A 72,089-nucleotide genomic window follows, 5' to 3' on the forward strand; every position below is an offset into this window, starting at 1 on the left:
CTTGCCTCCTGCCACCAGTGCTACATCCTCATCCTGCTCAACTGGTTTGGCTGCCCCAAGCTGACCTTTCCTGATCTCTGTCTGAATGCAATCATCCCAAAACCTCTCCCATGTGGCAAGGGTCTCACGTGCACAAATCCCATCAGCAAAGTTCAACCATGAACGGGGGAGGCCATTCACTGCAATCCGCACCAACTTAGTGGGTGGAATGGCCTCTCCAATCGCTGCCAACTCATCTCTTACATTGGTAATATTTGTGAGATATCCAGCTGCACTATCATTCCCCATCTTAATGTTCTTCAGCTTCTCCTTCAGGACCATCTTCCGGTTCTCATTGGTACTCTGGTAGAGATTGGACAATGCTGTCCACATCTCATGGGCATTGCTCTTTCCTCTCACATGAGGAATGCAATGGTCTTTGATTCCGTCTAGAATCAGCCTCTTACCCTTATTGTTCTTCTTTTTATACTCAGCCAACTGAGTAACATCAGTGGGCACAACAACAGGGTTCTGTGCGGTATGCACCATGATATCCCAGACTTCTGCCTCCTCAAAGATACTCTGCATTCTCTCCTTCCAAACACTGTAATTTGTATGCCCATCCAACCTATCCTCCACCCTCAATCCCAATGACATCTTGATGTCCTAAAACTGAAAAATAGCACTGTTGTGGTAAAGATAAAACTGTTGTTTATGAAAAAATCAGCTTGCTGGAATTTTCTGAGTGAAAAATCAGCAACTGTAATTTTTCCTTTTGCTGTCCCAAACTGCCCTTCAGCACTCAAGCTCTGATACCATGTAGAAATTTATGTTTTCCCACCCCGGTTTTCAGTTTCTCCTTATTTCTCCCATATAATTAAATGCCCTTTCCCGTAACCATACATTTAACAAGCTGCCAAAAAAAAAAAAAAAAAAAAAATTGCTGAAAACACGAATTCTGGAAATTTTACAGAATGCTGGAAATTACAAAAATAAAAATCAGCAGTAATAAACAGCCATTAAAACACATTTAAACACTGAGATTTTTGGTCAATGTGACCCTGGAAAAACCCCCTACAACTCTTGGGGAAAACCAGTTTGAGAGCTCTTCTTTATTTCTGAAAATTGCATTTTTACAGTGAGAATTATTCAGCAAAAAATCAACAAGCAAATTTACAACTTATCTCATTTCCCGTGCCTCACAGCAATCTGGAAATTACAGCAAACAGGACAGCAATAAATGTTGTACGGCCTCCGTTTTGTGTGCAGAAAAATCAGCAAACTGCTCCTCGATTTTTGTGCAAAAATCTGCCTTTCACTGTGCTGAATCAGCGGTACAAATCTGCTCAACTGCTGCCTTGGAATGTGTGCCAAGCTGCTATCTCCTTCTCCTCCCTGCTCAGAAATCTCTCTTGCTCTCTTGCTCTCCTTCTCCCAATCTGCTCATGAAAAAATGAATGACCTTTTCCTCCTTTTCCTCCTTTAATATAACTCCAAGTGACTTTTGGGTGATCCAAGTGACTTTTGGGTGATCTCTAAATCCAATGGCTGAAATAGATTTAGATCAATGGCTGAGATTAAATGCTCATTTAAATCTCACTTTCTATTTTTTAATTCACCCCACTTTAATAAAGACCCACTTAGTCATTTATTTCCAAAGTCACTTTTCCTTTCTAATTTTTCATTCACTTTATAAAAGTCACTTTAAAATTACACTTAGTAACTTTATCACTTAAAGTCACTTTTAAATTAGATTTAACTTTATAAAATTATAAAGTCACTTTAGGAGAAAAATTAAATTCTTTTGGACATTTTTCCCTAGGCCAAAGATCAAAGCCTAAGGGAACCACCTGTCCTCCGGTACCAAATTTCAACACCCAGTTGGTTGGAAAGTAAATTTAGTCGGGTAGCCAGGAGGAGCACCCCAACTCAACCACTAGAACAAATATTCTCTCATTTGTTGTTTTATTTATTTAAATTGTTGCAAATGAAATTTCTTACATGTTTAGTATGTTGTTGATCAAATTTTACTTCTATGTTTTTATCAAGTAAATGTAGAGTTATAAACATGTTATTTTCTGCTTATTGTAATTCAATTAAATGATATATTGAGATTAGTTAGAAGACTTAGTTTAAGTGCTCACATAACCTTCATTGATTTACTTGCATGCATATTAAACCTCTATAATATTGTTTCGACATACTTCCTTTGATTTAACCAGAGTTTCATCTTTCCCTGATCTCTTTTAATTTCCATGCCTAAATTAAAATTTGCAACACCAATATCCTTCATGTCAAATTTAGAGGACAATTAGGTCTTCACATCTTGGATAATTTCTCTGTTATTTCCAATCAAAAACATATTATCCACATTCAGGATCAAATAAATAACACGGTCACCAACTAATTTAAAATACAGACAATGATCTATTTTGCGCCTTATGAAGCCATGTCCTTGTATATGTGTATCAAATTTCTTATACCACATCCTTGGGATTGTTTTAACCCATACAGAGACTTGTTTAGCCTGCATACTAGTTCTTTCTTACTCTTCACTGCAAATCCTTTTGGTTGATTCATGTATATATCTTCTTCCAGATCCCTATGTAGAGATATTGTCTTCACATCCATCTGTTCTACCTCAAAATCAAAAGCAGTAGCAACAGATAAAACTAATCAAATAGAATTTAACTTGTCAATAGGAAAAAAAATATCACCAAAATCAATTCCCGGTACTGGGAATAACCTTTTGCTACTAACCAAGCTTTGTATTTATCCACTTTACTTTCTACATTCATCTTCTTCTTAAACAATGATTTTCTTCTAATGGGTTTTCTTTCAGCCGACAACTCCACCAAATCGCAAGCCTCGTTCTTGTCCAAAACAGCAATTTCTTCAACCATAACCTTTTTCCAGAGTTTGTCATCCTCTAAATCCATTGCCTCCCTAACAGTTCTAAGATAATCATCAGTAATAGATAAAACAAAATTTGAATGGAAATCAGATGATATATACCTATCTAGCTATTTTCTTTCACGAATTGATATCCACAAAACTGGAGTGTGTAGTTCTTCTTCTTATTCTTGTTCTTCTATGTAGTTTGATTCTTCATCCTTTAGTTCTTCTTCTTATTCTTGTTCTTCTATGTAGTTTGATTCTTCATCCTTCAATTATTCTTATTATTCTTGTTCTTTTATGTAGCTTGATTCTTCCTTTTCCCTTGGTAGGACTTCCTATTTCATGAAATCCTTCACTTATTTAAATACCACATATCGATTGTACACAACCTTATTTGTTTCTAGGTTCCAAAGCTTGTATCTTTTAAACCATCTTTATACCCAATAAAGATGCATCTTTCGAATTTACTATCCAACTTGGTTCTTTTCTCCTTTTGAACATGTACATATGCATCGCAACGAAATACCCTGAGATGTGAGAGAAAGGGTTTCTTATCAGTCTGGTATCATGTAGAGTCTTATCCTCGAACTTTGATGAAGGTGGTCTAATAACCAAGTAACATGCATTATCCACTACCTTTGGCCAAAATTCATGTCCCAACCCAACACCGTGTAGAAATTATGTGTAGATCTGAAACTACTCATGAAATTTACTAAATCACAAGACTCAAATCTACTCTATTGCTCTGTGGAATTCAATTCACAATCTAGAACACAAATCATAAACATGCATCAAGAGATAACACACATACACAAAGATTTATCTAGGGGAAAACAACTGCTCAAAACCCCTTCCTATATTTATTGCATTAGTCAAAGAATAGAGATGAATACATATGCTTGCTCAAGACTGAGCACAACCTGCAAGTGTATAATCTATCTGTATGCCTGACTAACTGAGTCTAGTCAACACTTAGCGAATTTTCAAGTCCTCCAAGGCCAAATTTCTTTGCGTTGTTCATTGAGGAATTAGGCGCACCTATTAATTAGGAAATTCTCTCAATTGGATTGTGCAATTCATTTAGGTTGATCCTCTTACTGCATGCACCACATGTACACATTGTAATAGTCTATAACTTATTGTACACTGCCTTGAAACCTCCACCTCAACTGGATAACTCGAATTCTCTGCATACAACAATAATTTTGGGTTGATTGATTAGTTAATTGGATAATCACTAAGTGTGAATGAAGTCACACTGCACAACTTGACTTTCCACTAGTTTAACTGACAATAACTCAATTTAACTGAATTAGATTGCTACAAATTAGCAATAACCCATGCTTAACTGAACTCAAGTCTTCCAACTCAAATTAACTAAGCTAAGAGGGTGACACAAGCCATGTCATTCAAGATAACTCATCCAAGTTGTCTGTTGAAATGGAAATTCAATTTTTTTCAGTTTGACCAAGGAAAATCAAACTAATATTTTTCTTGCTACATTTTCAACACTCCCTCTCAGCAAGAAATGGATTACCACCCACCCCTATCATGCCTCTATGGAATGTATTATATGAAACACCTCTCATTGTTGTTGTTGCTACCGCAACATCTACAACTGTCTACTGGGAAAATTGTGTTGTTGTTGACTCTGCTACTGAGCCTCATGCTCTGTTGTCAACACACCTCTGCACTCCTCAATATCTGACTAAAATTGATCCTCCTACTACTGAATATTGTGGGCCCTTGTAGCAAGGGTAATGATCTGTGAGGAGAACAACTCAATGGACCCTGCCCAAATTTTTGCACTCCTGGGACTAGGGCTTCACATCGCCCCACCTCACACCTGGAAGTATGGTTGCGTGCAAAGCGAACTTTGATCTACTCATATTGTTGTTGCTACTTCTTTGTTGCTTCTTCCACACTATTGCTACAACTATTGCAAAAATGAGTCTGATCTCCCCATATCCTAACATACTAGCTTCCATAGGAATGCTCCTTCTGAAACAAGACTCCCTATGAGTCTTGATCTCCCTGTGGAAAATATATCTGCTCCTCTATCTTCCAATATCAATGATCACAATTTCCTTTTGTGTCACTAAACATTTTCTCACTTATTTTCCCACTAGCAACCTTCTAGCTCCATTAAAAAGTCTGCACATAGGGTCTTATGGATCTGCCTTGAACTAGGACTCCATAACTTTGCTTCCAAACAGCGCATTAGTTCTTCAATGATCATTGTACATGAGGACTTCAAGGAATGGGTCTAATGTGAATCCTACTCTGATACCATGAAGAAATTATGTGTAGATTTGAAACTGCTCATGAAATTTACTAAATCACAAGATTCAAATCTACTCTACTACTATGTGAAAATCAATTCACAATCTAGAACACATATCATAAACATGCATCAAGAGATAACACACATACACATAGATTTATCAAGAGAAGCAACCACTCAAAACCCCTTCCTATATGTATTGCATTAGTCAAAGAATAGAGATGAATATATATCTTTTCTCAAGCTTGAGCACAACCTGCAAGTGTATAATCTATCCCTCTTCCTGACTGACTGACTGTAACCAACACTTAGCCAGTTTTCAAACCCTCCAAGCCCCTATTTCCTTGTGTTGTTCCTTGAGGAATTAGACCCCTATTAATTAGGAAATTCCCTCAATTGGATTGCGCAATTCCTTTAGCCTAATCCTCTGATTGCATGCACCACCAGTACACATTGTCAACTGATAGAAAATTACATTGGAACCTCCACATCAACTGGGTAACTCAAATTCTCGGCATGCAACAATTATTTTGGGTTGATTGATTAGTTAATCGGTTGATCATTGAATGTGACTGAAGTCACACCGCACAACTTGACCTCCCACTAGTTCTTCTAATAGTTGGAACTAGTTTAACTAACAATAACTCAATTTCACTGAATTAGATTGCTACAAATTAGTAATCACTCATTCTTAACTGAACTCAATTCTTCCAACTCGAATTAACTAAGATAATAGGGTGACACAAGCCATGTCACTCAAGTGAACTCATCCAAGTTGTCTGCGAAAATGGAAATTTGAATTTTCTCTAGTTTGACCAAAACAAATAAAATTGAGATTTTTCTTGTTGCATTTTCAACACACCATTGAGTATGATCTTTGCATTTTCCATCAATGTCATGTTCATACTTTCTGCAGCTCCATTTTGTTGATGTGTGTATGGAGTAGGCTTATGTCATGTTATACCACACTTCTCATAGAACTCTTAGGATTCCTTCTTGCAAAGCTCTCCACCACTATTTGTTCTCAACACCTTAATCTTCTTCTCTATCTGATTTTCCACCATAGCCTTAAATTCTTTAAACTTATCAAAGACTTCATATTTCTTCCCGAGGAGATATATCAATGTATTCCTTGAGAAGTCATTTATAAATGAGACATAGTACACAGATTTACCCATTGATAGAATCGACACAGTTCCAAACACAACATTGTGCACAAAGCTCTAATATTCCTTCTGCCCTCTTAGCGCCAAAGGAAAACCTCACCTGATTGTGTTTCCCATATACACAATGTTCACAACAATGAAAATCCAGAAAGAAAACAGACATAACTTTCTACCATACCATTACCATGTAGTATTTGAAGGCCCTTTCTCTCCAATGTCCCAATCTTTCATGCCACAATAGCCTCTTCTCCAAAGATTACAAGGTTTTATGCTCTACCCTCGGGAAGAACAAAATTGTTGTACTCGTCAATAACAGTGTTTCCCAACAACTTGTACAGAATCATCTTGCAGACATTTTTCTTAAACATTGTTTTTACACCTGCATCATCCATTTTGCTTACATAAATTAAATTTTTGGCCAATTGTGAAATGTGTAGAACATCAAGAAGTGTTCTAATCCTTCCACCTATCAACTTTAACTTGACTCTCCCTTGTCCTATGATTCTGTTTTTTGTCAACACCTAAGAAAACATCACAACCATCATATCTCTCGTACTCGCAAAACCACTCCCCATAGGGAGTCACATGAAAAGATGAGTCAATCAACCATGTCAAAGTCATATGAAAGGATGAGTCAATCAGCGATGACTCATAATCCACATGTGTACTTGAAGAAGTCGAGCACATATCCCCACCTTCATATGAGGTGGGTTTTCGCCTATGCAAAAAGGAGCATCATCAGACCCCTTTTGGTTCTCAAGAGTTTTAAATCTACAATTTTTTTTGTAGTGCCTTTCTTTTCTGCATTTCCAACATACCTTTACAAATTTTCTAGAGATTTGGACCCCCCTCTAGATTCAAATCTCCCATTTGAGGACTTATTTCTATTTATGTTTTAGGATTATCATCTTACAAACAAGGCATCTTCATTCTGGCTCTCCATTGTTTTTTTTTGTCTCATTTCCTCGACAAGGATGAAACTATTTCATCAAATTTTAAAGTAGTTGCATTACTACCTATGGCGACAACCAGAGTATCCCACGAGTGCAAAATCAATGCACTTATCTTCATCTGAACTTAATATCAACATATAATAACTAACTTACCAAACTATTGAAGGCGTTTAGATGTTGTCACCGAGTCTTTGTGCCTCATCCTCAAGTTATACAACTTCTTCCATGAGAACAATTTATTTACGAAGAACTTGAACTGATATAAAGTCTCTAACTTGTCCCACAAAACTTTTGTTGTAGCTCTCATAAAAAATTCAGTAATATTGAATCAAAGACAATCATATTGTGCTCTTTGCCTTCTGAATCCAACTTGATCCAATCTTCTATTCATATTGTCGTTGGTTCAGTACCTGGATCCACAACGAATCACTAATATTTATCCACCAACAGATCCTCTATCTTAAGCTTCCACGCTCAAAACTCTATATATTGAATTTATCAATATCTATCTTTCCACTATTTGCTATTTCCTTTCACCACTGTAACAAAGTCTACCACAAGGCAGAGCAAAACCCCTTAACCACAAAGGTGTCCCCTTGAAGCCAAAATACTTTGATACCAAATGAAGGTTTTAACCCTATATAGAAAATCCCTGCAAACAAATTAAAAAAAAAAAAAACAGAACAGATACAATGGCAATCATAGAAAATATACACAAATTTTTTTTCTGGAACCCAAAACCAGGAAAATTATGCTCCTTTACAATGTTACAATACGTTATATACATGCAGTAGCATTCATAAACCCCCAATCCATTATCCTATGATTAGAATATAATCGTAGTTCCTTTGAACATATCTACAAAACCACCACACACCCACAAACCGTCCAAACCCTACGACCCCTCAAACAAGGGATCTATCACCACCTAGTGTCCCCTTGTCGTACCCGGCACATACGTATCACACTTGGGGATAGTTGTGAAAAAAATATAGCACACACCCAACAATATGTTTCTTCAACATTATTATCCCTATAGTGGCCACGAAAAAAATCATCAAAGGGTCTCTTCTTCCATCCTTAAAAGCATTACAAATGTTAACATTTTCAAAGGATGTTTCATCTTCAACCACTACATCAAAGGAAAGACCATATCCCCCATTTTCAATTCCTTGCTCCTTTAAATAGACATTCAAAAATAAAGTTTCTCCCCTTCAAAAGAAAAACTTCACATACTAACCTTTTCATTGTAGAAAGCACCCAAGGCAACCCTAAATGTTGCACTCCTTCATGGAGGTCAATGAGGACATCAATGACTACAAAGAAATGCTTCAATTTGTGTAGTCCATGTCTTTTGACCATAATCCACAACTCTCATTAAATGGAATTGTATACTATAAAAATTTTAAATGAGCACAACACCTAGATTATGAGAGCATCACTTCAATGTTGACTTTGTATACAGTCAAACATCTAAAGAAAGCCTACCCAAAGGCAAAGGCTCTCAAGATAAACAATGGAGGAATTGAGAACCCACCTCATAGAAGACCCTCATGATAAATTCTTAGCAAGTTGCAGCAAAGAAAAATGCAAAGGCATCAAACATTTATAGCATTGGTAAAAGACCATATACACTCTTAATATCAGTAAAAATGTAAACATGAAAAATGAGTAAACTCCTACACCACTAGTTGCACTCCTTCATGGAGGTAAATGAGGATATCAATGACTACAAAGAAATGCTTCAATTTGTGTAGTCAATGTTTTTTTGGCCATCAGCTACAACTCTCATTAAATGGAACTGTATACTATAAAAATTTTAAATGAGCACAACACCTAGATTATGAGAACATCACTTCTATATTGACTTTGTATAAAGTCAAACATCTAAAGAAAGCGTACCCAATGGCAAAGGTTCTCAAGATAAACAATAGAGGAATTGAAAATCTACCTCATAGAAGACCCTCATGATAAATTCTTAACAAGTTGCAGCAAAGAAAGATGCAAAGGCATCAACATTTATAGCATTGGTAAAATACCATATACACCCTTGATATTGGTAAGAATGTAAACATGAAAAAGGAGTCAACTCCTACACCACTAGTTTCAGTGCCACCTATCTTATCACCCTCAAGGATGTGAAGTTAACACGGATATGACAAAGCGGTAAATTCCACGTCGTCCCTCTTAACTATTCCTCCAAGGGATGAAGAGGAGACATGATTTGCTAATTTGAACCAAGGAATGGAATCCATCTCTTTGACCAAGCTAGATGATGGAACGCTTCAGATCATAGATGGACAGAAATCCAAAAAGCAAGGCAATGCGTTAATTCGCAAAATCTACGCTGAGATTCAAAAAGAAGATACAAATTCTTAACAGTTGTAAAGTAACCACGTAACCACGTTGATGTATGGTCTCTAACATGCAAAATTTGTAATTAGATATTTAAATTTGGACGTAGGGTAACAAGCTGAATATCTAACCTTAAATTATACATTAATGTGCAGAATCTTCACTTACAATATTCAAAAAGACGATACACTTTCTTAAAAGTAATCATGCTAATATTTGGTCCCTAGACTACAAAAATTGTTATTAGATATTTAAAAAGTAAAAAGCTGAGAGTCTGACCTTGAATTTGAGCTTTAAAGGGGAAAAACTGAAATTTCAAACCTTCAAATTTTATCAAATAATATTATTATTTTGCTGAAAAAAAGGAATAAAATGTAGAAAATACAGATGATCATACCTGATAATAGAGTATTTGTTGCTTTGTTTAAAATTAATACATTGCCACTATTCCCACTTATCTAAATGGTATATGGTAGTACAACACAATATTACAATGCATTGCATGACTTCTACTCCAGAGTTGTAAGCATGTTACCAAGAAATTTTGTTGCAATCTTAATCCTTATTAGATGAAGCTATTAACTTCTAATGATAGTAGATATTTTCTTTCAATTTGCAATTATTACTCTGCAATATCAAAACTAAATGTTAAAAAAAATTCATATGCCACCCACAAAACAAGTATTTATAGAGACATTAACATTCTATGGAAATGGCAACAATGGCACAGCAACAGAGTTCCTAGCATAAGGTAGGACCATTGTAATAAATTCAAATCGGAGATCTTGTGGCCTATAATCTCAAGCCACACAAGAAAGCCAGACTTTCAAACGCTCTCTCAAGTTCTACTTTCAGTCCCACAAAGATTGTGCCAAAACGATCAGTGGCCTTGTAGGCAATGAAATGTTGCATATAAAAAACACAACAAATATATATTCTTTACAGAAAATGGTTATGTATAGAAAGCAAGTACATATTATTTATTAATCAGACAGTCAATACTACCGTAATGTGCTCATGTTATCCTCTCCTACCTATTTTGATTCACTCTACAGGAATAAACCCCGACTTGCCCGCCTCGTGTCCAGCAAACCATTCAACTCGAAATGAAATGAAAGCGAGATGAATTAACGTTTTCTATTTGCCTATGAGATCAATGTACATGGCAATTTAAATTAACGAGTTTATATTATAGTTATTGATAAGATCATTTACATTGATTGTAACTGGTAAGAATCATCCGACACTATAATTTCAACCTGTGCACCAACAAATCAACAGAAATGGCATTGCATTCTACCTTGTCCATACACATTACATTTAAAAATTTTACATGCTTGCTTCACATGGACCTGTGGCGCTTAAATTTTTTTCGAAGAAAACAAGCTCAGAGCACCAGCATTTTAACCATTCGAATGTAAAACTCTGATCATTGAAAATGTCACCAAATTCAAAATTGTGAAGTCAAATAAAACACGACATGACTATATCTTCATAATGCAGAAGTTCAAATAAATTAAACACTGGAAAACTCCTCCATCTTGTGAAATTACAGACAAACATGTCGTACAGGCAACACTAACGTAACCAAGAATATGATCCTCAATAACTGATTTTCTACTTTCAATAAACTATAGACACTCAACTGTTGACCATTAGGGCAGTTAAGAACAGTTGAGAGATTTGTCAGACTTAACACACATCCATACAAATTGCACTTGGTTTACAGCACAATGCATAATTATTAATACTTGAATATTTTCAGTTTGAATATCGTAATCTATATATCCCTCTAATAAGCATGCAAAGACGTGAAATTTAACTAACTGCATAACGCAATATACAATCTACCTGTGAAATTTAACTAAATGCACAACACAATATATAATCTATATGTGAAATCTAACTCAACGCACAACACTACAATTTATATGTGAAATGGAAATCTAACTAAACTGATGACACAATTTACAATCTACAAGTTCAGCTGTATATAAGTTCTGAAAAAGAATGAACCGGAACACCAGCAATGCTTTCATTACCATTTTACATGATAAGCATAAATATTGTCAATTCATTCGATCCCATTAAAACTTGTGGAGAATAAAGATAGAAAATAAAACTACAGGAAGCCAAGTTAGATACCTTTAGTGTGATTTAATTCATCGCAGATGATCTCACTTTTAGATGTCCTAAATGGCAGGGAAAACAGATATCAAATTTTCATTTGTGCTATCAAAATTGCACCGAGTAAATTGATGTCCGTACAATCTGCTACAGTCTAGGAGCCTAAACAAATAATGGTTTGAATTGCTTTATTCCTCGTGTTCAACCTACTGAACTTTCAAAGGAGCCTTATGAACCATTGTTTCCTTGTGAATTTGATGGCAGCTTTTCTCAACAAGATCCAGTAGTTTCTCAATATTGATGGCCCATGAATTGAGAATTTCATTGCTGTCTTTAGCAGCCCGGAAACAAACAATACCAGCAGGCCTATCCACCTTTGCCACCAAAGACTTCAAAACAACCATGTCTGAGAGGTGTTTTTCAGTTTCCTGCAAACACAGTAGCAACAAATTATAAATTTTAACTGCATAAAAAAATTACTAAGGAAAGAGTTTCAACAGACAAATCAGCTTGCATGCCCACACATTCGAATGGGGGTCAAGGTTTATCAAAGGTTGTATATAAAAATACAAGCCACAAACACAAGTTTCACCAGTAATTCAGATAATCTGTGGAAATCAAATATGATATAACCAGATTGCAACTTCAACCAACCTGAACACTGAGGCATAGTAGTTCTGCAAGCCGTGCCAAACTAATTCTTGAATAATATTTCGAAACAACTAAAATATTCTGCAGAAGAAACAATTTCAGGATTAAAATGAGTAAAGTGATAGACAAATCAATTCACAGTGTTTGAATGAAAGAATAGTGTTAAGACATGGTACTAACATGCTCAATAACACGCTGCCTTAAGTCCTCAGCAGCTTTATCACCTAAAAATCCTCCAGGCATTGTTCTTTCCTGCCCAAATTCAGCTTGGTATATCTCCCAAAATGGAACCCATTGTATCACTTCCATAGTAACAAAGTGCTTCAACAATGCACTGTATCCATTCAAATTATATAAAGAATGAAAACCAACTGAGATATGTACAAGTATCTGTACAAAAGGATAAAAAGGGAGAAACAAAGACTAGATAAAGCACAACAAAAAATTTATATGGTGAGACGGATCAATAACCAGGAAGTTGCTGCTACACTATAGAAGAAGATAAATACCGAAATTTAGGAATCTCTAATAGCTTTTTATCTTCCAAGGTGGCATTCAGAAGGCTCGACTGCATAGGGTCATGTGGTGACAATACTAGGTACCAACAGATTTTTCTCAGCACCTGCAAAATTATTGCAACAACTAAAATCATCAATATCACTTTAGCACAACACAATCTTATCAAGAATTTAAGCTTCCAACTTACAGGAATCCATTGTGCTGGGTCTTCCTTCACCGAAGGTATATCATAAATTGCCTTGTAGCTACGGCAGATTTCCAGATAATCATTATTGTGAGAGTAATACCTGCAGCCATGAGAGGATTTAATTGTAACAGATGCCGTAGCTTTTCATAAGTTCACAAGCAGATGCTAACACGCCATGGAAAATATCAACCAATCATCCAAGACATGAAAAATATAAAATCTGTCTTCGTAAGACACTGAACAAATGAATCAACTGGCAAGGGTTCAGAATGTTGAGAATAGCCTTGAAACAGCCTAGGAATGTTCCAAAACAGTCTAATTTGTCCAAAATGTTTTATTTTAAATGGATGAAACTTTAGTTCAAACAAAGCCCCACCTTCGTTCATGTTAAATTTGGCAGCCAGGGAGAAATTCCTTAATAAAGAAAATATTATTAAAAGAAAATTCATTTATGGCTCAATTTAATCATGGTTTGAATTATGCTTTGCAAGTCGATTTTCCATATTTAAGACCTTGTCTATTGGAGGGAAAATCATTCTAATTTGTCCAAAATGTTTTATTTTAAACTGATGAAACTTAAGTTCAAACAAATATCAACCAATCATCCAAGACATGAAAAATATAAAATCTGTCTTCATAAGACACTGAACAAATGAATCAACTGCCAAGGGTTCAGAATGTTGAGAATAGCCTTGAAACAGCCTAGAAATGTTCCAAAATAGTCTAATTTGTCCAAAATGTTTTATTTTAAATTGATGAAACTTAAATTTGGCAGCCAGGGAGAAATTCCCTAATAAAGAAAATATTATTAAAAGAAAATTCATTTATGGCTCAATTTAATCATGGTTTGAATTAAGCTTTGCAAGTCGGTTTTCCATATTAAATCGACCTTGTCTATTGGAGGGAAAATCATTCTAATTTGTCCAAAATGTTTTATTTTAAATTGATGAAACTTTAGTTCAAACAAAGCCCCACCTTCATTCATGTTAAATTTGGCAGCCAGGGAGAAATTCCCTAATAAAGAAAATAGTATTAAAGGAAAATTCATTTATGGCTCAATTTAATAATGGTTTGAATTATGCTTTGCAAGTCGGTTTTCCATATTAAATCGACCTTGTCTATTGGAGGGAAAATCATTCTATTCGAAATTCAAATTTTCTTCAAGTCGGCTCTTCAAATAGTCGTGACCCTTCTCACTTGGAAACTTATATATATACTCTATTACATTGATCTTCAATTGGCAAGTTTGGGGTGGCTCATATGATCTAGGATCTGTTTGAGGTTCACATTTATGCTCTGAGATTCAGTTCGCTCCCACTCTTCGAATGACATAGTTTGGTCTGCACCTTTACATGACAAATCTTCGCATGGCTACAGAACAGGACCCTTGCTCTAGGTCTGCACTCTCGCAATGGCTACAGGACAAAACTCTCGCTATCTATGGCTCTCACTTCTCTTGGGCTTATCGATGGCATCTTTGTCATACAGAACAGCTGCGGTATCATCTTTGTATGTGCGCAGATTGGTGGTATCATACAGCAAGCAGAGCCTTAGTATGGCATTGTATTCAGAACTATGGTATATGTATCGACTCTGTTCCTCTGCACTTCCTCAGATATCTATATATATATATATATATATATATATATATATAAACGACTATGTCACACAGTTCCTCTGCAATGGTATTGCCATGATCCCCTACAATGATACTCTGGCTTTAATATATATTTGTGGCATATCTGTGATATATAGCATCTCTAAGTTGTGGTTAGCCTCACAAAAGTAGTATATAGTCTCGGCACATGGTCTCAACTCTGCACATATGATCTTGATGGTCTCTACAGAATCGGCATATTAGTCTTGGCATACATTCTCGCCTCAGTAGTATGTAGTCTCGGCATAGTGCTGTATATGTATGGTTTAGATCTCGCTCTATGACTGTTATGGCATGTAGCTTCGACATATGGTCTCAATCCCTATATGGTCTTGCTTTGGTATGGTTTGGTTCCCCTGCATCATATATATGGTCCTTCTGCAATATGCAGTCCCTCAGAACATTATTGGTAGCGTATATGTCATCATACAGCCATCATATTTATATTGACTCCTGAAGACAAAACCTCATATCAGATCTTATGTATGTACTTTGTATCTCAGCTGAACAACTGATGAAATCTAATAGAAGAAGAATTGAATTCCGGGTTTTCCCCCTTGTGGGGTTTTGCCCTGGTCTCTGACCAAATTCCAGTGTCTCTTTGTGTGCATGCTTTTCTTCTGATGTTTCTCTTTCTGTTCCGCTGCATTTCTGATAATGTTGTTCTTTCTTCATAATTGCATATGATGTAATGATGTTATAATGTTGTGGGTTGAATTCAATGTGTAAATGATCTAATGCAATTATCTTAAGCAAAGAACAATATAGCCGACACAGAAAAACCCAAGCGTGTAACAGAAAAATTATTGATATATATTAATGAATAGTTGATGTTACAATTGTGGAGGCCCCTGGTTTTATGCTGCCTCGGGTGCCTCTTGGTGAATGGGCATGACCTGTGATCATGCCCTTTTGCCTAATTTAACTAATCATTACAGATATTAATTAATTTAACATAACATTGCCTCCCTCCTGAAAAGACGCTTTGTCCTCAAAGCATACATAACAACGGATGTTGACGAAATACTTCAGTCTCCCAAGAAGACTCTTCTTCTGGTAAGTCCTTCCACTTGATTAGCTATTCTTTGATTACTCGAGATCGCAGTTTCTTTTCCCTGATGGAGATGATGCCGTCCGGTTCGAGAATGAGCCTTCCTTCGTCATCTAACAATGGAAGTGTTGTTTGTGCTAATTGATGTTCACCAAGTGCTTTTTTAGGGTCAGATAAACGTTGTGGACACAACTTTTTATCAGGAAGGTTTAAACGGTATGCTACTTGACTGATCTTTTTGTTGATTTCGTATGGCCCATAAAGCTTTGGTGCTAATTTGTTTTTTCCTTTTTGTTTTAAGGATAACTGTTTGTACATTGGAGTTTAACAAATACCCAATCTCCAACTTCAAATTCTCTCTCGGTCCTATTTCGGTCAGCTTGATGCTTCATACAATTCCTTGCATTATTTAGATTTTCTTTTAGATTTTGGACTACTTTTTGGGTTTCTTCTAACTGGTTTTTAACCGTTGGCAGCTTTGTCTCAATGATAGCAAAATCCTTCCATTTCGGAGGTTTGTAACCGTATAGAGCTTGAAAATGAATCATTTTCGCTGATGTGTGGTAAGTGGAATTGTACCACCATTCCACGAGATGTAACCACTAAACCCAATTATTTTGTTTGTTTGTGGCATAACAACGTAAGTAGGCTTCTAAACACTTATTGACAACCTCTCTGATTTCCTCATTGCAATAAAGTGAGCATACTTGGTGAGTCTATCGACTACTACAAGAATTTTATTTTTACCATCAGACATAGGTAAATCTTCAATAAAGTCCATTGATGTTTCCTCCCATTTCTGATTGATTCGGAATGTCTAAGGGGTGAAGTAGTTCGGGTGTTATAATATTTTTTTTCCTCTGGTATTTATCACATTCGGCTACATATTTTTGAATATCATTGCTCATCCCCTTCCAAAAGAATGCCTAGCGTGCGTTGTAGTAGGTTTTAAAGTATCCTACATGTCCGGCTGCCAGTGAATCATGCAACTCTTTGAGAACCTTGGCTTTAAATTTGGAATCTACATTCAGATAAATTCTTCCCTTGTACCATAGAATATCACTTTTTCCATTCAAAATTTGAATTTTGAGGAAGATTATTGATTATAGCACTTGTTTCTGGATCTTTTGCGTATTCACTTCAAATCTCATTAAGCCAAGTGGGAACAACCACTGACACTACGAGTAACGATGGATCTTCGTCTTTCCTCGACAAGGCATCAAATACTACATTATCTCTCTTTCTTGTGTAATATATCCATGTCAAAGGTAGCGATTTTTCTATCCATTTTTGTTGTTCTATAGATAGTATTTTCTATTGGAGAAGATGTTGACGACTATTATGATCTATTCGTATTAACAACTTACTTCCCAAGAGATATTGTCTCCATTTGGCTAATGCGTGCATAATAGCAAGCATTTCCTTGTTGTATGTAGATTTGAGACGTTCTTGCTTATTGAATTTCCTGCTTTCAAACGCGATTGGGTGACCATCCTACATTCGTATTGCTCCTATGCCAAAACCTGAAGCATCACATTAAATTACAAATGGTTTTGAGAAGTTTGGAGTTGCCAATACAGGAGCATTAGACATAACTTCCTTCAAGTCTTCAAAACACTTTTTTGCTTCATCATTCCATCGAAATGAGTTCTTCTTTAGGAGGTTCGATAGGGTGTGATTATATGGACATAGTTTTTGATAAATCTTCGATACTACCCTATCAATCCTAAGAATCCTCTTAACTTGGAGATATTAACTGGTTTGGGCCATTCCCTTATATAGCCTTGATCTTATTAGGATCTACTGTTACTCCTTTGGATGTTATATGTCCGAGATATTCTACTTCTTCCTTCCCAAAAGTGCATTTTGACTTCTTGGCATAGAACAGATGCTCTTCCAACACAGTAAGAACTTCCTCCAAATGGTGTAGGTGCTCCCTCCAAGTTTTACTATAAATTAAAATGTCATCAAAGAACACTAACACAAACTTCCTTAGATATGGACGAAATAGCTCGTTCATAGTAGCTTGGAATGTTGTCGGTGCATTGGTTAAACCGAAAGGCATTACTTTAAACTCGCAATGACCTTCATGTGTTCGGAATGCAGTTTTTGCTACATCTTCCAATCTTATTCTAATTTGGTAATATCTTGACCTTAGGTCCAATTTTGAGAAGTATTTAGCGCCATGCAGTTCATCCAACATTTCATCGATAAAAGGAATTGGAAACTTGTTTTTAATTGTTATTTTGTTTAGTCCTCGATAATCGACGCATAATCTGAACAATCCATCTTTCTTTTGAACTAATACAACTGGAGCAGCATACAGACTTTTACTTTTTGAGATGATGCCACACTTTAAAAGATCTTGGACTAATCTCTCAATTTCAGTTTCTTGATGATGTGGATATCGATATGGTTTGATGTTGATGGGATTTGATCCTGCTTTGACTTCTATTGTATGCTCGATATCTCTTTTAGGCGACATCTTCATCGGAAGGTCTTGGAATACTTTTTTGTGCTTTTGAATTAGCTCTTGGACTTCTAGTGCTTCTTCGTTGACTAGATTCGAAGTTAACGTTTCTAATTGATGACACTGTACCACATAAGCTGGTGCTCACTTCTGAATCATTTTCATCATCTGGGATGATGATACAATTTGGTTCTCAAGTGGCTAGAACCCATATAATTTGTATTTCTACCCTTCCCATTTAAATTTTATAAATTGCTTTTGATGGTTGGCAGAGTAAGTACCGAGGGTTTGTAGCCATCGGATACCTAAGACCACATGCACTCCTCCTAATGGTACAATGTAGAATGGGGATTCTAAATTGAAGTCTTGAATCTGCAATTTGACTTTATGGCATTTCCTACCTTTTCAATTTTCTTAGCGTCAACTACCATAACCTTTATGTTGGGCATGGGAAATGAGAAAATGTTGAGTCTTTTTGCCATGGTTGAGTCCAAAAAATTGTGGGTGCTACCGGTATCGATCAAAACCATTACATTGTTCTTCTTGATATGTCCTTTTAATTTTAATGTCTAGGGTTGTGATATACCTATCATGGCCAATAATGATACTTACAGAATGTTCTCGACATCTAGTTCTGGAGAGAATTTCGGGGAGTCTTTGATTTCTTCTACATCTGATTCATCACTGTCTGAATCATTAGTTGCTTCCAATTTATACTGGTTTTTGGTCTCTTTTCCTTTAGCACAACTATTTAGGGTCCCACTTTTTGCCACAGTGTTTGCAGTTGCTCTCTTTCATCCTTTACATTTCCACATTAGTTTTTTCTCCTTCCCGAAGATGTGGTGGAACATATTTTTGTTATCCGTGTTCGCAGACTTGGGAAATCTTCATCTCGAATATATTCTTTCAGTCTTTGACCACAGCATCTTTTCAAATTTCTTTTAGCAGCTTTTTCTTTTTGTCTGGCTACTTCTATCGATGTAATGTCATGAAGCTCAAGTTCTATTGTAGATGGGGTTTAAGTCCCGAGGTGTGCGATTGAATGAGACGAGTTTCTAATAATCCAAGTACTCATGTTGCTAAAGTCTCGCATTCTCGAGTGTATTCATCCACATCTCCCTTTTGTTGTAATCTAGTGAGTGCTGAAAATAATTCTTCCTCCTTGACACCTTAGAACCTTTTAAAGGAAGCTTTTCTGAATTTCTTCTAACTAATCGCAAGTGTCGTCTTTTTCCACCACATATAACAATTATATGCTTCGCCTTCCATTTCCATGGAAGCATGCCTGATATTTTCGTCATCATTGTCAATAACATAAATCTCGAAATATTCTTCTGCTTTATTGACCCAAGCAATGCTACATTTTTTGTTACCGTCAAATTTGGATAGCTCAAGTTTTGCTCTTCGTTGATATGTCGCTATCGGCAAAGCGAAGAAGGGGTATTGATTTGAAAACGACTTATTGGTGTATGGATTCCAAAACTGCCTATTTTCAAAATTTGTGTTACTATTTCCTTGATTAGTTGTGGAAGATGTCTTTGGGGACTCGAGCTTCTCATGTGAGTCTGACGAGTTTAACGAATCTGGAGAATTGAGATGTTGAGTGGCCTCATTATTATGGGGTATTTGATCAGGTGTAATCTTCATAGTGTTACAAATACAAGTCAACATCACCATTGTTTTATCCACTTTAACTTAAAGGTTTGCATGATCCTTTTTAAATTCATTTTTGTTCTCTTTGAGCTGACTCTCTATTCTCTTTGTTGTGCCTGCAATGCCTCAATTTTGTCGCCATGTTCAGTCACTTTAACCTCAAGTTCTATCAATTTTTTACTGAAATTGGCCACCGACATTAATGCAGCGATTGATCTAGTATGTCGCGGAGTATACTTATCTAGCGTAACTTGACTCTAATAATAATTATTATTATTTTTTAAATATTAAATATATGTATATATATAATTATATAATTAAATATTAATTATATTTTATGGTTATTAAATATTAATTATATTATATAGTTATTAAATATTAATTATATTATATAGTTATTAAATATTAATTAATTATATAAATTATATAACAAATTAATAATTAACATTGTAATAACTATATATATAATATATTAATGACAATCGATAAAAGGGATTCGAAGGTCCACAGTAGCTAAGGGACAAAACGTTTGGCAGTGGTTACAATGGTCAGTGGAAAAAAACTGTGGCAGAAGTATCGGTCTACAGGGAGGTCAAAAGGCGGCAGAGATCGGTGGGGAGGGAAAACGAAGGACAGTTGACTTGGACGCAGGGAATGAGGTTTGGGTGGTGCAAAGACTACAGGAAGGATGACGCCGGAGATAGTGGCGTGGAGGGAAAACAGAGGATGGCAAGGGATGATGTGGGGCACGACGGAGTCTAATACTAGTGAGCGCACAGCGACAAATTGACAAAGGCATGGGTTGGAACGAACGAAATGGAGATGGACAGTAGATCAGGACGCGCGGTTTGGGATGTAGCTAGACTTAGTGGATTGAGTCAACAGGGAATCAGATGGTTGGGCAGCGGATGATATGCTTCTGCGCACCATCTTGCCGGAGAACCGAACAGACTCTGATACCAAATGGCACAAAAAAAACCCCAAGTGTTTAACAAAAAAATGATTGATATATATTATTAATGAATAGTTGATGTTACAATTGTGGAGGCCCCTGGTATTATACTACCTCAGGTGCCTCTTGGTGAATGCGCATGATCTGTGATCATGCCCTTTTGCCTAATTTAACTAATCATTATAAATATTAATTAATTTAATATAACAATAGCCCTAAGAGAGAATTAATAGTTCATTGGCACACATTCTAATATGGCTCAAGGGATATGCAATGGCCTCTGTAATCACCCTGACTGGTAAGAGTCCTGATGATTCTCTTATATTACAACAACGACAAGAACACATTTTCAAGAACAAAATTTTACAAATTAAGCATAATAAACTTGCTTCTTTATAGTTCCAGTTTCATCTAATTAAACTCCGCTATTTTGTAACCTTTTTCCAGTGTTACACCAAAACACACTCCCCAAGTGGGGGTTGTCTAACCTAGACTTCTCACATATCCAGGACAGGAAACTCATTGGTGGACAATTCTCCACACTCCCATTTTGTTCATGCTTGTGATTTAAACCTGTAAATGATATATTAAACTTTTTACCTTTTTAGTGTCAATAGGGATCCCAAACACCCTAAGTTGGGGAAAGGTGTTGGGATCCCAGATTTCACATGTCGTTTCCTCAAATTTTGGATATGTCCCCACACATCTGCCGGGGAAAGGTGTTGGGACCCCAGATTTCACATGTCGTTTCCTCAAATTTTGGATATGTCCCCACACATCTGCCAACAGCCAGATGCGTTTCCCCATTCCCTCATTCCCCCAGCAAGTGTTGCAAGAAACGCCCCCCCCCGGGTCAAAAGCCCAATCCACGATCCGTACAGATCCGTGGGTGATCCGTGGGCTAAAAAGTGTGGTTCCTTCCATTTCAGAACCTTACAGCCCGATCCGCGTTTCGGTTTTTTCTAATCCACGTTTGGGTTTTCTGAATCCGTATTTTGGTTTTTCCAAAACGCATTTCGATTTTTTCCAAAACGCATTTCGTATAGAGATAATTGAGCAACTATATGCTTAGCACTGGTCCATTTGGGAGCATGCATGCAATTAATGATTCCAGGATGATGATGATCGAGTTGAGATGCTACCCCCATCTAGTCCCTTGGTTCCTAGGTTTCATGGTTCAACACCAACCGCAGGGGGTTCGTCTTCATCAGTTTCAGTGCCACAACTTCCACAGGCACCATCTTCTTCATTGCCACCACATGGAACCCTGCCGCCACATTCTCTTCGTGGTGGAAGGAGGAGAGATTAGTAGATATATTCACAATTTACTACTTTTGTCATAGATTAATCATTAGACTTGTAGGCTTGTGAATTTGAACCTTTTTGTCTTGGCGCTGACCAAGTGACCTATTTTGTAAACATCATTATTTCAATTTTGCACATGACAAATGTTGACAGTTGCTCACTTGCTAGATAAATCATAATATGCTCTATGTTTTATGTTTTATAATATGCTTAAATGTTTTATGTTTTATAATATGCTTAAAAATTTGATGGATGTTTGTAATTGCTAGAATATAGATGGTTGATGCTCGAAAAATTAATCATTGATGTACATACTAGTAACTACAATGGAATTGTGGATGCCATATCTATCTTGATTTATGCAAAAATATGCATGTTTTCATGTCTTTACAACTAATTTGGTATTTGGGATGTTTATTTTGAATATAAATGCAAAAAAAAATATAAAATATATATACATATATAGCAGACGCTTTGCTTCCTAGATTTTTGGAAATTTATGCTTCCGCGTCCCCGCTTCCAAAAAACGTCCCCGTTTCGTCCTTGCTTCATGCAACATTGGCCCCAGCGGCCAGATGTGTTTCCCCATTCCCTCATTCCCCCTCCCAGAAACTTTGCAGAACTTGCATTTTTCAGGAAAAGAGGAAACATTACATTATATAGTTTATTTTAAAGAGCTCTGTGTTAATCTTGTTAAGCTAATGTACGAGAAGAATCTTCCTAGTGTTCAAGAAAATTATTTAGTTAATTTTCAGGCTGCAAATATAGAACAGCATACTGTACTTATCAAAATATACCAAAGATAGAACTTAGATCCTATCTTAGAAAACAGCAAGACCCTAAAATAAACACATCCAAATACTAAACATGAGATCACAGACAGAATATATGCAGCCAATTGAAGAATAAGGGAAAATGTTATACAATATAGTGATGAATTGCAAGTAGCATGAATACTATTGCATTTAAAATGGGCATAGGTAAGTGATGTACTGCTGGCACAAAGGTGCATGCATGGCATACAAAATTACTACTACATTAGGATCTATAGGTCCCTACGGATTATCTTTCACTAAAGTTAATATTAGTATGTTATACAGTCAATCATAGGATCAGCAAGTTGTTAGGAGATGACAAGACTATCATGCGATTTGTTATAATTTTGGGATTGTGGCCCATTGGCCAAGCTCTCAAATTAGGTTTTCTTCAAATTCATCCTATAAATATAGGATTTCCTCTCGGCATATATCATCAATGTGCAATTATTTGTGAGATTCTATGCAGAAGCCATTGTCCCTTTTATTTTAATTTTTAGTGAGTGCACCTGTTTATCTTGTTAGAGATGGCAGTTTGTAGCCCATTGCTTGCAAGCAGTGTGCATTACTCAATCCTTTTATATTCCATATGCAATTCATAATATTGAATGTATTTTCTGAATACTTTTAGCTATTTTATGACTAACCCTTGATTTTCCTGTTATTTGGAAAAGAATTCGAGTATCCTCTGGTGTTGCAGCATTTGAAGTCTTACAGGAAATATAATGCTAGGGATTTTATCTGAAATAGAATGTCTAGATCAATTAGCAGGCATCATCAATAATCTAGAAGCAAGAATATCCTACACCATGCTTGTAAAGTTAGTTGGATAATTTTTACCAAGATGAATTATTAGCAATATAGCACAACAACCCCTCCCCACCCTCAAGGCTAGGGGCATTGGGAGACATTTTTCAACCCAATCCAAATTGACACCCATGTGGCACCAACTCTCCAAGAAAAATATTCAGCCACTGGGTCAATTTTTAGTAGTGTGAATACAATTAGAATGCTTTTGTAATTAGGGATAATCTCAACACCAGTTTTAACTCTCATGTTTAGTAGGTTATTGTGCCCTATATCTACCTTTTATTCCAGGGTTTTAAAATCATGCAGACAAGATCTTTCAGAACTATTATTTAAGAATGTTACCTTATTGAGTTGTATCACAGCCCTATGTTCTAACATCATTATTTTTTAATATTTTACACTATATTAAATTTTTTAAAATTTGTCATCCTTGTCTACCCATCCCCTATTAATTTGGAGGTAGCTCAGAGCAGTCCCCAAAAACCATCCCATTGTTTCCCCCTTCACATGCCCAAAATTCGATGCAATATAGAATATCAATGTAGAATCTAATGATTAGGAGACAGAATATAAAGAAGAAGTTGCATCCACAATCCACAAAGAGATTGAAACAACTAAAAATCAAAAACCTATTTTATCAATGAAACAGGAAAACACCTTTAAAAAAAAAATATTTTGTATGGGACAGGCAAATTTTCTAAGCCAAGAAAAATAAGTCAGTTCAACATTTTTACAGCTTAACACGGAAATATTGCTAGAAAGTAAAGCTGACAACTACAACTAAATTACTGATATAGTTGAAACAATATACAGAATGACTAATATCAACTAAGCAATGGAAGCATGCACAGCAAATTTGCCAATGTTCTAATGGTGAACAATATACAGAATGACTAATATCAACTATGCAATGGAAGCATGCACAGCAAATTTGTCGATGTTCTAATGGTGAAGTGCCTCAAATTGATATGAAATGTTTAACCATGGGGTTGTAGGGTAACCATAGATAGGATAAATCTAGTCATAGACAAGCTGCTAGCATGCTGAGAAAGATACAAATATAAATGCCTCTTAAGATAGAGATTATAGGTCTACCGCACAAACCATGAGGCCATCATCTCAGGGAACAAGTAAATTATTTTAGGAAACTTCATCTCTGCTTCTTGTTCCAAACAAGAAGGATGTAAAAGATGAGTATATTCAATAAGAGCATTTCTTATATGCTATTGCAAGATACAAAACATTGATTTTCGAATGTTTCAACTGTCTTGAGTGATAATCCTCAAAGCAAGTTTGACATACCTAATCATCAGTTCATAGTATATGCGCTTCAACTCCAGAAGTGAAGGGATATCAGGAGGAGCCTCTTCAACCATGTTATCACCCTCTTTTGGTTTTTTCTTCTCTTTCAATGTACCAGCATCAAATGCTTTAGGGCTGATCCTCCTAGAAAGAATCTGAGCACGCATGTAATCCTTACGATCCAAACAAAGTCGAACCTGCAAAGTTTATTACGATTATTATGATAATCATACCATAATGAAAGGGGTACACCATAGCTATGTAAAGTTCCATATGACTTTTGAATGTAGTGTGCATATTGAAAAATATTCCTTTGCAACCACAATCATTACTTGTTCAAGAATGAATGCAATTTTTTCTGTCTTTGCCATTGCTCCAAATGTCTCCACCTACAACATAAAATAGTCAATGATCAACAAGCCAGAAAATTAGCAGCCAAAATATTCACTAAATTAAAATGAAACAAATATTTCTAGAATTACCCTGCCCACAACTAAAAAGACACATTTTTAAATGCCACTGATATAAACGAAAAAATTTCTATGTGAAAAAAAAAAGATGAAAATTCTTAGTTATTTCCAAGGAACATGTAGAGCTGAGTAAAAAACATACTGCAACTTCTTGCATTAAGTCAGCAGCCTCGGCAATAAGACCCTGCTCCTCCTTGATTTTTGCAAGCTTCCTAACCAACCGGGCCCTTTCTATTTCGACATAAATCTGAAATAATGATCAATGGTAAATTATACCACCCAGATGAAAGACTGAGCTGTAACTCTAGAAAAAGAAAGGCCAAACATACACACCTTCCCAGCTGAGACATTATTCAGTGTTTTGATCAGTTCAACACGTGTATCGAGGTCAGGTGTCTCATCAATATATTGCATGGCTTGCTGAACCATCGCAGTGACTGCCTGTGTGTAAAACCACAAGAAATAATTTTTTAAAATTCTGGTGAAGGATTGATAAAATTGGCAATGAAGGACATCCCAGGTAAATTACAGGAAGAACATATCTGAGTAACTTTTATAAAGGTAACCTCCCACCAACTTATCACTTGGAAAGAATCTCTTTGTAGATTGTGGATGCAACTTCTCCTTTATATTCTGTCTCCTAATCATTCGATTGTACATTGATATTATATATTGCACCGAATTTTGGGCATGTGAAGGGGGAAACAATAGGACGGTTTTTGGGGACTGCTCTCAGCTACCTACAAATTTATAGCGGATGGGAAGATGAGGATGACAAATTTTAAAAAAAAAAAAAAATAGTGTAAAATATTCAAAAATAATGCTTTTAGAACACAGGGCTGTGACACAACTCAATAAAGTAACATTGTCAGATAATAGCTAGTTCGATCTTGTCTGCTTGATTTTAAAACCCTGGAATAAAAGGTAGATATAGGGTACAATAACCTACTAAACATGAGAGTTAAAACTGGTGTTGTGATTATCCCTAATTACAAAAGCATACTAATTGTATTCACACACACGACTAAAAATTGACCCAGCAGCTGAATTTTTTTTTTTAGTGTTGGTGCCACATGGGTGTCAATTTGGATTGGGTGGCATCCAAACCTCTACTCCACCTGTCATTCTTTCTAACAGCATAATAATCTAAACATGTGAAAAAAAGTTTGCAGAAAGCTTCAGTAGATTCATAGCAAATGATTAATTAAACTCTGCATGGTATTTGGAAGAGCATATCTGAGTAAATTTTATAAAGGTAACCTCCCACTAACTTATCACTTGTGGAAATGGGCATATGCATGTGACAAAATGGCTTCTTCAAATTACTTAAGCTGTTCTTGGTACTAGTTTCACAAATACCAAACATCTATATGGCCATAGAAAACCAAGATTGATAACATCACCCTATTTTCTCAAAAGCTGCCTCTAATATACAGCTAATAACCAGAATCCTTGTATGAAAATCAATGCAAATTCTAAGTTTCCATTTACTATGAACAGCTAAAGCTAAGGGATACATAGTTCCTAATGATTAAGCACATCTTTAGTAAAGTGATTTAAACTGAAACAGCTTACTTTCCTCTACAGATGGAAATTTTAGCATCTTGTCATTCTTCCCTAAATAAAATTTTCAACCCTCGGTGAAACTATCTCCTAAGTTTTTCCAACTAAAAGACTCATAAAGAACATTTCTTTTTTCCCCTTTCTACGGTATTTCTTCTTCTGAACTCAACCTGTATAGTTTCTAATTGCATAATAATCTAAACATGTTTTCTGTTTTTTCAATAAAAGAGCTATACGCACAAGAAATAACATGGCCCTGGAAATTTCATTGATATAACAATATTACCAAAAGAAAGCATAGACTGGATACCTGCTTCAGCTGTGCTCTTTTCTTGGAAAGAACGCTAATTTGCTCACTTAGTGTCTTCCATGCACGCGCTTCATAACAAATCTGCACTATCGCCACTACCACCTTTCGAGTTCCAGAAACATCAGCAGCAAGCCTCATCTGCTTCTCTATATTTGAAAGAGCATCTATTGCAGCATCCAATTTGCCTTCCTGCAAAGTTCCAACCACAAATAAAATTTGTTAGAATATCAAAAAAAATTATGTAAGGTAAGACAACATCACACAATTCTGCAGATATATTGTAGAAAGGCAAAATTATGGATTGTGTCAAATATATTGAGCAGAACCACCACCAGGGCTTGACTGGTTGGTCAAGATGAAGCAGTGATATTTCCCCCACCAGGGTTCAAATCCCGCCCATTAATATCATATGTTTTGTCTCATGAAATAGCAGGACCATTGTGGCCATTAAGCCCAGTCGGGACATGGCATTTTCCATACAACAAGACACAGCACCCCACCCCTTGTTAGATGCTAGGTGTTAGGTACCCGGCACTTTGGCAAAAGGAGGCATATATGAGAATTTCCTATATTGCACATGATAGCTCCCCAGAACTAGTTTAGCAAGAGATACATGATGCAGTTAAGAATTTGTTAGGTAGCATGAGAAATCCATAACCAGAATTATAGACACAATTTTGAACATCCCCGAAAAATCTCACCACATTTTGGATGACATCCAGTAAGTGAAGTTAGTAATCTGGGGGTTTCAATTAAATTTCAAGCAAATGTCAGTGGCAATATAAATAATGTCAAGTTGACAACCTGAATAAAAGCAAGCAATCAATAATCAGTTATGCAACCCTAAGCGCGTGAACTCCAAAGGTCTCTCAACAACTTAAGACTGTGCAAGGAAGTTCAGAGATTAATTCATCATTGTTTTAAGCTTCTTTACAGGAACTGAAAGTGAAGATGCATGAGGAAGTGAAAATTATGTTGTGCGAAGGTTATGTTTGCAGTGTGCACATATTTTATTAGGCTGGTGACCCAGGTTATGTTGGGCCTGCGCGCCCATGTGTATGTATGGGTTTTGGAGCCTGCATACCTATGTTTACATTTTTTGATGCCAGAGTGCCTGTGTGATTAAGGCCAGCCACCAGAGAGCCTATGTCCAAAAGGCCAGCAAATAAAATACACCACGGTCACAAACCACCAAATGAAAAGAGTATGGGGGGCTAAGAGTCCACAAGAGGGAAAGGTGATGGAATGGAACAATGACATGGAATAAAAGTAATAAAATATCCTTAAAAATCACTTTGGGGAACATAACCCAAGTCAAAAGGCATGATATAATCCTAAGTTATGATGGGATATTATATCCTATGTCCAAAAAGTGAATGGAAAGATAGTCTGTTCAAGTTTCCAAGCGGTGGGAGTGAGTTCCTTATGTGACACTTGGTGAAAAGACCACATGCATACATAATTCATGTTTTCCATGGCAGTGGGGGAGGATTCCATGAATCAACCATCACTCTCCCTAGTTCCTTGTGGGATATGCTGAGGCCAGTCAGGCTATGACCTTGGATAGCCATTGAACCTTGTGACCTATGTAAACAATTGGGAATTCCTCAATGGAATTCTGTGGCCAATTCTCCTTGCTTATCATGGTAAGGGTGAAGCTTGGAGGGGGGATTGGTTGGGTAAAATTGCCAAGTGTTTAGACTGAGGGGTGCCTAAAAGACTCCCAAGGGCAACTGGAACTCCCAAAGCTATAGTTCTTTGAGACTTTCTGACTACCCTTAGAACGGTGGTGGCGCAACCTGAAGGACTAAATAAATAGAAAAGGGGTTGAATTACCTTGAGGTGTGTAGGCTAGGGGATGTGGAACTGTAATTAGGAAGGTTGTTGAAGTTGGTACCTGGCCTAGTACCTATTTAGTATGGACAGTGTGTCCATAGTTGGCTCCAAGTGAGCCTTTTTCCTAGTGGAGTCATAAACCCAACTCAGGGGTGACCCACTGAGAGATTGAGTGTTGATGACAGTATCTTAGGCAAGTACTTCTCCATAGGTCTAAGTGTTTCGAATTGCGAAAGTCACATAATTGACCCTTAACCTTAGCAATTACTTTAATTAATAAAGTAACTGACTTTTATAAGATAAAGTGAGTTAATCTAATGACATGCAAAGGTTATTTGCATTAGTGAATTAAAAGAATCTCAATCGTTGAGATCCGATCTTAACTGTCAATCACTTTAGAGATTAGGTTTGTGAATTCAGTCAATAACTCTTAACTTATAAAAGGAAGGCTAGGCTAAGGGAGAAGATACATCTTTGAGCACAAGACACAATAAGATAGTGAGATCTCAGTGATTGGGTTGAGAAGGACTTTCAGCAAAGTGTGAAGGGTTCAAGGAGGGGTAGCAAGGGAGAAGGATCCAGATCAGGCAAGCAAGATCTACATAGGATTTGATCGGTTGGATCATTTCCATGTTCTGTTGTATTACTGTTTCCTCATAGGATCATTATCTAAACAAAGGAGCCCTTGTATGCTATAGATTATTGTTAATGAAACAACAAATTTCAAAGGGCAGAAATTATGTGTTCATGTGTTTGCGATTGGTGCTTTAATTTGCTTCCGTTGTTATCTATTTTGTGTTAAAATCTTTGTCATGCTTTTTATTTAGTAGATCTCCGTAATAATCTGCTAGGAAATAATTAGCCAGGTTACGGGGGTTAGAAAATTAACATGGTATCAGAGTTCAGTATCTGGGTACCAATCTTTAGAGAACACAGGAGCAGCACATGCGGATTAAGTCTACAGCAATGAAAAGACACAAGGACCATATGTGTAAATAAAATTGAAGTGAGATCAGTCATAAGAGTACCACAGTCAACAACCACTGAGATAAAGTAAGCCAACTCCCAAATCAAGCTGTTGCAGCCATACAGAGCAACAGGGAGCCGCAAAACAACAAGCAGAAGTTAGGTTCGTACAAACAACATCCGCCATAAGAGTTGCAGTCATAGACAGTACAAGAGCAATATGAGAACAACATCCCAGGGTCACCAGGGCGGCCAGCAATGTGATTGGTGGATGTCATCCTTCAGAGGGAGATAGGAGACTGTACCAGTCAAGACTTCGGAAAAAAAAATAACTTTCCATTTATCTTTCAAATGACCAAAACAAAGATCCATAGGAGATCTTAGCAGATCTATAAACCGACAACATTTTTTGTGGATGCTAAAAGGAGGCGTAATGTTCATAACAACTTAGCACACAGCTAATTTTTTAATCAGGTCTAGATATGGCAGCAACCAATTTGAAATGTGAAGATAGGTTGGAAGGAGCATCTAAATTCTTGCCCTGGAAGGCAAGAGTTACCTTGCTGCTGAAAGAGAATAGGCAAGATGCAATGCAATTGCCATCCCATGAAAAGGACATTAGAGCTCAGCAGGTCATCGTGGATGTCATGAAGGATCACTTGATCCCTCACTTAGCAGAGAAGAAAACTAGGGAGATGTTCAAGGCTCTAGTGGACCTATTACATAGCAACAACATGAACAAGGAGATGATCTTGAGAAACAAGCTCAAATCCATCCACATGTCAAGGTCTGATAACATTACCATTACTTCATGAGGATCACCCACACACAAAATCACCATGCAACCATAGGGGAGAAAGTAGAGGAGGTAGAGCTTGTAAATGTGGCATTGAATGGTTTTCCCAAGTCACGGGAAATATTTATCAATGAAATCTACGCTCAAGAGAAACTTCCCAATTAGGAGAGTCTTTGGAATTGGGATGACCACATCCAAGAAGAGACTTGGGAGGAGTCTAAGGCCAATAGACAAGGAGGTGGAGAAGAGAACCTAGCCCCCGTCAATGTTAATTTCCTTTGAACCCAGCAAAAGATTTATTGTTCAATGAAATATACACATAACAGAAATGCAAATGCTTTCTAATCTGATTTCATAACAGCAAATACTCTGGATTCATTAACTAGTATGCACAGCAAAGCAAATACACGAAACCCCATAAATAAAACTAATAACACATCTTTTACCCTGGAAACCGCAATGTGGATAAAACCAGCAAACGTTGGGCTTTCTATTCAGCTTCAGAATGAGAATTTACAAGGAGAAAATTCATTAGCAATCTACAGCAACTACACCCCAACAAAATCTATGTACGGCCAATCCCAAAAATGCATTGTACGAACTGTTTGTATGGCCAGGAAATGCAGCCTGCTCGTTCCAACAAGTGTGGTGTTGTACGAATTGCCTTTCAACGTTGCTTTGCTGCCCCAGATGATACTATTATTCGTCGTTATTCTTCAATCCCTATGCTCCAACTGAATGCCCAAATGTGCCACTCGAATTGTCTCCTCAACAACTCAATTCCCCTTCAAATAGTGGCTGACTTAATTCTCCAAAGAGATGGATGGTTGAGATTGCATCTCATCTTTTGAGATCAAGGGCCACGACTTAATCTGTCATTGACCTTTTTACCCTTTACCAAAAAGGTGGCCAGAAAGTCAAATTATTAAATTTAACTTACAGCCTAAAGTCCTGACTTAGGAAATAATTAAATAATGTTGTAGGAGTGAATTTTAGGTGGCTGGTTGCATGTCATGGCACCTAACCTATGTAGAACCACCTTCCAAGCTACAAATTTAACACTCCCTCTTAGCGAGGAAGGTGTTCTGCACAACACCCAACTTATCCCCGAAGAATACAAACTTGCCCTTTTTTAAGCCCTTATCCAGGATGTCTGCTACCTGCGCATCGGTAGGTCCGTATTACAGCTTCGTTGTCCCCTTCTGCACAAGCTCTGATGAAGTGGTACTTGACATGAATGTTTTTTGACTTGTCACGAAACATCAAATTCTCAAAGAGCTTGATGCAACTCTGAGTGTCATAGTGAATGACAATAGCAAAAAGCCCCATGAGGAGCTTCCAAAGCCAAATGGTCTCACAGGTTGCCATACTAACAGCCATGTACTCAGTCTCGGCAAAACTTGGCGCAACTAATCTTTGTTTCCTATTGAACCAAGAGACTGCTCTTGATCCTAGGCTACAACAGCGCCTAGAAGAGCTCTTGTATCAACTATACTACCTGCCCAATATGCATTTTTGTACCCCTCCAACTTCACTCCATCCAACTGAATGTTCCTCAACCCATACTCGACTATGCCTTGGAGATATCTCAGCACATGTTTCGCAGATACCCAGTGAACTCGCCTAGGCTCCACCATAAACTAAGCGTGTTTGCTGCAAAACAGATATTTGGCCTGGTGTCGACCAAATAAATGAGTGAGCCAATTAACTGTCTGTACAAAGTAGGGTCCACTGCCTCTGATCTTGAAGTACCAATCTTCTTCCAGTTGGTTACTAGTGGCATGGACATGGGCCTGCAGTCCTACATCCTGAATCATTTTAGGATCTCAACTGCGTACTTTCCCTACCCAAGGAAGACCTCTCCCTCTTTTTTCCACACCTCCAAACCTAGAAAATAGTGCATCAACCCCAAGAACTTTATCTCAAATTCTACATTAGGTCCCTCTTGCATTCTTCTATGAGCCTCTCAAATCTTGTGTGAAACAGGTCATCAAAATATAACACCAATATGAGAGGTTTTCCCTTCACCTAAATGTAATACAAGTTCAAGACTACCTCACTCTTGGTGAAGCCCACAACCTGCAAGTAACTGTCAATCCTAGCATACCACGCCTCGGGACCCTGCTTGAGCCCATACAGTGCTCTCCTCAATCTACACACGTGGGAATCCCTCCCATGCACCTCAAAACCCTCCAACTGCTCAATGTAGATCTCTTCCTCAACAACACAATTAAGGAAGGTCGTCTTCATGTCCATCTGGTGAACTTTCCGACCCATCTATGCTGCTATAGATATAATAGCCTTGATGGATAAGTACCTAGCTACAGGGGCGAAGTTCTCTTCATAGTCAATTCCTTCCTTCTATTAAAACCCCTTAGCCACAAAACGAGATTTGAACTTCTCCACACTAAAATCTGCAATGTGCTTGATTTTGTACACCCACTTGGAGCCAACCACTGACTTACTGACTTGCCCTTTGGTCGTGGTACTACCTCCCATACATTGTTCTTCATGATGGAGGAAAACTCTTCCATCATGGCATCCATCCACACCTGATGCTTGGATGCCCCCTGAACACTGGCAAGCTCGGCCTCAATCAACTCACTCATCAACATTGTATAACCAAAATAGTGTTGAGGAGTCTTGCTATGTCTGATTGAATATCTAACAGTACCTACATACTCTTGGGCCTCTCCCAATGTCTGCTTTGCCCACTTAGTCCTCGTCCTCCCTGTGTTGGGAATCTAGGTTTGGGTCTAAAGAGTCCTCTACCCCTCGTGCTATTCTTCCAGCTCAGCCTGCTTGCTCTGCTCTCCACTTTGCATGACAATATGCTAAGGGGTTTGTGTTGCCTCAACAATGGGTGCTTGATACTTTTGAACCTCAACTGAAGATGGATCTGTGTTGAAGGCTTTCGAAAAGCCCTCTCTTCAAATCTCACATCCCTCCATATCATTGTCTTCCTAGGAGCAGGAACACACTCTGTAGTCTTTTGAGGTCTTGTTGTACCCCACAAGAATCCCCTTCTTTGCAGTAGGTTCCAGCTTCGTTCTCTTCTCTGAAGGAACATGGCAATACACAAGGCATCCAAAGATGTGATTGTGCCTTAGGTCTGGTTTCCTTCTTGTAAATGCCTCCTCGGTGTCGATATGCCCAACACCTTGTGTGGGCTACTATTTTGCAAATATACAACAATATTGCAAAGCCTCTGCCCATAGAAATATAGGTAGCTCCTAGCAATGAAGCAGAGCCTTTGCCGCTACAACAATAGCCCTATAATTCTGCTCTGCAACCCCATTTTGTTGAGGGTTGTATGGAGCTGTTAGCTCCTTCATACAAAAATTCTTGAAGGCAATTGAAGTGTACTCGCCTCCATTGTCAAACCTCAATGTCTTGGTCTTCCTTCCAATTTGGTTCTCAACAAGAGCTTTGAACTCCTTGACCAATGGAAAACCTCGTCTTTGTTCTTCATGAAATAGATCCAAGTTAACCTGGAGAAATCATCTATGAAGGTCACATAATAATGTTACCCACTCAAGGACACTGCCAACATCAGCCCCCACATGTTTGAGTGTATCAAGTCCAAAATGCTTTTGGCTCTAAAATCGTTGCTTGAAAAGTTGGCCTTAGCATACATACCTAGTGTGCAACCCTTGCACACCTCATGTTGCTCGACCTTCAGCTCTGGCAACCCTATCATAATCTCCCTTGGCACATTAAGCACTCCATGATGAAGATGAGCCATTCTTCATTGCCATAGCTTCCCCAACCCTTTGCTGCAACTAACCAATGCATGTGTTGGCTCAAACTTTAGTCTAAAAAAGTTGCCCTTCTTGACTCCTATCACCTTGGTTGTTCTGGAGTTTTTGGGTCGAATGTATACTTTTCCCTCCTAAAAGGTCACAATGTCAACCTTGTCCTCCAAGGTAGCAATTGAAATCAAATTATTGGTCATGCCCGAAATGTACAGCACGTCGTCCACCAACAATGGTTTGTCAGACTACCTCTAAAACTTGACCGTGCCAACACCGAATACTTTGGTACTTGGCATTTTCCCCAAGTTCTATGTAGAAATCCATGTCCTTCACCTTAAGGCCGGTGAAGTACTCCTTGACTCCCATCATATGACAAGAAGCCCCACTATCAATATACCACGCGTTGATGGTAAAAGTGCTTGAGAGACAAGCAACGAGTGAAAACTCATTCTCAAAAACTCACCCACTTCTGCAGTAGCAACAACCTACTTCTTTTGTTTGCCCTTCTTGTTAGGGCATTGGCTGGCAAAGTGTCCTGGATAACGACATGCAAAACACTTGACCTTACTTAGGTGCTTCCCACCCTTTGAAGATAATCCATCACTTGGCCCTTTTTTGACCTTGGACTTACCCTTGCCTGCTAGGGCAAGATTCTCCTCCTCTTCGAACCTCTTCTTCTAGTCACCACACTAAGCCCCCTCTCGAATTTCTTCTAAAATAAAGTCATCCCATGTTCTCTCCTAAGAGAGTAGGTGCTCTCAGCCAACAATGCACTTGCCAAACACCTCCCATTGTTTCATAAAGCCATGTAAGGCTATACGCAATGCACACTAGCTCAAGTTCTAGGATTGTATTCCCAACAATTGCCATTCCGTCCCTCGACTTCATTATCATGGTCAAGTAGGTAGCTACACCCTCGCCTTTGGACATTATGATGTTGTGAAGCTTGTCCTTCAACACCATCTTATGACTCTGATAGCCGCTCTAGTATAGCTTGGTGAGCACATCCCACATCTTTTTACTAGTGTTTTTCTTCGACAAATCGGGTATCAAGTGGTCTTTGAACCAATCAAGAATAATCCTATGTGCCTTGGCCTCTTTAACCTCGTGAAGGTCTAGAGCAATAGGATTTGAACTAGGATGACAAATTGTTGTACTGATGAAGTTCCGCAGCTTGTTCTCATCGAGAACTATTGTGATTCCCACTCGCCACTAAAGATAATTCGAGGAGCCTTCTAGTCTGTCTTCGTACCAAACGCTAGTGGCCATGGCAAAAAAACCCTAGAAGCTTGTTCATTGAAACCTGATTGCTTGACCTAGTACCTTGTGTCAAATCGCTTAGCTTCGTATTTAGAGGCTACAACTCTGATACCATGTTAATTTCTTATGAACCCAATACAAATTTATTGTTCAATGAAATAAACACAATAGAAATTCAAATGCTTTCTAATATGATTTCATAACAACAAATACTCTAGTTTCATTAACTAGCATGCACAGCAAAAGCAAATACACGAAACCAAAAACATAAAATTAATAACACAACTTTTACCCTGGAAACCCCAGTTGGGGGAAAACCTGCAAGCATTGGGCTTTCTATTCAACTTCGGAATGAGGATTTACAAGAAGAAAATAGCAATCAGCAATCTTACCAAAAGAGGTGGCTAGAAAGTCAAATTATTAAATTTTAACTTACACCCCAAAGCCCCAACTTGGGGAATAATTAAATAATGTTGTAGGAGTGAAATTTAGGTTGTTGGTTGCATGTCATGGCACTTGACCTATGCAAAACCACCTTCCAAGCTACAAATCTAATAGTCAATATGGCCAAAAAGGGTAAAGGGAAGCGTTCCAAGGGTAACAATGAGGAGTCAACCTCTCAAATAGGAAAGAAGGACTTGAGCAAGATCAAGTGCTTCATTTGCCACAAGAATGGGCACTATGTATCACAATGTCTAGAGAAGAAGGGGAAGGGGAAGTCACAACAGACATTAACATCAACAAAAGTTCATCTTGATGAGTTCGCTGCAAAGTTTGAGGACTTCTCACACCATCACCAGGAGTCATTGGTACTTGGATAGTGATGCATCATGCCATACGATAGAGGCACATGAGCTATTTAGTAATCTGACAAAGAAAGACTCAAATTTACATGTGGAGCTTGATAATCAAGCCAAGTATGAAGTGAAGGGTGTTGGAACCCTTGAGTTTCAATTCGAGTCAGGACGAATGTTGAAAGCCAAGGAAATGTTGTTTGTACCAACACTGAATAAGAACTTGCACTCAGTCTCAAAGATTGAGGACAGAGGATATGAGGTTGTGTTCAAGAATAGATGGGTGCTCAGACACAGTAGCAACCATTGAGGTTGGAGAGTGGCTAGAGCAACTTAAAAAGATTGATGGGCAAACCTATTCAAGCATTGGTACACCACATTGGCAACCTATGTGAGTTATGACACAGGAGGTTGGGACACTTGCACTACAAGGTGTTGTCGATCCTAACGGAGATTGTCATCGATCTCACAGATTTCAATGTTGAGCACCAAGGCATGTGCAGAGGATGTGCACTTGGCAAGAGTAGGTCCAAGGGAATTTTGGATCCCATTCATTCAGTTGTGTGTGGGCCAATGTCAATGGCATTAACACAAGGAAAACAATACTATGTCAGATTTATTGCTAACTATTCCAAGAAAATTTGGATCTTCTTTATGAAGACCACAGATGAGGTCTATAGTCAATTGCAAGAATTCAATGCCCGAGTGGAGAACTAGATAGGCAAGAGGATCAAGGTCTTGAAGTTAGAAAATGGCATAGAGTACACCTCCAACAAATTCAAGGATTTCTTCAATAAGGCAGAGATCAAGGGGGAGATGATAGTCTCTCATATAATCCTCAACAAAATGTAGTTGCAAAAAGAAAGAATCAGTTCATCATTAACTATGCCAAGGCTATGCTACATGACCAAGAGCCACCTATGTTTCATTGGGCAGAGACACGTAACACTACAATTTTATGTGCAAAATAGGAGTCCTCAATATATTGGGGGACAAGACTCCTAAGGAGCATTCATAGGGGTGAAGCTAGAGATAAGACACTTGAGAATCTTTTGTTGTCCAGTATACATCCATGTTCTTGCGGAGAAGAGGGCAAAGTTGGAGGCTTTAGGACAGAAATGCATATTTGCTAGGTATAACGAAACCTCAAAAGCTTCCAAGATCTTTGCACTGGAGCAAAGGAACGCAATTGTGAGAAGAAATGTTAAGTTTGAGGAGAACATGGCATCTAAGAAGTCTTACCACCAGCAGTGATAAAGGACGAGGAGCAGGAGGCTCCAAAGGTAGAACAACATGCAAAGACTTCCAGTTTTGGGAGTCGCCTTCAAATTGGGGGGAATCAATAGCACTTTCTAGTTTTGTCAAGAGACCCACGCAGTTTGAGTTGACATTGAAGGATGTTCAAGAGCATTTTAAGGTTCCTAGGAGCACATTTAGGGAGAGCAGGCATTCAAAGAAGTTTTCAAACTACATGGCACTAATGAGTAGAGTCATTAAAGAGGCAGCAGACCGAGAAGTTTGGAGGAAAGCCATGGTGAAGGATGGTGTATGGAATATTATAAAGGGTAGCAGGACCAAAGGAGAAGCCAATTCCAAATGGTTATTCCAGAAGTATCTTCCTAGTTAAGAGGGAGTGTTGATGATAGTAGCTGAAGCAAGTGCTTCTGCACATGTCTAAGTGTCTAGACATGTGAAAGTCAAATAATTGACCCTTAACCTTAACAATTACTTTAATTATTAAAGTAATTGACTTTTATAAGGTAAAGTGAATTAATTTAATGAAATGCAAAGTTATTTGCATTTCTAAATTAGATGAATCTCAACTACCGATCTCAAGTGATGTTGAGATCTAATCTCAACCATCAATCACTTTGGAGATTAGGGTTGTGCATTCGGTCAACAACTCAAACTTATAAAAGGAAGTTTAGGCACAAGACACAGTGAGATAATGAGATCTTAGTAATTGGGTGAAAGACTTCCATCCAACTGTGCGAGATTCGAGGAAGAGCGCAAGATGCAGCAAGGGAGAAGGATCTAGATCAGCCAAGCAAGATCTGCAGAGGGTTTGATAAGTTAAATCATTTCCTGGTTTTGTTGTATTTGTGTTTTTCCTCAGAGGGCCATTATCCCAGGTAGGGAGCCCTTGTATGTTATAGATTATTGTTAAATGAGACTACAGATTTTGAATGCCAGAAATTATGTGTGCATGCATTTGAAATTGGTGTTTTAATTTGTTACCGCTATTATTTATTTTTTACGTGTTAAAATCTCAGCCGCAGTTTTTATTCAGTAGATCTGCATAATAATCTGCTAGGAAATAATTGGCCAAGTTGCTGGAGTTAGAAAATTAACAATGATTCTTGTGCATATGTTATTGTGTGATTATGCATACTTGCATTACCATTAAGGCATGATATGGTAGTATGCATGAGGCATTCATGACAGACCTGAATTATAAAACAAGGAAACCATAATGGAGGAACTAAGTCGCATGACAGACCTGAATTATGGAACAAGGAAACCATAATGTTGGAACTAAGTCTGGTAAGGCAACCAGAACATGTGCAGAGCAGTTGAATGATGTTGACTAGAATTAGAGCCCAGTCACCATGATTATTAATCAATGGAAATGTGCATGCAGCAGTGGGAACAATCAAAGAATAGTTAGAACCATTTATGCATTCAACCGCCTCTTGTATGCAGTCAACGAGTAGTCATTTCCTTTATTTAGTTAAATGGCAGTCGACAAAATATGGATTCATGCCTGTGGTTGATGGACAGTCGATGGCAAGTTGAATTTCTGGACTCAGGAGTGAAGTTGACCATGTATAGAGACAAAGAACAATATACCTAATGGTATGGTCAACAGCAAGTCAACAAGCAGTGAATCCATGGCTAGTCAACAAACAATGACCTATGTAGACAATCAATAGATAGCCAACAAGCAACCAATGAACAGTGGGTCCAAGCAGATGGTCAATAGAGAGTCAACGGGCCAGTGGTAATCATCAACCAACAGGTTAAGTCAACTCTAGGAACAAATTGCAAAGGAAAAAATTTGGTATTTGATTACAGCAAAGCAAAATTTGTGTTTTCTAAGTTATCCTGTGCTCTCGACAGTAGGCAAAGGGTGCTAAGTACATTACAATGGGAAAAGGCATTAACAGGATTATGGATGTAACTTCTAGAAGCATCCACAACATGTGCAGAGCAGTTGAATGATGTTGACTAGAATTAGAGCCCAGTCACCATGATTATTAAACAATGTACATGTGCATGCAGCAGTGGGAACAATCAAAGAATAGTTAGAACCATTTATGCATCCAACCAGTAGTCATTTCATTTATTTAGTTGAATGGCAGTCGACAAAATATGGATCCATGCCTGTGGTTGACGGACAGTCAATGGCAAGTTGAATTTCTGGACTCAGGAGTGAAGTTGACCATGTATAGAGACAAAGAACAATATACCTAATGGTATGGTCAAGAGGAAATCAACAAGCAGTGAATCCATGGCTAGTCAACAAACAATGACCTATGTAGACAATCAATAGATAGTCAACAAGCAACCAATGAACAGTGGATCCAAGTAGATGGTCAATAGAGAGTCAACAGGCCAGTGGTAATCATCAACCAACAGGTTAAGTCAACTCTAGGAAAAAATTGCAAAGGAAAAAATTTGGTATTTGATTACAACAAAGCGAAATTTGTGTTTTCTAAGTTATCCTGTGCTCTCAACAGTAGGCAAAGGGTGTTAAGTACATTACAATAGGAAAAGGCATTACCAGGACTATGGATGTAACTTCTAGAAGCATCCACACAAAAAAGCTCCCCACAATCTGGACTCCATCAAAGAAGTGAAGCTACTGAGTGCTCAAAACAAATCTTGAGCAAATTTATTCATATTGTTGAGAATGTCAAAGTTTGTTAATGTTGGGAAGGTCATGTTGTGTAACATGATTAGTAGCACACAAAACCAACAACTGGAGATGGCAATAACAGGCACCTCAAACTCAAACAGCATTTAGCAGGTCAACACTCTCAAGGATCAATCCTTAGTACTTACCTTCATTGGAATCTTCAAGGAAAAAAGTAAGAATTGGTACATACCCTTTTGTTGATAAGTTGTATATGCTGTTTAAATTATGATAAGAAATCTGGTTTAACCAGCTCCATACTGGATGTATGAATCTAAAGGAAATCCTAATTATTATATGGTTATTGGATCAGTACAAGACAGAATGAACAGGTTTAAGTTGCATACTGCAAAATTTTCACTTAAGTTGCTGCACTCTGTCAGTCCCTATAGGCTATACTGATTAGTCCCAGACAAGCCAACTGATTTCGTAATCTACTGTTATGTATTATACATATATTTTATCCTGCAACAATAAACACATTCTCAGATGCTATGGTGCAAAAAAGGTAGTTTCCATGCATTTGCCCAAATAACATTCTATAGCATCATTCTGAACCCAAGCAAATGTTTAGCGCCAAAGACAATACGAACTTACTAGGTATAAGTGGCATATTGCAAAATCTTCACTAAGTTGCTGCAGTACAACAACTTAGGTGATAACCGTATCATAGTTATCATCTACTAAGATTTGGAAGTTAGATTTAAAATATAAATATATATGCAAAAATCCAACCAAAAAAATTTGGAGAAAAATAATATGGGGAAGTGCAGTTATTGAATTTGATATGGTAAGGCTGAGGACACAAACATAACTCCATAATTATTTGGAACCCATATTCCTGCAGTGGCTTGGGAGGTTGGTACAATCTTTTGTAAGTAATCCATACATGGATCCATTGACCTAAGGCATGTTCCAGATCACCATCTATGTTGCCTGATGGAAGACAAACAGCGACATATGGAGTTGAACTTCGTGTATTCTCCAGCAAAATCATCTTTAATGTTTTCTAGACCAAGAAGAATCTTTATAAGCTATCCCCATATGCATCATTTGGTTGCACCAAACTTGGTTTTACTTCCAAGAAACCGCCAGGCAAGCCTGGTAACTTGTTCAGGGAAACCAGTACTCCAGGATTAAATCATCGCATAAAAAATAAAACACAAAACTTGTATGACTTAAGAGCAATTTTAAGAACTGGATCATATAGATAGTTGAGGGGAATTTTGTAGAGAGTTAATGGCATCTGAAAAAATGTACATCACTGCAACAAGGTCTGAGATATACTAAGGACAAGTATACCCTTATCATCTCAAAATATACTGAGGACAAATATACCCTTATCAACAGAAAAAATTGGTATGCTTAGAAGATAAGATCAAAATAATGAGCACACTGTCCTGTCCTGGATAAATTAAGAACTCTCCAAAAGGTAGAGAATTATATGATCCAGCAACTTGCAAGCAGTATTGAACAGCTAAAGGGTGTGCCTTCTCTGCGTTAGGTTTGATTTCGTGATTTTACTGAAATAGACTATAAATTTTCCAGTAGAGCTTTCTAAACTTGATATGATTTTATAAATTGTAGATAGTTCTTTAGAGGCTTTCTTGTCCAGGCTTTCTCTGCAACTCCCTACCTGCAGCTTGATGCTTAGATGCTTACTTTGGCAGTAGCAGATTTCATTTTCCCTGTGCCATTGATTGCAATTCTTCCATGGTATTGTTCTTTAATCATTTTTCTTAATACCTTGGCACCCTATCCTACTTTGCCAGTGTCATGGTTATTTCATGCAGATGAAACTCTTTCCCTTCATGTGTATTTCTATTTGGCATTTGTAAATATCAGTTAAGAGAGTTCCTCAGCACCTTAATATTCATTCTTTTATATTCCTTGTTCCTGGCTTAAGGCACTATTTCCAGAAGCCTAAAAGATTAAAATATTTACTTCACCCCTGGTATTGGACCTATCCTTGTTTCCACCATAGTAATCCTCTATTAGTGAAAATTTTATCAATTAGCATCGTCAGTAGTTTTTTTTCATGTAAGCAAGTTACTTCTTTTTTCTCAAGCTGCCATGCAAAAAACTGCAACTATTTTCTATTGTTGAGTACAGTAGGAGGGAACACATTAGGTTTTAACTTCAATATTATCACGAACTTCCCGATTATTGAACCTTGGTCTATTCAGTTCAACATGTGTGACCATATTTTCTTATCCATCTAAATTTCTATTACGTTATGAAAGGGAAGTTAAGACCTGTTTCCAATAAATCCTGCCTAAAGGTAATTCTACCACCTGCATTCGAAAGCTATGACGTCCATAATCACTAGTGCAATAAATGCTCACTGCTTATTTGAATTCAACCACGGTTAAATGAACCTTGAGAACATTCCTTGGTTTTCTGATGTTGAAATTTTCCATGAAATGTCCCCAGAATTGAAAGGTGCCACTGAGTAAAACTTAAAATTCAAATACAGAACACAGAAATTTACTCTCTTATGTGTTATTCTCTATTGTGAGAAGTAATTGATCCAAAGAACCGCATCTGCAATTAAAAATAAAAATTGTTACAATTTGAGACCTTTTCAGAATTAAACCAATTTTCCAAAACCAGCCGGTTCAACCAGTTTACTGGGTTTGCCAATTCAAATCAAGGGTCTCAACTGGAAATGACCGGTTCCATACTGAACAAGCCAGTTCTGTAGATTTTGGTTTTTTTAACTTTAGCTGTTAGTTTTGGGGGCAAGTTTTGTCGTCCCACACATCAGCGTACAGATTGGTATGGAATCAGTCAGTTCAAGCAATTAAGGCCAGTGCTGGTTCAGTACAGAACCAACCTTACATGCCTTATGCCTGAACCAACCCATTCCAGATGAGACCATTCAGAATTGGCAGGATTGCCACATTTCCAGTGCATGTATGAGGGTATGGAAAAGGCAAATCAAGAGCACGAAACCCTCGATGTACCTTTGTGTTGGTAGTGCTGATTATTAAACTGCTCTATCATGTGCATAATAAAAATGTGCCCTTCACTCCAGTAGAACCACTACTTAGGCATTTTAAGCTTTTCTACCTTATTTAAATGCTTGGATTACGGAATTTTATCAAAATTGGACGATGTCAGCTGATGTCCCTGGGGGATTCCGATTCGGGTAGAGACAAAAGGCTAGAGCATAGGGGAGGGGGCAAAGGATGACAACGATGATGAGGATCCAAAAATAGGCATTGATTTTGGTAATATGTAGTTACTTGTAGAAAAATGTTTTTTTTATTGTGGAGGCCATTTAGGACCTCTTTGTTGAATATTCATGTATTTTGGTTCAGATATGCATTGCACTCCGGGATAATTTAGTTATATCAGTTTTATTTACATCTTTATGTAGCAGTGTGTTTGTTTGATGTTGATGTTGTTTTAGAAATAAAACTTATATATATATAATGTATTTTTTTAAGTTTGCAACTATATTGCTGACAAGTTAAATTCTGGACACCGGCAACAAATTCCCAATAATGATAAATGTAACATTGGGTTATATGCACCCTTACTTGCTAGATACATGAGAAAATTTTGCATATTTGTGTCTAAAGGTTTGGATTCACATGGACGTACATGAATGCATTATTTTTAATCAAAATTTGAATATTTCATGCATTTTTTGGTTGTTCATTTTTTACAGTTTTTTCCTGTTCCAGTCCAATTTCCAGTTTTAGGGGTTCACCAGTTCAGTGACCAGTCTGGTTCAGATCACATTGCTTGAGATGGACTAGAATGCAGTAAAAATGTGGCTGCAATAAAATGACTCTTTGTTGGAACTTGGGACAGATACTACTAAAGAGCATCCACCGAATCCTCTAATGATGTTGGTGACCTAACTGCAAGCTGCAAGCATGTTTTAAATTACACGTGATAGAAAGAGAAATACATTCCCTTACTATGTACAGATAATTAATGGCAATACATATAAATTAAACAGGAATTCAGATAAGGAATAGCAATCCCTAAGAATCAAGTGAATTCAGGTGCATCACAACACCCAGGAATCAGAGGAATGTATTTCCCCAAGTATATACCTTCACAAATATCAAGAAGTACATTGAATATCTGTGCATTTGTTCCCTTGCCAACATTACAGAACAAGGATCGATTTGGGTCCGACCAAATCGTGGCTTACATAAGAATCTGGCTACCAGCTGAAAGCAGACCTCAAATCTGCAGCTTGCCTGCTATGTAGTAATCGCTATCAGTCTTGCGGGATGTGTTTATACTCCCGCGCACATCTAACTTTTTTGATCTTTTGATTGTCTTTCTAAACAAAGCTTTTGCCATTTGATTGTTTAAATCAAGTACTGTCAGATTTGCCCGGACTGCTTTCTAAAGGGTCAATTTTTTATAAGAAGCGGAAACAGGAACGTGCCATCTAGTCGCACACTTGAAGGAGCCAGCAGCTACGCGTAAAGCAGGCTAATCAGCGCCAAACAGGCTATTGGAAATGATTGTATAATGGAAAAAAAAGACATGGCTCAATATCCTCCCTCTGGTGGGAACGAGGGTCAAATGGTAATATACTAAATCTTGTTCGTTTGATTTTAAATAGGTCACAACTGGGTTCAAATATATGCCACAGAGCTGAACGCACTGCCCATTTTAGAGCCAATTAGGCATGCTGGCTTCTCAGACCACTATGATGGGACCCGGAAGGGGCAGCGACCCGGAGAGACCAGGGAATTGTCCGAAAACTACAATCCACGACATTTATATGAGACCTCTTACCAGGTGACTGTCAAAAGATGTACAATAACTGGGACAAAGTTTTTTCTCGATGGTTCGGCAATTTTCTGCTTTCAACTATGAAAAAGTGTTCGATTTAAGCTAGGCAATTACCCGCAACTATTCCTCCTAAATTCTGTACATCGAACTTTGAGTTCGAAATAAATATGAGACGAATAACCAAAGATAAATCCAGCATCAACCCATCATTGTTTTTGCACACCGAATAATGAAAACATTTTTCCTTTGAGCCCAACTTTCAAAGTGTCAAACTAAATAAATGTACTTCAATTTCCGAAAAAATGATGTTACCTGGAGGGCTACTTTCCTCTGCGCAGCAATTTCACGGTCAATAGAGTCCAGATCGGCTCCGGCAGGCCTCCCGGAGGGACGACCAGCGTCCGGAGGTCCGGTGGAAGCTTCTTCCTCCATAGCGCTCATGGTTGTCAAATGAAACCCTAATCAGAGCCCTCTGCGTCTCCAAATGGCTCAAAAAACGCAGTAATGGCGTTCAAATTGTACGGAATAACAGATATGAACAAAGCAGCAGTTGCTGGGCAGCCAGAGAGAGATCTGCAAGCAAAATAAGAGCACGAAATACAGAGGTAAACTTTAAGAAAGTTGGAAAATAGGGTTTCGACTTTGTTTTAACAGCTTGAGTGAATGAAGCGAATGCTAAGAAATGGTAGGACGTCACTTTTGCTTTTCGAGCTTTTTCTTTGAGGAGCAGATAAATTTTCATGACGACGTAACTACCATGTAAATATTAATTTTTCGTTAACGATTTAACTACCATGTAAATATTTGCTTAGTTTCCAAAGTCGACATTGGTTTTTCACAGCCATAACTTCTATTTCTTTGAGGAGCAGATAAATTTTCATGACGATGTAACTACCATGTAAATATTAATTTTTCGTTAACGATTTAACTACCATGTAAATATTTGCTTAGTTTCCAAAGTCAACATTGGTTAACGATTTAACTACCATGTAAATATTTGCTTAGTTTCCAAAGTCAACATTGGTTTTTCACAGCGATAACTTCTATTTGTTTTACCGTGGATTTTATAAGCAATCTGTCTTATAGACTATTTTGAAGGTTAAAATAATTTTCTTTCTTTCTTTTAAATTTTAAAAACACAAAAATCAATATATTGCTAATGACTTGAGAAAAAAAAAATTGAAAATACAAAACCTAAGTGTTGCTAGTAAGTTGGGGAAGAAGTCATGATGCAATCATGTGTACTGATAAAAATGAAGTTAATATAAAACAACATATGATAGTGAAAGTGGTAAGAAAAAAACAAATGTTCGTTTTTTTTTGTTTTTTTTAATAAGGTTTGGAAAAAGTAAGTGATATTTTTTAATTTAAAGGAAAAATTCAAAAAAAATTGAAGAGTTGCTTTTCCTATTTGATAATGGTGTTGTAGTAAATTTATTGGTGTACCATGGATTTTATAAGCAATCTGTCTTATAGACTATTCTCAGCGTTAAAATAATAATCTTTCTTTCTTTTAAATTTTGAAAACACAAAAATCAATATATTGCTAGTGACTTGAGGAAAAAAATTGCAAATACAAAACCCAAAGTGTTGCTAGTAACTTGGGGAAGAAGTCATGATGCAATCATGTGTACTAATAAAAATGAAGTTAATATAAAAGAACATATGATAGTGAAAGTGGTAAGAAAAAAACAAATGTTTGGTTTTTTTTGTTTTTTTTTATAGTGTTTGGAAAAAGTAAGTGATATTTTTTTATTTAAAGGAAAATTTCAAAAAAAAATTGAAGAGTTGCTTTTCCTATTTGATAATGGTGTTGTAGTAAATTTATTGGTGTAAATTAGTCTTAGGGGATTCAAACGGAGTATTTGTTGGCATTGAACATGCATGAAATTGGCCAATTGCCCACCAAAGCTTTCAATAAGGATTGAGCTAACCATTTGGCTATGAGTCAAACATTTTATGTTTGACATTTCCTCTAACTCTAAAGGATTAGCTATGTTTTTTTACTCATTGAAGGCACATATTAACTTGGCTTATACATTGTTTACTAAGGTGCACCTAGCACGAACTCTTTTAATTAACTATCATAAATACTTATGTATTATGTTTTTTTTCATTTTCTATTCTGAAATTCAATCCAACCAACAAACTAATTGGACATTATTGGATTGCTTGATAATGTTTTTTGTAATGCTTTTGCTAGCTTGATGAAAAGCATCAGTGCCCCTTCAAGATTTGAAATGTTTAACTCGTGTCTTTGTTTTGTCTTTCAAATGGAATGGTCTATAATGGACACATGCAATTATGGTGTTATATACTCAAATTCCTCCCTTAACCATTAAGGCAATCCAAACCACAAATATGTAAGTTTCAAACATTTGTAGTGAAACAATGCATACATATTCTTAAGTAAAATATAAAGAACAACAATGGCTAATATACAGTACATAGAGATTTATTCTAAAAACCCTCAACTAGGAAAGCCAACAATCTATAGAGTTACACATTTATTCTTCATTGTATTAACTTAACTACACATAATACAATATTTAGGTATTATGTGGCATCCAAAACCCCAATCTATTAACCCAATTAAATTACAACACTAACTTCTTCACAAAGATTATATTACAATGTGTTAAAAAACCATTGATTGAAATAGACCAAAATAACCCAAAAAAAATTAAGTGCTTCAGCCATAAACCCCCTATTACCCACCAAAATGGGTGACCCTATAGGATAAAAAAATTATCCCATTCTCCACATCCAGTCGGCCAGCCATGCATCCCCTGATAGCCACCACTGGCAGACAACTTACCATTTTATCTCAGCCAACTACATCAATCATATGCTTCTCACCCATCTAGTAAAAACATATGGATGAAGGTTGGCTTCCGATCAAAAGGTAATTTATTCATCTTGCAATTGGGTGCTTATGCTTGTTTGTATTTGGGCATTTGATATGGATTAGGGGGTGACCCGGAAGAAACATGGGTTTTGATCGTGATCTTGTTCCCTCACCTTAAATGGGGTTTTAATCTTCAATCCTAATCCAATGGGACCTCCCCTAATGACCCAATGGGTATAGGAGGGGCATTAATCATAAAGCTTTGATTGAGATAGCATTGTTCCATCTATCCCTATTCCATATTACCACTTTCCATCTTACATTACAAGCCCAAATTCGACCTCCATTCTTCGGGTTCAACTAACCATTGGTTCTCTAGGATTTGGTAACCATACATCCACATACCTTGGTAGGGCCCAAAACTTTGCCTTGTGGGGTTGATGAAGCTAAAAGAAAAGAAAGAGCATATCATGGTCACAGAACAAATAAAAAGAATATCATAATGCAAAAGATGGCAAGGGCATACACATTATCACGTGGGCAAAAGCCTAGCATGAGATCTACCTCACTCATTATGGTCATCACTTGATTCTTGAGCACATATTGCTTCATTACATCATGAAAAGGAACCCTTGCATGTCCCAACCCCGATGAGCAATGAAATGACTCATCCTTAAGGGGTAATACAACTGTCATACATCATTCAAAGCAAGCTCTAACCCTTTGAGCTACGAGTAATAATACAAAGAAAAATCAAGAAAAAGTAAAAGGTGCACAAGAGGGGTAGAAAAACAAATGTTGAGTTGGTAACTCATGCATCCACAATTGCTCTCTCCTCACATATATACACTTAGGATGTGGATCCCCATCATGTTGGTCTCATTGACCATGGCACTTGGCAATGAAATCTTCTCTGCTTTGTACCATCATTTTTATTCACTAACACATATCGATTAAAGGTTGGACTAAGGAAATGTTACTTCCCCTTGAGCATTGGAAACACCCAATAGGGTTGTCCTTTAGCCACTCCTACCCAGGGAGGAAACCCCATTATGAGATCAAGGCCCTGATCTTTGAAGGGAAACCTTATTTGAAGTATTAAATATCCCTTTACATTCAAGCTTAGTTCACTTGGATGCAAAAATTATTATTGTCCTTGATCATTGGTTGCTTTCACAAGACTTTATGTTGTGATTGTCAGGTGGTTCAGTAGCCTAGGACCTGGGCACCTTACCCACAAGTACCATTCCCTGGAGAAGTATATTGACACGCACAACTAAAGTGTTGATAGCCTTGGGTCTTCGAGCAGCAACAACACATCATGCCTACCCTTAGGCACCTCAGAGACCTAGAATGTTTTGCCACTTTGCACTACAATTGATTATTATTCAGGATGATACTCCTGGACCCATCATGCCCTTAGCCCAACCTAACACCGTATGAGGGATGACAACTTATTCAAGGCCCAAATGAGGATAGTCTCACCTTCAAAGACTTGGGAGGGCTAGTAGCACCTGCAAAACCCTCAACGTCATAACAGAGATGGATATTATGAGCAGTTGGAAACTATGGAGACCACCTTATGATACCCCATTTAGATTTTGGGGACCATAAAGGGATATTGACAAAGATTTGAGGGCCAACCCTCAAAGGATGATTTTTAGAGGCTTCTACTCCACATTTGGCACTCGAAAGCCTCAACGCTTGACACTTGGAGCTCATTTGATGCATGACGTCAGCCTAGAAGGCCTCACAACTCACACGTGTGGGCTCTTTCTAGCATTTATGTTGAAAGCTAGTGGGTTGGCTTGTAACCCAATGCATTGTTGTGATTTAACTTGTTTTCTAAGGGATTTTAGGCTAAATTATGTCTTGTCCACTTCATATAAATATAGGAGAGGATCATTCTAGCTCATCATCATCACTTGTGAACTTAACCTCTCTTGTGAGAATTTCAGTCTGTTGTACATATTGGAGAGATGTCATCTATGGAGCATATTTTCTCCTGGAGCTATATTCTTGTCTTTAGAGAAGTTGCCTTGGATCAATGATTGGATTGTACATGCATATTGTCTTTTAAGTGCCTTTTTATTGAAAATTTTTGATTTCATGTCTAGTGTGTGAAATAAATTAGTGATCTAGGTTAAATATTGTGCCCTAATCTTTTTGAATATCAATTATGTGGAAGTTAGGTCATATTATTGCATGCATTACTCATTGTATGATATGTGAATGGAAATCCCCTTAGTGATCCTACATTAGCTCTACCAAGTGAAATTTGATCCCTCACAAAGGTAATAGTTAGGGTTTTGATGATAGGGCATCAAAATATCCTTACTCCTTTGCAAGTTTTAGTCAATCCTGAGAATACATAGACCATTGTTGGTGATCAAGTCAATTCTTATCCACAAAACCAAATTTTATCTCTCTTCTATAATTCCAGCACTCTTAAGGCCAAGCAACATAGCTAAGGCTTAGTGTGAATTAGCTAGGAAGAGCAAGTTTTGTTCCTGGAAGGTCTCAACGTCTAGGGTTGAGTTCTTGCCTCAAAAGCATTCCCATTTGGTGGCCATTCCTTCCATTTTTATCCATGAATTTTGTTTCCCTAATTGTTTTCCCTGGAATAAAACCCTACTTTGGTAATAATTTCAACTTAAGGGCTTGTTGAAGGTTCCACGTTCCTTTATCTTACTAATACTTACTATTGGAAACATTTTATTAGCATCTTTACCCTGGTTTATCCCAACACACAACATATCAATCAAACCCTAGGTCTTACATTGCCCCATTTTGGCCTTTACTTAAAAAGTGAATTTCCCCATCCTTCATTGTTGGAGCCTTGTACCTAAATTGTTCCTTTCCTCTAGAAGCCTCTTAGTCACCTTATACCTTTAAGCATAGAAAACCTCTTAAGTGATCTACCTACCGAGACTCCTCCCATTGGTGAAAATCCATAAAGAGTAGGGGGTAATAGTTGTGGTGACAATGGGCTACTACCTTCTTCTTGTAACTTGGTCTTGTGATAACCTTGTAGGGTACCCCTCTCCAAGGCCTGCTAGATTTTGCGGCAACATATTTGGCATTGTTGCTAAGGAGAAAACGAGTCTACCTCCTTGCAATTTAAATCCTTAGACCCATTCTTTTGAAGAGGGAAAATCTCAAATGACAAGATAGTTCCTCTTATGGTGACTCCTAATATAGACCATACCCTTTCCCCTTAGGATTCTCCCAAAAGGACCATGGCTCCAAGAATAGAAAAACAATAAGAAGGCTACTGAAGCAGGCACTTCCCCTATTAATCCAACTACTCATGTGGTTAGATAACTCTTTCCCAATAATCCTCCTCCTACCGCATCAATGGATAGGCCTTGGAATCTCATTGCTTTCAAGCCTTTGGAATTTAGTAGCCACCTGAATGCTCCCCATCCTTTAGTTGATAAGTATTGTGAGTGGGTGCCTAGATTCAATGGAATTGATGTTAACATTGTTGAGAAACACATTTATAATTTTTATTGGGTAGTGGGTCATAGGCGTATTGAGCATGAAGATGTTGTTTGTTAGTTTTTGAGATGGAATTTTGGTGTAGCATCAAACAAGTGTTATAGTCTTTGAAGTGTCTAAGAGGCTCAAGAACATGAGATCTCCAATACCCATAAGTGGTTTCGTGAGATATGACTTTGAAACACCTTGATTAAATTAAGTAATCATATAATTAAAATTTCATAAGCCTAACTTAGGAAAACTGGTTAATTAAAGGGTATTAATTGGGGAAATCGACTTTTGCTCTAGAGACATCTCAAAAGTGATTTGATGGAGTCTAAGATGATCTGAGCCATTTATTACGATTATATCTTGGTCATAAGTGTTTCAGCAAGAGAATTATAAGAGCAAGTCGATGGGGCTTGGAGAAGACACATCGAATGAGCAAGAGAGCAAGGCAATGCGAATTTGCTAGTGCGCAGTATTCAAGGAGGGAAGAGTTTAAGCCAACAGAGCATCAATGAAAGGGTTTCAACATAAATTGGAGAGATATTTCTAGGGGACATTTCCACAAAATTCCAAAGTCAAAGTGAAGGTTGTACCAGTGCATGTGAGTTCTCTAATGTGCAGATCTGGATAGCAGATCATATTTCCAGTTATCGGGAATCAATTTCAGAGGACATAGTGAGTTTCCTAGTGCGAGTGCGGGATACGCAAAATCTCAATTTCCAGCTAGTGCGTATTTCTCGCAGTAATGTTTTTTTTGTGCATTTACTAGAGGAGGTCTAGTTTGATTTTGCAAAGGAAACAAAGGGTTTCCTGGTCAATCTACCATTTAGAGTGGTGGAGAAAAATTTTGGAGCTTTTTCAATGTTTAGCAAGAAGATCATTGTACTCTCTAAGTTGTTGAAGATAATAAAATATAAACCTTCATCTGCTGCACTGGTTTTCCCTTCGAGGTTTTTCTGGGGATGTTAGTCCAAAACTTTGTGTCATTTTTATGTGTGTGCATCTATTTCTCAACTCCTAATTTATTTTCATAGCGTTTATTATTTTTATTTGTGAAGATTACAGTAGTGAGATATTCGTTATTTGTTTTTAATTAAATAACAAAACACAAATAAACTGCATTAGTTAGAAGAATAGTTTCCAGTTTATTGCAATCATAGAAATTTCATATGGTATCATAGTGTAGTTGATCAAATCTGAGGCTCAGAGGCAAAAGGAAATGAGATCGTGTAGATTCAGAGGCAGATCTTAAGCACATGATCCATATTTGTGCAAGCCAAACCAGGGGTACGATTTGCAAAGGAGCATAAAATCTATTTCCAAATCTAGGTTGAGGAAAATTTTGATTTTGCTCCAGATATGTGACATCAGGCAGTGTTATTGCTGGGAAGTAATTCAGGTGAGTAGATCAATCAGTTTGTAGAGTAGATCTGAGCACAAAAGATTTGCAGCAAGGGGAGCAATTGCATATCTAGGAAGGGAAGAAAGGGAAAGCACACAAGAGGAATTTCTAATTTGTTTCTGAGAGGGTTTCTATTTTTCCAGTCCAGGAAAGGAGATCGAGATTTCCAAAAGCAGGTCGCATGGACTTGCGAGTCCAACTATTGAGACTTTAAGAGCCAGAAGTACGAGCTACCCAGAAGGAAATTGCAAGCAGTGCGAGTTTTGGGAAGGACACCAGAGACTAGTACAGGAACAAATATGCTAGTGTAGGACCAAATCTGCACATTCCAGGTGGAGTGGGAGTAGCGGAGGGGGCCAGATCTAGTTGCCGAAAGGAGAAGGAGATTCCATTTCATTTCTCCAATATTCTCAGTGTCAAATAAAGGTTGATTTATCTGCAGAAGAGGGATAAAGCAAGCTTATCAAATAACCATATTACCCAATTTGCAGATTTGAAGTAGTAATTTCATTTATAGATACTAGATCTATTTTCCGGAGGAGTGCGAATAGCTTCAGAGAGAGAGGGAGGTTGCATTTTCACCAGATCTAATTTCCGAAAGAATTTCTCGGCGAGTTTCGTACCAAGGTGCGAAGCCGCTTGTCCCTCTGGGGGCAAGGAATGCAAATGGCAGGATCCTATGCGAGTTTGTAGAAGAGGTCAAGTTGGTTTTGCAGAGGAAATAGTGAATTTCCAGATCGATTTTCCAGTTGGAGGACTGAAATAAAAATTCTCCAGTATTTTAGTTTCACACTTTTTTGCAGCTTTCTATAGATGGCCATACAAGATTGCCAAAAGAGGTCATACAAGTTAGGTAGAACGCAAACCTAGGCAACAAATCGACTTCTAGTTGCCAGAGATAGGTGTCAAAGGAAGTGAGAGTTGTCTAGTGCAAGTTGCAATGCAAAGAAGGGTCCCAACCAGGGACAAGGCTCAAAAGGAGATAGTGGGGCACCAGATCCAGGTGGAGGAGGAGCTTGATACCTTAGCATGTCAAGCTGAGTAGGGTCTAGTGTAGATGCAATAAGGAGATCAGTCAGATCAAATCTAGTTGTTGCAGCAAGATCATTACCTTTTCTACAGGGACCCACAATATCATAGTAGCAAGAGATCAGTGTCAGTAGGATGTAGTCAGATAATCAATAACAAAGCTAGTTGCAATTAGTACTTGAGAGACATTTGTAGAACTAGTTAAAGTGGCACATGCAGTGCAAATTGCTCAATTGTAGTGTGCAAATGCAGTTCCAGCTAGAGTGATTTTCCACCGCGAGATCGAGACTTAGAGGGATCATCCCTATAGAAGCTTAGAGCTTCAGGGTCTGAGGATATCTATATCATTACATATTTGCAGTGATAGCAGCAACGCAGATGCAATGGCAGCATAGCAGAATTAGTGCAGAGGCATCAACATTGTGAGATCAAAGATTAGTTTGACTAAGTTCGGTGGCAGATATATGTGCAATAGCATGGTGGACAGTGAGAGGTAGTTGTATCACATATGTCATACATTGGTAGCGTGATCAATTCAGCTACAGAGTATTAATAGAGAGAGAGAACACCTTCCCTCGCTAAGAGGGAGTGTTAGTTTTTGAGATAGAATTTTGGAGTAGCATCAGATAGGTGTTCTGGTCTCTAAAGTGTCTAAGAGGCTAAGGAAGACGAGATATCCAATACCCAGAAATGGATTCACGAGATATGACTTTGAACACCTTAATTAAATTAATTAATCAGATAATTAAAATTTCTTAAGTCTAACTTAGGAAAACTGGTTAATTAAAGGGTATTAATTGGGGAAATTGACTTTTTCTCTAGAGACTTCTCAAAAGTAATTTGACAGAGTCTAAGATGATCTAAGCCATTGATCGCAATTAGATCTTGGTTGTTGGTGTTCCAACGAGAGAATTATAAGAGCAAGTCGATGGGGCTTGGAGAAGACACATTGAATGAGCAAGAGAGTAGGGCAATGCAAATTTCCCAGTGCACAGTAATCAACGAGGGAAGAGTTCGAGCCAACAGAGCATTAGTGAAATGGTTTTAGCAGAAATTGGAGAGAGATTTCCATAGATTTCCAAAGTCAGAGGGAAGGTCGATTTCTTCTGCAGGAAGGTCGTACCAGTGGGCGCGAGTTCTCTAGTGTTTAGATCTGGGCAGAAAATTTTATTTCGAGTTGTCGGGAATCAATTTTGGAGGACAAAGTGGGTTTCCTAGTGCAAGTGCGGGATCACCAAAGGAGTGCAGGATCAGTAGAATCTTAGTTTCCAGCTAGTGTATATTTCTCGCAACAACGTTTTTTATGCACATTCACTGGAGGAGGGCAAGTTTGATTTTACAAAAGAAACAAAGGGTTTCTAGGTCGATCTTCCATTTGGAGTGGTGGAGAAAATTTTCTTGAGCTTTGCCATTGTTTGGCAAGCAAAACATTGTACTCTCTAATTTGTTGAAGATAATAAAATATAAACCCTCCTCTGTTGCACCGGTTTTCCCTTTAGGGTTTTACGGGGACGTTATTCTAAAATTTTGGTGTCATTTTTATGTGTGTGCATCTATTTCTCATTCTTGATTTATTTCCACAATATTTATTTTTAATTGTGAAGATTATAGTAGTGAATTATTCATTATTTATCATTAATAAAATAATATAAGGCAAATTGATTGCATCAGTTAAAAGAATAATTTCCAGTTTATTGCAACCAAGGAAATTTCAGATGGTATCAGAGTATAGTTCATCAGATTTGAGGTTTAGAGGCAAAAGGAAGTGAGATCGTGCAGATCCAGAGGCAGATCTGAAACACATGATCCAGATCTGTACAGGCCAAGGCAGGGATACGATTTGGAGAGGAGCATAAAATTGATTTCCATATCTAGGTTGACGAAAAGTTCGATTTTGCTCCAGATCTGTGGCAGCACGCTATAGTATTTCCGGGAAGTAATTTCAATGAGCAGATTAGTCAATTCATAGACTAGATCTAGGTGAAGAAGATTTGCAGCAAGGGTTGCAGTTGCAGATCTGTGCATGGAACGAAAGGAAAGCACATAGGAGGAATTTCTTGTTTATTTCTCAGAGGGTTTCCAATTTTCTAGTTTGGTAAAGGAGATCGAAATTTCCAATAGCAGAAGGTCGCATAAACTTGCCAGTCCAGCCAATGTGGGTTTCAGGGCCAGTAGTGTGAGCTACCCATAAAGAAATTGCAAGGAATGCAAGTTCTAGGAAGGACACTATAGGCTTGTTCAAGAACAAATTTGCTAGTGCAGGACTAAATCTGTGCATTTTAAGTGGAGTGCGAGGAGGAGTCTAGATCTAGTTATTGGAAGGAGACAGAGATTCTAGTTCATTTCTCTATTATTCTCAATGTTAGACAAAGATTGATTTATTTACAAAAGAGGGCTAAAGCAAGCAAATCAAATAAATAAATTACCTAGTTTGTAGATTTGAAGCAGTAATTTCATTTCTAGTTACCGGATCTATTTGTCGGAGGAGGTGTGAATAACTTCAGAGACAAAGGGAGGAAGCATATTCACCAGATCTAATTTCCAGGAGAATTTCTCAGTGAGCAGTGTGAATGGCAAGATCCTGTGTGGGTTGTTGGATCTAGTGCAAGTTGTAGGAAGAGGGTGCGAGTTTGCAAAAGAGGACGAGTTTGTTCTGCATAGGAAATAATGAGTTTCTAGATCAATTTGCGAAATAGAGGAATAAAATAAAAATTCTCCAATATTTTATTTTCGCAGTTTTTTGTAGCTTTCCATAGATGGTCATACGATATTGCAAGAAGAGGTCAAACGAGTTAGCAGAATACAGATCTAGGAAACAAATTGACTTCCAGTTGCCACAGACAAGTGCCAGAGGAAGTGCAAGTTTTCTAGTGTGATTTGTAAAGCGACTAAGGGTCCAAACCATGGACAAGGCTCGAAAGGAGATAGTGGGGCACCAGATCCAGGTGGAGGAGAAGCTTGATACCTTTGCATGTCAAGTCGGGTAGGGTCTAGTTCAGATGTTGATGATTGTCCACGATATTGTAGTCTAATGTTATGAAACCAGCTCAAGAAAAGATAGATCAACGCCTTAGAATTTAGCCTCTTCGAGGGGGCAACCTCCTTTACATTACATAAATGAACAATTCTTGGATGATACAAATGACAAAACCTGCTTTCTATATATAGGAGTCTAAGGAGTCACAATATAACCCAGCCGACCTAACAATAATAATATAAAGCCACAAAAATAACAATAGAGGGATTCTATGGGGCACAGTAATAACAATATGGGGATAATAGGGGCACAACAATATTAATAAGGGGTGCAACTACAATATTAATGGGGTAATCACTAGTATTATAGGGACCCAACATGCCCCTCTCCTTCAAAAAAGTGTTGTCCTCAACGCTTGAGTAGTTTTGGATGCTTCTATATAAAATTCTCATCCTCCCATGTGGAATCTTCAGCGGATAAGTTCTTCCACTTGATAAGATACTCCGAAATTGATCGATTTCGTAGCTGTCGAGTTCTTGTTTCTGTGACTGCTTCCGGTTCCAATATAATTTTTCCTTCCTTGTCAAGTTTTGGCAATATTGTTTGAACTGGGAGCTTGTCGCCTATAACCTTCTTTAAACATGAAACAAGGAAAATTGGGTGCAATCGAGAAGCTGCAGGAAGCTCCAATTTGTATGCCATAGTACCAATCTTTTGCAACACCTTGTACGGACCATAATACTTTGGTGATAATTTATTATCCTTCTTAGCTTGCTTGAGGGACATTTGCTTATATGGTTGTAGCCGCAGGAATACCCAATCACCTACATCAAAACTTCTTTCGCTGCGATGTTGATCTGCATGTTGTTTCATTCTATTTTGTGCCAACACGAGGTTATCCTTTAAGAGTTGGAGGACTTGTCGTTGATGTTCGATGTGATGTTCCACTGCTTGAACCTTAGAATTTTCTCTTAAATATGATGTGATGGATGGTGGCTGATATCCATAAAGTGCCATAAATGGGGTCATTTTTGTTGCTGTATGGAAGGAAGTGTTATACCACCATTCAGCTAGAGGTAACCATTTGACCCATTGTGTCTGTTTATCAGATACAAAGCAACGAAGATATCCTTCCAAACATTTGTTTACTATCTCAGTTTGCCCATTAGATTGAGGATGATAAGATGAACTATGAGCTAACTGAGTACCAAGACAAGAAAATAATTTTGTCCAAAAATTTCCAGTGAAAATGGGATCTCTGTCACTTACAATAATCTTTGGGTTTCCATGTAGCTTTTGAATTGTTTCCATAAATGCAGTAGATACTGTACTGGCTTTAAATGGATGTGATAATGCACAAAAGTGTGCATACTTGGTAAGTCTGTCAACTACCACCATGATGACACTCTTTCCCTCAGACTTGGGTAAACCTGTGATAAAATCCATTGAAACCTCCTCCCAACGTTGGCTTGGAATAGATAAAGGTTGTAATAGACCCAGGGTCTTAATTGTTTCAACTTTATTTTGTTGGCAAACCAAACATTCTGCCACAAACTTTTGAATATCTGATTTAAGGCCATCCCAAAAAAATTCCTTCTTAACCCTGTGGTAAGTTTTTAAAAATCCTGAGTGCCCTCCTAAGGGAGAAGTGTGCAATTCCTTAAGAATCTTTTATTTTAGTTGGGAATTCTTACAGAGGTATAAGCGATCTTTGTACCATAAAGAATCATTTTTCCAGCTAAATGTATCTGACGTACTAGAATCTTGTTGTAACTTTCGAATAAGTGCCCACACTTCTTCGTCATTCTTCCATTCCTCCCTTGCTTCGTTTATCCAATCTGGTTGGATAATAGAAATGGCGCACAACAATGCTTCCACGTCCTCATCCTTTCTTGAGAGTGCATATGCCACCACATTTTGCTTCCCTTTTTTGTAGATGATTTCAAAGTCATAACCCAACATCTTTGTGACCCACTTTTGTTGCTCTTCAGAGGATAATCTTTGTTCTAAAAAGTATTTAAGGCTATCATGATCTGTTTTTACCTTGAAGTGTCTTCCCATTAGGTAGGGTCGCCATTTCTTAAGTGCATGGAGTATTGCCAACATTTCCTTCTCATAAATAGCTTTGTGTAAAAACTTTCCCTTGATTGGACGACTTTCAAAAGCAATGGGTCTTTCATCTTGCATTAAAACAGCACCAATTCCATTTCCTGAAGCATCACATTCCACAATAAAGGTTTTTGTGAAGTCTGGTGTAGCTAAGACCGATGCTTGGCACATTGCCTCCTTAAGATGTTCGAAGGCCTTTGTTGCTTCTGGAGTCCATGAAAATGCATCTTTCTTCAATAATGTTGTTAGAGGTGCTGCTATTCTCCCATAATTCTTAACAAACTTGCGATAATATCCTGTCAACCCAAGAAATCCTCACAGATGCTTTATGGATGTGGGGATTTTCCATTCCTTAATGGCTTTAATTTTGCTAGGGTCTACCTTAACTCCTTCATGAGATACAATATGACCCAGATATTCCACCTCTTGTACTCCACAGAAACATTTGGATCTTTTTGCATATAATTGTTTTTCCTCCAATAGTTGTAGCACCCTGTCAACATGTTCAACATGATCCTTCCAAGACTTACTGTAGATTAGTATATCATCAAAAAATACTAACACAAATTTTCTAAGGAATGGTTTGAAAATGGAATTCATCAAACCTTGAAATGTTGAAGGTGCATTGGTAAGGCCAAAAGGCATGACCAAAAATTCATAATGACCCTCATGAGTTCTAAATGTTGTTTTCGGAATGTCTTCAGTCTTCATTCTAATTTGATGATATCTTGAACGAAGATCCAATTTGGTGAAGTAAATTGATCCATGCAATTCATCCAGTAATTCATCAATGACAGGAATGGGAAACTTATCTTTAATAGTGAGCTTGTTGAGCTCCCTATAATCCGGACACATGCGCCATGATCCATCCTTCTTGTGCACTAATACTACTGGAGCAGAGAAAGAACTTTGACTTGGTTGAATTATACCAGCCTCTAGCATTTCTGCAACCATACGTTCAATTTCACTCTTTTTGGCATAGGGATATCTGTACGGCCTGATGTTTGGAGGAACACTTCCTGGAATTAGATGAATAGCATGATCATGATCACGAATAGGTGGGAGACCTTTGGGAGTCTCAAATACCTTGGAATGATTGTTCAATACTTTTTGGAGATCTGGAGAAATAGATGATTCCAATGTGGAAACATCTAGCGAACATAATTGTGCAATTACACCCCTTTGTTCCTTTTTTAGAAGCTTTGTCATACCGTTAGAGTTGATTATCTTTCCTGGTTTCCCTGCAATACCCCTTAATTCAACTTCTTTTCCTTCCATAGAAAATTTCATGAAAAGTTCTTGAAAATTAAAAGCTATTGTACCCAAGGATTGTAGCCATTGGACTTCTAGTACAACATCAGCACTTCCCATTGGAATGGAAAGCATTGGGCTAGTCAATACATATTCTCCCATCAATAGCTTGATATTATGGCACTTTCCAGAGCAATTTATTGTTCCTCCATTTGCAACCATCACTTGACACTCTGGTGCTGGATATAAGAAGCAATTCAATTCTTTTGCTACCTTACAATCAATAAAAATGTGGGTACTTCCTGAATCAATCAACACTATTACCTTTTTCTTCTTGATTTGTCCTTCTATCTTGATGGTTTGAGGAGTGGTAATTCTAGCCAATGCATTACAAGATATGGTTGGATTCATTTCTTCTTTATCTAGGCTTTGTTCTTGGAGTATATCCTCTTCTTTTGACCTTTCTTGCTCCTTTTCTTCTTCCTCTTCGCAATCTATGTAGAATAATTTCTTCTCAGCACACTTATGACCTTTAGTGTATTTGCTATCACAACTGTAACAAAGCCCTTTTGCTCTTTTTTCTTCCAATTGTCGTGGTGTCAACCTTATAGGTTGTGGAAGACTAGGGGCAACAACACTTCCATCTTTATAGTTGTGAGTGGTATGCTTCCTGGTTGCCATAATTTTGCTTTCCATTTTTCTTTCTAACCTGAATGCCTTCTCTAATGAATCAGGTTCCCAAAGGCGAACATCATGTTGGATATTATCCTTTAAAGACGCTATGAACACATCAATCCTATGCTCCTCTGGAATTTTTTTACCTTTATGTTCAATTTTTGGAACTCCTCAATGTGCTCCATTATTGAACCCCTTTGTTTGAGACTTATCAATTGGCTAAAAAAAGTGTTGCTTTTTGTATCCTCATAATGTGCTGTCAATTCTTCCATAAAAATTGCCCAAGTGATAATTTGTTTACGAGAGCAAAGTCATTGATACCACACAAACTGATTTGGTTCCAAATATAAAGTTGCAATACGTACCTTTTGTGTGTTTTGCACATTATTGAGATCGAAGAATTGCTCCATCTGTAATATCCATGTTGCGGGATCCTTGCCATCAAACTTCCTCATATCGATTTTTGGAATATGGTGGGTCTTTGATCCCACATTAGAGTCTACGAAATCATGATTAACATTTATTTTGTTCGCATCATGAGTTTCCTTTACAACCTTTTCATCATTAGTAAGTATTTCTTGTAGAAAATTTGTCAAATCTGTCTTCAAATCTGCCATGTCTCTCTTCAAATTTGTCTTCAAATCTGCCTTCAAATCTATCTTCAAATCTATCTTCAGATCATCCATCTTAGCTTCCATGCCCTTTATCTTAGATTCCACGCCATTTATCTTAGCTTCTGTTAGCTTTTGTGAGCGTGACATTTGTTGCACTTGTTCTTGTAATTTTGATATATCATGTAGCATTTCTTCCTCTTCTTCATTTATTCTTTCCTCGGGGCATCCGTTACCGATAATAATGCTCTATTATGCCCTTTGAATTCCTTCAAAATAAATTTTCAAACCAAGCTTAAGCAAAAATTTAAGAAAATCTACACACCTTTTTTCACTTTGTAGGAGCTTGATATTGCTTCTGATGTATCTCTGTACTTTCCAATCATCTAGTTCTGAATTTGTGACTTGCAGTAGCCCTCTGTGTCCTCTTTCCAATGCCACAAGTCTGACCCAAATTGGATTCTCCAAGGTAGAGTTATGCGAAATCTCCCACGGTGACTTGATTATAGACTAGTTCAGTAGAGCGAACTTGTACGACGTGCCACGAGTCACTGTTTTGACCTTTGGATCTGAAAAATGCATACAAGAAACTAAAGTCCGTCCTCTTTCTATAACTTCTTACAAAATTTCAATCCGATCCCTAGAGAGAAAGTTATTACGATTTTCCCCAGGTCACCTGTTTGGAATGTAATTCAGGAGTATGCAAAAAGACCAACTTCCTCAGATCATATCTCTGCAAATATAGCGCGAAAAGCTTTGAAATTCGGACCCGAGGTTCAACGCGATTTCTTCTCAAATGGGTTTTTTTTGCAACTTCTGAAACGTCGCAGAAGAAAAGTTATAGCAAAAATGCCACGATGACCTGTTTGGAGCGGCAAAACCCTAGAATCCAAAGCTCTGATACCAAATGTTATGAAACCAGCTCAAGAAAAGATAGAAAAGATAGATCAACGCCTTAGAATTTAGCCTCTTCGAGGGGGAAACCTCCTTTACATTACATAAATGAACAATTCTTGGATGATACAAATGACAAAACCTCCTTTCTATATATAGGAGTCTAAGGAGTCACAATATAACCCAGCCGACCTAACAATAATAATATAAAGCCACAAAAATAACAATAGAGGGATTCTATGGGGCACAGTAATAACAGTATGGGGATAATAGGGGCACAACAATATTCATAAGGGGTGCAACTACAATATTAATGGGGTAATCACTAGTATTATAGGGACCCAACATCTAAGTTAGAATGTTACAATCATTTATGTTACCAATCCACGTATCACAACAAACTACTTTGCACAACAGAACAATAAATAGCACTAAATCAACACGTGCACAAATATAGATAACCTTTTACAAATTTTTACTGCCCAACTTTATTATATTAACAAACTTTAATACAACAGTCTAGGGCTCTTGTACCAGGGATAATGGCCCCCATAAATCCACTGATACAAGACTGCAACTGGGACTTGGTGTCAACAACTATGACAACCAAACTACCTAAACAAGATACATTGATTGTCTGGTTGATGTAGCATGCTCTATCAACTCCTCTCGAACGTACCCTAAACACACTTTCTCAGTCCTTTGGCTCCCGATCTACAGCAACACCAACCTACCTATATTAATGAACCAACTCCTTTAGGTCACTGAACAAGACTCCGATATGCCCTCTAGCTGACCATTCGTCCATCAATGCATCAACATCTCGAGACTTCACATATGCCCACTTACTGCTTCTTTGTCCTTCAAGAAGTCAACACCTTTAGAACTTTTTTCCCACTAGATTCTCCTTAGTCCTTCAAGGACAAAACTATTAGGAACTTCTTCCCACTATTGTCTTCCTATGCTGCCTAATGAAGACAAACTTAGGGCACAAAGGGCTTCCCACTTCTGTTGTAGATGTCCTTCTACAATACACAATCCAAGGCTTGTCAAACAACTCCCTTGGTCTCCTTCTTTCCTCCCTCAAAGATCAGTCCTGAGCTTCTCCTTTCTGCCACTCTTAACAACCCTTAAATTCTTTCTTAAGTGATTGTACCTAGGGCATGGAACATGTCACTACAACCCTCCTACAAACTATTCCTTTGATTGTCCCGCTTCTGTCCTAAATTAGGACTGCCCATCCACTAGAAACCAAACATCTATCATGGAAATAGAATCATCATACCTGGGATATCATATTCTGCCCACTAATTTTGAATCTATGTATGCATTGGGGTATGCAATTTCGGCTCTGGTTAGGTTTGTTGTAGAAATTGCTATAGCCCTCCAATCTTTCCTCAATTTTCCTCCCAAAACCTTCTCTTGGCCCTCTTCTACAAGCCTCTTACCCTCACTTCCTTCTACGATAACTCAACCCATGATATAGCTCTTTGTTGAGCCTAATGGCCGTCCAAATCCAAGCTTCAGAATCTCGGCCTCTTTCCCCAGAATGCTTAGAGTCTGAAGCTTGTTCATAAGAGATAAATCACTCCAAAACATGCACAATATTGCTCAGAATTTATCCACCAACCTTCTTCCTCAACTCGGCCTAGCCCAACCATGAAAGAACCATCAAAGAAACTCCTCTTCAACTTCAGGTAGACACCTAGAGGTTGGGTCCAGATTTCAAAGCTCCTTCACCTTAGACGAGTTGCTCTTAGGATGGTAAGAATAAGGTCTCCCCTCATTCATATTTATATGACTTTATGTGGAAACGACTAGCCCATCCTTGGGCCTTCTTTAAGTCAAGATGACCCTTCATCTTATGCCAGATTTGCCCACACATATATAAAAAATTAATTTCTCCATTTCTATAAGGCATCTCTTGGTGCTTTGAATGACCCCTTGCTCCTTTAAGGATGCCCTACATTCTCCAAGTGCCAAGTGTCCAAATCTCCTCATGGTTTTGGCCCCACACTCTTGGGTACAAAAACCCAAGCTTGGGTTCTAAGTGCACAAACCATATTTGTGAGGCCCATTCCTCCAAAACCCTCTAGCCTAGGGTTTGGAGTACCTCCCAAGGTACAAATCTCAACACTCCCTCTTAGTGAGGGAGGTACTTCCAACATTAGGAAGTGTCCATCAACATCATTGACGACACTAGACCACCTAGCATCCACCACTATAACATAATCTGTAGAATGAACCGTGCAATATCGATAGTGCCTCTGCCTCATCTTACCTGAACCAAAATACCTCAACACTTCCTTAGTGTTACTCCTTCTGAAGCTAGACTCCCTTTGAGTCTACATGATCTCGACTGGCTCAACCTTGTACTGATCTTGTGTCCTACAAGGTCAGTCTGAGCTGTAGTTGAACACGGGTCATCATCACTGCAACTTATTATTGAAGCATTCGTTCTCCTAGATCAAACACAACTCGTGCACATCCCTCCAATCTTGGAATTTCAACATCATTATCCAATAAGAAACTAGCATGCCAATATGTTGTTCATCACATGAAGCAATCTTGATTATACCAATCTCATCCATGCCAAAACAATCCTCAAGTTATTCCAATGACTCATGGCAAGTTAAAGTAAGTTAATGATCAACAACTTGCCCTACAACAAATTGCTGTTCACCAGGCTCACCACTAATCCAACAGAACTCCCAACCAATATTGTTGCCATGTCAGTCAAGACTACATCTTTATGTCTTCAATTGAACCCTCTGTTCCATGTCTAAATGATCTTAACTCCCTTTGAGTTGCTTTGTTGTGCACACTCTGATTCACTATCCCTTCAAAGTAGCTCTGATACCATGTTGATTTTCCATGATACTAGAGTCTAGGTTAGAATCTTACAATCAATGATGCTACCAATCCAAATATGACAACAAACTACTTTGCACAATGGAACAATAAATAGTAGTAAATCAACATGTGCACAAATATAGGCAATTTTTTACAAATTTTAAATGCCCAAATTTGTTATATTAACAAATTGTAGTACAACAGTTTAAGGCTCCCGTACTAGGGATAATGGCCCTCATACATCCATTGATACAAGACTGCAACTAGGACTTGGTGTCAACAACTATGACAACCAAATTTCCCTAACAAGATACACTGACTGTCTGGCTGATGTAGAGCTCTCTCTCAACTCCTCTCGATCGTACCCTTAACACACCTACCTGGTCCTTTGGCTCCCAATCTGTAGCAACACCAATCTGCCTCTATCAATGAACCAACTCCTTTAGGTCACTGAACAAGGCTCCAATATACTCTCTAGCTGACCATTTGTCTATAAATGCATAGACATCTAAGGAGTTCACATTTTCCCACTTGTTGCTTCTTTGTCCTTCAAGAAGTCAACACCTTTGGGATTTCTTATCCACTAGTTGCTCCTTAGTCCTTAAAGGACACAACTCTTAGGGACTTCTTCCCACTACTGTCTTTTTGTGTTGCCTGATGAAGACAAACTTAGGGCACAGAGGGTTGTCCACTTATGTTGTATATTTCCTTCTCTAACATGCAATCTAGCACTTGTCAAACAACTCCCTTGACCTCCTTCTTTCGTCCTTCAAAGATCAATCTTAAGCTTCTCCTTTTTGCCACTTCTAATAACCCTTAGAGTCCTTCCTAAGTGTTTGTACTTAGGGCATGGAACATGTCACTACAGTCGTCCTACAAATTATTCTTTTGACTGTCCTACTTTTGTCCTAAACTAGGACTACCCATCCACTAAGAACCAAACATCTATCATGGAAGGAGAATGATCATACCTGGGATTTCATAATCTGCCCATTAATTCTGAATCTGTGAATGCACTAGGGTTTCCAATTTCGCCCCTGGTTAGGGTTGTTGTAGCAGCTGCTACAACCCTCCAATCTTGCCTCAATCTGCCTCCCAGAACCTTCTTGTCCCTCTTCTACAAGCCTCTTACCCTTGATGCCTTTTGTGATAACTCGACCAATGTTCTGACTCTTTGTTGAGCCTAACTACCCTCAAAATACAAGCTTCAGGAGCTCGACCTCCTTCCCAAAAATGCTCAAAGTCTACGGGATTTTCATCAGAGAGAAATCACTCCAAAATATGCACAATCCTACTCAAAATTAGTCCATTAGCCTATTGAAAATGCAACAAGAAAAATCCTAATTTAATTTTCAATTGAATTAAATTAGGAATAAAATTGTAATTCCACATCATAAGACAACTTGTAGGATTTAACTAACTTAATTTGACTTAGTTGGCTCAGTTAATTTGAGTCAAGGGTCTAACTAGAGTCATGTAGAGCGTCTCCTACTTTATAGGAGCCCTGGTTGAGTTTATTTTGAGTTTTAATTAATTAATTTAGTTTAACAGAGTTAAATTCAGTTAAGCTAGTTCCAACCGCTGGAGGAACTAATAGGAGGTCAGGCAATGGGCTGTTGCTTTATGTGTTCAACCAATTAATTGATGATTCACTCATAAATAACTCATGCATGTCAGATCTCAGAGTTACCTAGTTGAGATTGGAGTTCAATGGAAGTGTACTATCAGTTGTATAATCATCCAAATTATACAGGTGGTGCATGCAATCGGAGGAAGGCCTATGAGGATTGCGCAATTCCAACTGAGGAATTTCCCTAATTAATAGGGGCTAATTCCCAAGGAAACAACGCAAGGAAATAGAGACTTTGGCAATCAGAAAATTGGTTAAGTATTGGCCTAGGCTTGTATAGGAAGCTGTGAGACAGATAGAGATAATGTAGAGGTTGCTCAGGCTTGAGCAAAGCATTGTAATCTTCTCATATTTTCTGACTAATGCAATATACAGATAGCAAGGGTTTTTAGCTATGGCTTTCTTCGGGAAATCATTGTGTAATTTGTTGATTGGATTCTTTTTCTTGTATGCTTCGTGATTATCGATCAATTAATAGTTTCCGCTGATGAGTAGTGTAGATTCAAGGCTTTTGTTTTAACAAATCACATAAGCAGTTTGAATCTACAAGGAATTTCTACATGGTATTAGAGCAGAAATCACACTAGAAGAAAAGAATACGAGTTTGTCTTTGCGGGTGAAATCGAATTTGTAGGGTCATCCTTTAGAGCTAGCAAGATATCATTCTACGGATTGAGACTCGAATATGCCCTTTGATGGAAGTTCAAATTACATTGCTTAGAAGGACAAGACTGAGGCAGTGTTGGAAGATAATAGGCTGAAGGAATTCATAGACAATGATATTCCTAAGCCTCCAACAACTGATGCTCAAGATCTGGCAGAGTGGAAGAAATGTGTTGCAAAGGAGAGAAGGATCATACTAAAAGGAGTTTGAGATCATATTGTCTCGAACCTCCATGGGAATGATACACCATATGCAATGTGGCAAGTCTTGATAGACTTGTTTTAGAACAAAAACAACCACAGGAAGTTGGCACTGAAGGACAAGTTTCAGAAGATTAAGATGGAGAAGGGCAACACAATACCATAGTACTTGAGCAAGTTCACCGAATGTCAAGATGAGCTTGGGAGTGTTAGTATTACAGTTGTTGAAGATGATCTGGTCAACTTAACACTTCTAGGCCTTCCCAAGAGCTGGCACAACTACTAGGATTCGGTAATTGGAGGGAGCATCTACTAAAGTGGGAGTGTTTGTGGTATGACTTGGTGCAAGAAGAGGTAAGGAAGAGCACCAGAGATGGAACCTCATCCAAGCATGATGATGAGGAGAATTGTTCCTTTGTTGGAAAGGCAAAGAAAAGGAAAGGGAAGAAATCCAAATCCAAAGGGGATTGCAGTCAAGGTGGAAAGAAGAAGGACTTGTCAAAGATTAAATGTTTTCATTGTCATGAGTTGGGACACTATGCCACAAAATGTCCACACAAGAAAGCCGACAAGAAGGCCTCAGGAGGAGCAGTAGGTGAAACTCTAACTCCACAATTTGAGTTGGATTTCACTCTCATTGCATGCATGGTGACATCGATGATGGGTAGTGTGTGGTATCTGGATAATGGAGCCTCATTCCATATGACCGAAAATAAAGAATTTTTCAACGACTTGGAGGAGAAGGACCTCCAGATGCACATCGAGATGGGATATGATGGGAGGTATAGCATGACTGACATTGGTACTGTTACTTTTCAGAGGGAGTCTGGTTCTCCTCTCACATTAAAACATGTCATGTATGTTCTGGGTTTGAAGAAGAATTTCGTTTCAGTTGCTATTTTGGAAGACCATGGCTACAATGTGATATTTAGCAAAGGAAAGGATTTCCTTCATCACATAGCCACAGGATAAGTGAAGCGGATAGGGGTTCGGGTGAAGAACCTCTAAAAATTACATGTAGAAGATTGTGTAGAATTGAGCACAAAAGTAGAGAAGGTGCAGAGCCGAAATATCTGTGAATTATGGCATAGAAGATTGAGCCACTTGCACAATAGAGCCTTGAAAATCATGCAACATATTTCTACAGGACTTCCCAAGGGTGCACTAGAGCAGCAAGATACATGCAAAGGGTGTACATTAGGGAGGTACACCAAATCCACCTTTCATGATAAGGACAATTGAGTGTAAGTGATCCTTGAAAGAGTTCACTCAAATGTGTGTGTACCGTTCTCGACAGCCTCCACGACCAAGCATAGGTATTATGTAATATTTGTAGATGATTTCTCAAGTAAGTGTTGGATTTTCTTCATGCAAAAGAAAAATCAGATGTTCTCTAAATTTTGTGAATTTAAAGAACTTGTTGAGAAAGGCGTTGGTAGGAAAGTGAAGGCTCTTAGGAGAGATAATGGTGGACAATATGTGTCGAACGAATTCAAGCACTTCTGTGCATCAAAAGGCATTCAATGAGAGTTGATAGCACCCCATAACCCAAAACATAATGGGGTGGTTGATAGGAAGAACATAAGTATTGTGGGAGTTGCATGGACGATGTTACATGATCATGGGCTATCGTTGCACTTGTGGGATGAAGCATGCAACACAATTGTATATGTGCAGAACAAGAGTTCTCATCAAATTCTCGGGATGAGTACACTAGAAGAAGCTTTTTTAGGGAGGAAACCAAATGTGTCACACTTCAGGATCTTTGGTTCATCAATTTACAGTCATGTTACCACGGATGCAAGGAAAAATATAGAGCTAACAATTGAGTTGGGCATATTTGTGGGGTACACTAATACACCTCACAACTATTGGGTGTACCTACTGTTATAGGCCATTTTGTCACATCTAGTCAATAAGCCTTCAAACATGATCATTCACATCCTTTGAACACTTTGTCATCCTCCCTACACAAAGCCCTAAGCATGACTCTTTCTAATCCTTGAGTTTTGCCTGAAAGTACCTTATTTCAGTCATTCTAAGGACCAATGCACCGTGACCCCTCATTGGCCAGCGTTGACTACCAGGTTGCCCTACTCTACACTTGCATTGATCACCAACAAGTTGCTCAGTGTTGCGAGTGCACTGATTTTAGAAATCCGGGAAAACAAAAAAGAATCTTGAAGCTTCCTCTTCCAGAAACTTCTAGGATCTGTTGTAACTATTTACCTTAGATAAAAATCTCGAACCCTATCTTATTCTACCTTGGAGTTTCATCCCTTGCCCCTTGAGCTCATCCTCCTATCAAGAGTTGATCTCAAGCCTAGATTGGTAAAAGAATAAGAATTCATGAACTACCTCCTTCACCTATATATTTACTTCCATCCATAGGCAAGGGGTTGGATTTTGGAGAGTGATTCTATCCTTATGCTATTGATGTGAGAGATATTTTCCTATGCATTAGGGTGATTAGAGGTGCACTTTGTGACAAGGAAAGGACAAGTCAACTTGGAGGAGCTCTTCTTCAAGATCAACACTTATTTTAAGTTGTAACTCACTCCATTTTCTTTGTTTTCCTATATATGATGTTATGGTTTCGTGTATTTCAATACCATGTTGATCTATTGATGTTATGGTTTCGTGTATTTCAATACCATGTTGATCTATTGAATAAAGTGATTGGATGATGCTACATGGATTCTGTAGATTGTTGGCTTGTGTTGTTTGGTTGTGTAGGTTCTAATTATAGTGATCAGAGCTAGGATTGGAGCATATAAGCCAAGGAAGGAGCAAAGCATATGACAGATTCTAGGTAGTTTTCATCCTGTTATCTATCTACTTTAAGGAAAACATTAGTCTCCTTATTTTTGTTGTTGTTCTAGGTCAGTCCACCAGGCCTAGGGAAGATACTTCTGTATGTAATCGTAGAATCTGTGTAACACCTGCCATCTCACAGGATGACAGCTGTTCGTAGAGATGTGAAGTTTGATGAAGAGAAGGCCATGAGATGTTCCCTTGAGTGGGAGCTTCATCTACATGCAGATGGGGATATTTTGACTCCAAAGGAAGAACCTTAGGATGATGTGGAGCAGCCACATGTAGAGGAGCCGAGAGTAGAAGAACCCACACATGCAAAGACATGTAGAGATGGAAGGAAGCACACCAGAGAAGTTGACATATTGATGGTTGATGCTAGAGAGAATGTGGGAGCACCCACATCACAACGTAGGTAGAGGAGGTCACCAGATCAGTACACTCGCTACATGGCTTTGATGAGAGAGAGTGTAGAGACTCAACCATCCTCATTCGAGGAAGCAGTGCAACAACCAGTATGGGTCGATGCCATGGTAGAGCAATATGACTCCATTATTAGGAACAATGTTTGGGAAGTTGTCCCAAGGTTGGAGGACAAATCAGTGGTAGGTTCCAGGTGGATCTACAAGTTGAAGCAAGCAGTATATGGGAGTGTCGAGAAACATATGGCCAAATTTGTGGCCAAGGGGTTCTCTCAGGTGGAGGGAATTGGTTACGAGGATACCTTTGCTCCAGTAGCAAGATACTCTTCAATAAGATCTATTCTATCACTTTTAGCACATATGGGATGGAAGGTACATTAGATGGATGTGAAGACATCCTTCCTCAAATAGTGATTGAAGAAGAGGTGTCCATAGAGCAACTAGAAGGAATTGAGACCTTCAACAGAGAATCACATGTGTGTGGACTCAAGTGAGCGTTGTATGTATTGAAACAAGAACCCCATGCTTGGTACACCATGATCGACAATTATTTCGCCAGGTTGGGCTTCACCAAAAGTGAAGCAGATGCAAACCTTTACCATATTGTGGTTGAAGGTAAATTATTGATTATAGTATTATATGTTGATGTTTTAA

At 37.9% G+C, this 72,089-nt stretch overlaps 1 protein-coding gene across 1 annotated transcript; it reads right to left on the reverse strand.

Annotated features, from left to right (window-relative positions):
• Window positions 1-11,646: 11,646 nt before the first annotated feature.
• Window positions 11,647-46,274, reverse strand: LOC149151916 (26S proteasome non-ATPase regulatory subunit 12 homolog A-like). Its single transcript, XM_089445534.1, has 11 exons — window positions 45,880-46,274; window positions 27,478-27,666; window positions 25,938-26,045; window positions 25,747-25,851; window positions 25,467-25,523; window positions 25,135-25,331; window positions 13,120-13,219; window positions 12,923-13,035; window positions 12,594-12,747; window positions 12,417-12,494; window positions 11,647-12,190 (listed from the first exon to the last, which is right to left on the reverse strand). The coding sequence occupies exons 1-11, from the start codon at window positions 46,006-46,008 to the stop codon at window positions 11,969-11,971; spliced, it is 1,452 nt and encodes a 483-aa protein (XP_089301660.1). The 5' UTR covers window positions 46,009-46,274; the 3' UTR covers window positions 11,647-11,968.
• Window positions 46,275-72,089: the final 25,815 nt, after the last annotated feature.

This window comes from Pinus tabuliformis, chromosome 9, assembly GCF_031772625.1.
Source record: "Pinus tabuliformis cultivar Carrire ecotype Pingquan chromosome 9, CPIR1, whole genome shotgun sequence".
NCBI classification, from domain to species: domain Eukaryota; kingdom Viridiplantae; phylum Streptophyta; class Pinopsida; order Pinales; family Pinaceae; genus Pinus; species Pinus tabuliformis.

What these genes read in the sequence shown, in the direction of transcription:
- LOC149151916 (XM_089445534.1), bottom strand. Translation starts at nt 46,008, where the DNA reads ATGAGCGCTATGGAGGAAGAAGCTTCCACCGGACCTCCGGACGCTGGT. An exon ending in TACTATGAACTGATGATTAG is followed by an intron (nt 13,220 to 25,134) that starts GTATGTCAAACT and finishes TCATGGCTGCAG; the next exon opens with GTATTACTCTCACAATAATG. An exon ending in ACCCAGCACAATGGATTCCT is followed by an intron (nt 13,036 to 13,119) that starts GTAAGTTGGAAG and finishes ATAATTTTGCAG; the next exon opens with GTGCTGAGAAAAATCTGTTG.